We start from the raw sequence: 72,089 nt of genomic DNA, 5'->3' as shown, positions 1-72,089 counted from the left end.
CTACTTTTACCTTACAAAAAAAACCTGCAGTTCCAATATTATTTTTGTGCATGCCTTCGATCCTGTATTTTTATTGAATTTCTTCTCGTTTGCATGTCTTAAACATTAGTCACACATCCATCGCGAAATTCTCCTTGCAATTGCTTTGAGGTCAGCGCAGCTTGTTTTCATTACGTCAATGACGCAGTGCTTGGTATGCACGTTGATTTCTTTATATTTTTCTTGCTACTAAAATAAACACACGAAGCTGCAGTCACCAACCTGGTTAGTACATGTTCGTTTTGAACCTCCTCCTTCTGTTGCAACTTTTTTTCGTCGTTTTTCAATGACTCTAGCAAAATTGAGCAAACCTAAGCGCAAAAGTTGCGGCATAGTGCCGTTCGGAATTTCACTTCGTCGCGACTCACTAAAGCCCATGCAGCACAGTAGCGCCGTCGCCACAATCCAAGAAAATACGTAATGTGAGGTTTCTGCACACAGCGATGAAGTCGTAATTAGGCTTGTGTCACCAACAGTCAGTCAGACCTGTTAAGCTTATTCAATTCTAAAGATAGCCAGCTCGTAGCATAAAGTGCCTCAGACTTCCATATTTGAGTGGCCTAGCTTAGAGAAGTAGGTCTTTGAGCTAAACTGATTTTGTTTATTATTCAAGCAAAGCGCAAGTGGGGTTCTTCCAACTCCTAGCTTATTTCGTTCAGTGCCCTTCGCCCGATAGCCAGATCTTCGCCGTCTCAGTAGGAGCCTAAAAATCAAGAAGGTTCCTCACCAAGTTAGGCGGTTTCCTACGAAGAAATAGAGCATCCAGTAATCTCTACCCATGGGCATTGCTTCTGGGGTTTGTTGTTTCTGCTAAGGTCTGTCTGAGACGCACGAGCTACGTAAGAAGACGTGCCAACACAATCCAACGCCATCTCAGGGGTACGGTCAAGTGGTATCGGCTTGTACACTGTCGCCCAAACTGGCACTTATTCACAACCGACTGATGAATCTCTCCAGTTTCAATCTAAAGAAAATACGCGTACATTTTATTCGGAAGGCAGAGTGACTTCAGCCGTGGTTGTGGAGGAGACGACAGGATGTGCGAATTCATGGACGGTGAGGAAAACGTTTTCTTGAGTTACGACGACTCAGTCTAGCTCAGCGAAGACAGCAGCCATGTCTGCTGCGGGCTCCTCACGCGATGTCGCCACCAACATGGCAGAGGAATCAACTACTACCAGTAGAATGGATGCGTGGCGGAGAAAACACTCCTAACTGCCTCCGGCTACCTCGTTAATACTGGCAGAGACAACTAGGCCACAGGAAAGGACAACGTCCTTCGACAGCTTACGGACCGCGCTCAAGAATTGTGTCCAAAGTAGGCAGCGGATTTACGCGGAAGTTATTACATGCCGGCGTATCTACTGAATGCAGCGTCGATTTACTAAACTTTATGCGAACCATTCAGGAGCTGGAACCATGGTTCTTGAGGCATAAGTGCGCTGCTCCTTTACATCTTCGTCTTGATTTTGTCGTTCATTACCATGTCGTCCGCATTTAAGCGGCTCCTCACATTAATTTAATGAGCTGTTGTTGAGCTGACGTGAATTCCAGGCCTACAATTTGTGTCTTAGATAATACTTTATAGTGTGCTAATGAGTAAATTTAGGTTCCTTTTTTCACTTTCCTTATGCCATCTAGGCTTTTATTAGCAAGTAACGATTTACATTATGCAAGACCTGCCGTGACACAAAAACACAAAAAAATATTCCTAATTATGCCAAATCGCAGTCCATTTCTTGAATTTGCCTTAATCTGATGCCTCTGCGCTCTAAATGGTAAAGGTGTGCTACCTGTAGATCATGTCGGTGCACTAAACCAGCACACGCAAGAACCTATTTTGCTCATATTTTCGCTAGTAACAAGAGATTTAGAAAAGAGGGGGGCCATGCAGCGCACGTATGTTCCACTCTAAAATCGGGAATCCTATTATAACAGGCAGATGATATGGTTATATTTTTGACTGACATAGCAATCCAGAATCCACAAAAGTTTATAATGTCTGAGAAAGTGCTCTAGCCCAGCTTCATTGCCTTTATTTTTATTTATTATTTTTTTGTCTTCAGATGCCTCATATTTATGTCCTTAAGGTGAAGGGTCTTTTATCTGGTAGATGAGATTCTCGGACGCAATCAGATGGCGAAGAATATTTCCAAGGGTTATTGCAGTAAAAGGGCCACTCTTTCTGTTCAATGGAGACCGCAGAAAGCACTAGTTGTGCTTTATCATGTAACATTGCTGACGGTTTATGATCAAGAAACACAAAACATGCTCACTGGCTGAATTTATTTCCCTTTGCCGTACCTGCAAAGAGGCTTCAGAAAACGTGTACTCCATCAGACTTTCTGTCTATTCGGTGAAAATAGTGCGTGAGCAAAAAAGATAACTAGTGGTCACGACTATGCTTGCTCGCGTTATCTTTACGGACTTGCACCTGATTCTGAGACCAAGCATTCGTACAGGAAAATCCCCCTTTGGTATAATCCTTACTCCTACTGCACGATACATAAATATGCTAACCGTGGGCACTACGATGCAAGACAAGATTGTTATATTGTAGTAGCCCCTGCATGTCTCGGCAAGTAGGTCCATGGTGACTCTGACGTACCGTATGCTATGGCGCCTACAGAGGTGGCACAGCAATGCATATTGACACGTCATCACGTCGTGGATACGAACCTACTTTCTATAGTCGCCACTGTTTAAAGGTTTATCAATTCCTTACACACTTTACGCAGACCAATATACTACCCAGAAATGTCCCTCCGTGTTTACTTTTAACGTGCACAATGAAATCAAGGTAATTATCAACTATGAACGCTATCGATCTTTCCGATGAAATCAAATGCCATAGTGTAGACGGCCATCGGCACAAATTCTTTCGATGTCGAATGCATCCGAAACAAAAATGTGCAGGCAGTGCCATGCGTATTTCAATGGATCCATGATGCTGCATTATTTATATATCTCAAGACATGCATCTATAAGCCCTTTTGCGCAACATATCCATCGCTTCAACAGTGTTTGGCGGTACAGGAGGTACTCATAATGCACTTTGATTTAAATAAGGTAATAATGCCAAGAGCGACTCCTGTATAACGTCTGCCTGGAAATTTGCTGGCGTCACACGCACTATTGGAGGTGGTGTCCCTGTCATTTGGCTTACCCAAACATGGTATTGCTAAAGAATGTGCACCTTCTCCCTTTTTTCCACCTTTGAACACTTTTAAAAAGGCTAGAAATTACACTCGATTTACGTCACTGCAGATGAACTACCTACCCAGGCAGGTATTATTGCAAGAAAAAGCTAAAGCAGTGAAATCACAATATCAACAAATTGTGCCAAATAATTTCTTTTTTACAAATTTTATGCTGCATGCTCACATCAAGAAGTTGAAACGAAAGACAGACAGAGAGAAAAGAGTGTAAATGAAATACAGGGAGGCTAACCACCTTGACTGAGCATGGTTGGCTGCCCTGCACCGGGGGAAGGGGTAAAAAATATCAAGAGGAGAGAAAATCAAGTGTTGCTCTGTATTAGAGTCGCCGGCGTAATGCAAATTTTCAGCACTCTGTTCGCTTGCCTTTAGGATTTGCAGCAACGTTTTTGCGGCCTTCTGCAGCTGTGATCAGCATGGTCCCAAGATCATGTTCAGTGAGAAAGGTTTCCTGTCTATCTGGTTTAGACTAGTGCGGAAGGTGCCCTTTTTTGTTTCGATGAACGCGGGCAGTACCACTGAAGATGTTCCGTAGTTTCTTAGTCAGCACAAGCATTGTATACGGTGCTATCGGTCATTCTGATCAAGAATGACTCTGCGTTGGCGAATGCAACGCCTAAGCTTTCGCGAGATAGTACTGTTGCTTCCATCCGTGGAGCCACTCTTCGCGGTCCCGCGTGCATAATGAGGTCAATAGAACGGATAATTTGACGGCTGCTATTTCAATCGACAGGGCCATTTTAATATGTAGAAACACGACGCAACAATTATATGATGATTCCGTTCACCTTTTCTATATAAACATCCACGTGCCCTAAAGTCAGGCATTTTGAACGTAATCCATTTAATGTTTTATCAGTGGATGGGTTGCTTTGGTCTTTCTCGGAAATGATGTCCATCTGGCCAGGTGATTCAGCTGCAGTTGATTATTTCGAGTACGTTTTATAGCCTTTTTTATTTCTTGAACTGATAAAACGCACGCACACACTGTATAACTTGATAAGTGCGTGACGGCACATATAAACTTTTTGAGATGATCCGTGTACAAATACTAGCCATTGTCTAATGAAGTGAACAGATGTGCATAAATATGTACGTAAACATACTTTATATGTGCGGCAAAATGACATGCCATTATGTTTCATTTTTGTCCCTCCTACGTCGCAGTGGTCGACGCTACGGCCAGGTACCCAACCGGCTTCTTCCAGACATCCATAGCCGCCCTGGGGGCTTACGACGAGTGAATTGAAACCATGGTGCGAGGCGAAGACGGCACAGTGCAGGTGCGTGGGCAGTACTGTGATCTACAGGTGAAACTCGGCGGTGACGTCTCCGTGATCCCTCATCTCTTGCCGGCCTTCGTCTTTTCCCACAAGAAGGGGAACTTGTGTCTCGTTCCTTACGAATTTCTTTCATTATCCTTAATGCACCCCTCAACGCCTCAGGATAATTCCACAAATGATATGAACGAGCAGTGGAAAGCGGGCGCTGGCGCTTCCCTGCAGTGTGCTTTAAGCCTCCCTATTCTCTAAATAGCGGGAACTTCGAAAATTAGAGCTCACGGGTTGCCGCCTGGTAACATAGCGTCCAAGCCGCACTCAAATGTTCCTGATTTCTGGGCACGGATTATTCTAATTTCAAATTATGGTCTCAATAACATGTAAAGTCAACATTCTCTCCAGGCAGCTTGACCCACTCTTGCAGGTCCCTCGCCTTTTGCCACATAAAGGACTGCTTGATCTTGGTTTCTTCAGTATTTATTTCCCTTACCTTAATCACTACCTAAGTCTCAAAGTAATCCACAACTGGCATGGACGGGCAATACAAAATGGTGTTGATACTTTCCAATACCGAGTTTAAAATTGCGAAATTGGCGATTTCTGCATTGAGAGGTAGCCAGATATGAAGCCGTTGCCATGGTCACACGCTGCTGGAAACTGCACGTTGTGTGTCTTCGTTGTTGTGTGCTAAATTATTTTGAATTCGTCATATGGCTGCCACTGTGACGCCTTTCTCTTCCAACACATTACTGAAGCATCACGTGCTACACTTGGCAGCGTGAAGCAGTGACGAGACTTTTTAGCCGAAGTCTCGTCATTCTCGCCGATATGGTGGTGTCTTGCAGAGCCTCGAGAATTGCCACCTCTCTCTGCTTGTCACCGTAATTAATTTGCACGCACACACACACAAAATCGCCACATTTGTCGAACTCGTAGTTGGACCCAGCACCTGATGCTCTTCTCAAGGCGTGAGCGTTTTTTCGAGCACGAACATCAACAGAAAAAGGAGACAGAAAACAATTGAGCAGATACAACAACAGCAATGATGGTCGTCAAAAAAAGAGTGAAGAGTCTAGCCGAGTAAAACACTTAGGTGGAAAAGGCCACGGAAATGGAATGACTAGTATATAAATCATGAGATTTGCTAAAGTCGCTGCCCGGAGAGCAGCAAAGACATATGGCGTACAGCGTTCTCTCTCTCTGTCTGTCTCTAAAAAGTGATGACACCCCCTCCTCTATTTCTAAAACAATAATGGACCAGCATGGGCCCACAAACACGAGCATCATTTGTAAGGAGGTCTTGGACAAGGCACTATAGGCGTGCTTAGAAAAGGTTATCCAACAATTCAGGTTCACGTTCACCCATGAACTCATAGCGCCTGTCAAAATCAAAGTCAGCTCATTTAATTCTTGCTTAAAAATCCCACCAGGAAGAGCGAAATGAACCTTCCTTGCTTTTATAGGACTCCCCTTTCATATTGTATTAGGTCAGAAATAGACATGCGCGCCAGACCAGATTTGTTAGGCGCTTGTTTTAAAGTCACAATCTCAGCTAGGTTTCTAATAAAGTTGTATATCAAGAGAGAAGCGTGGGCTTTTATTATCATGATGAACTTGGGGCAACCATGAAACACCACAAAACAGCGCATAAAGGCGCGTTTCTGGTGCCATGAAATCTCTGTTCTACGCATACGCTTTCTCGCATATTCGTTTGCACATGAATAAGAGTGCCGCCCTACTGATCGCGCTCTTGATCGTAGGACTTCTGGTGCAAAGTCGTATGGTTTTGTTTGTGCTATTTGTACGAGAGATACGATGGTTGTAACGCAGATGTGATTTACGCTCAAGAGCTACATTAGGCGATGCAATGACGCCAACCTCTTTTCTAATTTAGATACACTTTGCTGCATTTGCACCGGGTGTCAACTGGCGTTCATATAAAAAATTACGTTTTAACACTGCTAATGTGTAACGTGCATCTGTAATTAAAGAATGCTCGAGCATTGTTCCTATTTTTTATTTTTTCATTTTACAATTTCAATCTTTGGTCAGCATGGCCTTACAAGAGCCTGGCAAAACGCCGCCTCTGATCATACTGATTGGGACCTCATTTTGCCATTGATCACGTTCGCCTAGAACACTGCGCCACAGGCGACCACGAACTTCTTCCCATTCTTCCTATTGTATGCCCGCGAACCTTCGACTACCCTCGACACCATTCTTCCGTACAGACCCGACTCATCCGAATGTACGCCCATCTCTGAAGCTGCCCGCCGCGCAGAGGAATGAGGTCAGCTCGCCCGTTCCTTTACAGCCGTCGACCAATGACAACAAAAATCTCAACGTGACGATGATCACCCGCATTGTCACTTTCTTCCGGACTCCCTTGTGTGGCTTTGGGTTCCTGCCATTCCTGCTGGACTCTCATCCAAGCTTGTTTCCAAATATCAAGGACCCTACTGTGTTGTAGCACAGACATCGCCTGTTAACTTTATTGTCGAGCCTGTAACACCACGTTTTCAGTTTTCCTTTATGGCGTGACCTTTATGTAAAGCAATGTGACAGTTTAAAAAAAGTGCTACGATATTGTGATCTCTTTCAGCTGCTACCATTGTTCACAAAGGGGGCGGAGGATCCCTCAATCCGTCATTTAAACGGCTTTTACCGCCGCCTCCTGTTACACTGTACTGTGACGAAGCAAATAAAGCAATCAAACCTACGAACCAACGCTGTCGTGGGCATGAAACCGTCCACGTAGAACGCCTGAAGCCGTATTACTACCCAATGATTCTATGTTCATGATGAGTCGCCAGGATGGCTCCTTTTCCGATGGGGGGCGATTGTAGCTACTGAAGAGGAATGCCCGACGCTGCAGCCACATCGCCAGTCGTCCGGGAGGCGCGAGCTCGAGATTGCCTGAGCTGTTCTGGTTTATAAACGCTGCCTGCTGTTCTGTCCTGTATTCATATTAGAGTAATAGATATGAACAAGAAGAAAGGGAACCGAGGGGTCCGATCTTTATTAATCATATCATAAGAAGCCAACAGACAATGACACCAAGGACAACTGAGGGGAAACTACTTGTACTTACTAATTGAATTAAAGGAACCATAAACTATTGGAAATGAAAATGGATGAAAAAACAATTGGCCGCAGGTGAGGAACAATCCCTCGTCTTTTCATCACTCGTGCGATGCTTTTACCATTGAGCTACCGTGGAGGCGTTTCAATATATATATATATATATATATATATATATATATATATATATATATATATATTGTAATGAATAGAGACACAGAGACAGCATCCGTTCCTGGGCCGGCTGTTCTATATTCTGCTTCGTCCTCCTCGTCTTCTCTCTGTCTGTGCGCGCCCGCAGTCCGAGCGCCCGAGCCTAGGTGCGTCTTTTTCTTCATTACACACGGCCACGCTGCTGAAGACAGCTCTGGCGGTTGTGAGGGCGCGCTGATGCTGGAAAATCGCTGCATAGTCATCGTCGGAAGTAGTCGTCGTTGAGACCGCCCAGCGCGCAACCAGCTCCTCGGGGGTCGGCACTGACTGTTGCGCTCTGGTCGCACGTCTCGTCGACGACCATCCTGTCGCAGTTGGGCACGTAGGTCTGGAGATCCTGCACGATGAGCAGCCGCTCTGCTCAGCCGTGGCGTGCCCCCTTGCAACGCTGCCGCAAACTGATCGACGCCCGCCGTTGCTCTCGAATCAGCCGCGACCGAAGAAAAACCGCGACCTATGAGCGACTGGTCTTTCGTGCGTCTCGTCCGCGGTCCCGCGCGTCTGTACGGCTATCGCGTGCGGGCAGGTCTTTGATGATAATGCCCCCCAACTCGGCCAACGGGTGCGGAGACATGCAGAGATGTGGCTCCGACTAGTCAGGAAGCATCTCCCTGCCATGATCCGTGGACTGGTCGGGCTCTCGGAGTGGTAGCGTCGGCGCCTCCATGCGCCCCTGCGTTGAAGTGGTTGAGGGCCGTTGCACTGAATGCTTTGGATCGAAAGGGGTCTTGGTCTCTGAAAGCGATGGTACGGTGTCGGAAGCCGCCGCAGAGTCGAGGAGCCGTGGTGGTACAAATGGCTCTCGTTCTGGGTCTACAGCGGGGCAGGTGGCGGAGCAATCTGCCAAAACCTTCCCGGGTGCAGCTACAGCGGCAAGATGCTGCGGATTCTGAGCTATGCACGGTTTTCGTCGCAGCAGCTCAGCCGGCGTAGACTGCCGCGTGAAAGTAGCAGCGGTGACTTTCTGCGTCTTCAGAGGTTGTGGTGGAGCCAATGGTGCTGGTTTGGGATCTGCCGCTCGGTGGTGACTCGAAGCGGAAGCGGGAGCGGTAGTCGCCGTGCGCTTCCCACCGTCTGCGATGGGGCCGCGACGACACTCGGGGAGCCGGCTTCAGCGGCGGGGCAGCCTGCGGGCCTCCCTGGCGAGGCGTTACTGGGCACGACTGGTGCGTCAAAGTGGTGCTCCTGAGGAGATCCGGCCGTAGAGCACTGCTGGCCGGGCTCGACGCAGGTATACGTGAGCGGGCCGAAAGCAGCGATCAGAGCTGCACTCCATTCAGGCCACGACCCAAGTTTAATGCCTGCGTAGTTGTCCCATGCCTTGGCGGCACCGCAGAGTCGTTTCGCGGCAACCAACCATGTTGTGTGGTCAGGCCAGGCATGACGATCACCCAGGGCATTGATGTTTCGAACACAAAGGATGACGTCGTCTTGAAAGCTGCGAAACGTCGGTATGTACACGAACGTCGGCTGCAGGGAAGCGTGGATGGCGTTGCCAGGCAGGACGCAACCGCTGACGGATGCGAAGGCGGTCGTCATACTCTGGAGCTGTTGTGTCAGCTCGGTGATGGCGTGGACGAGGGCATCGGTATATCCCTGTCCGAGAGCCGGTGAGGAGGCTTCGACGCCATCCCCTGACGGTGCAGTGGGTACTTGCGACGGTGGTAAGGGGGTGGGCTCCATACCGAAGGAAGCGTGGACGGCAGTTCTTGGGAAGGAGGGACCCGGCACGCCGAGGAACCATGCGAGGAACACTTAAGGTGGAAACGCCTTAAGGCAGGTTCATTGTAGACTGCGCCATTGTAATGAACAGAGACACAGAGACAGCACCCGTTCCTGGGCCGGCGGTTCTATATTCTGCTTCATCCTCCTCGTCTTCTTTCTGTGCGCGCCCGCAGTCCAAGCGCCCGAGCCTAGGTGCGTCTTTTTCTTCATTACAATATATGTATATATATATATATATATATATATATATGCTTGACAATGGGTATGACTTGATGTTGAATTGATACGGAGAAAACTGAAAAGTTCGCCTCTTAGTATTACGCTTATCGCCATACAACACTTATGTGATACCAAAGCTACAATACTCACGATCATATAGGACCCACACCATAAAGGCGACTTTTCTCAACTCGAACGCTTCAAACAATGGCAGTGCGGTATATCTTGAAAGAAGTATAGAAGACATGGCTCACCCACTTCATTAATGCGTCTGCACAGAGTACATTCTCTGGAGTTTCATATAAAGGTTAGTTGCTTTGCGTTTTCCCATAACTGTATTACCGGAAATATGAAACGTACTATCCCATCATGTATAAAGCCACCCACAACTAGGAAAACTAGACACACTCAAGGTAGAGCACTGGCACTAAATTTTTCCAGGAGAAACGCGTTTATCAAATTTATCTGACAAGTATTTTGCAGCGCTGCCGAAATTACGAGGCTTACACAAGCAGTACCCTTGCGTAGACAAATATACTTACGGGCGCCACTGTCTGATCATTGGAATAATCAGACAGTATTGTTTTTGCTGCGTACATGACCCGTTACCGCAATACATGACATGTTAGGACCTTTGCTCATGCACGCCGTATATCGCAAATTTTGGAGCCGTTGAGCAAACGACGCAGCGTGGATGAACACATTTCGAGGAGCATTCGTATTTTCTAATGGCTAAGTTGTCCAGCAGCTTCCATAGTGCTGCAAACTACACCTATACTCCATTTGAGATGGAGACAGGAAGATTGAGGTGGGGATCAGAGAGCAAACGGGGATAGCCGATATTCCAATTGACATTAAGAGAAAAAATGGAGCTGGGCAGGTCATGTAATGCGTAGGACGGATAAACGGTGAACCATTAGAGTTACGAAATGTATACCAAGAGAAGGGAAGCGCAGTCGAGGACGGCAGAAAACGAGGTGGGGTGATTAAGTTAGGAAAATTGCAGGCACAAGTTGGAATCTTCTAGCTCAAGACAGAGATAATTGGAGATCGCAGGCAGAGACCTTCGTCCTGCAGTGGACATAAATATAGGCTGATGATGATAATGATGATGATGATAGGTGCAGTTTCTTTTCTAAAACTGACTCTGAGTAGATTGAAAAACATGCAAGTGTCTTTAATGCTAATGACACTGTGCAGGAACTGAAGTGTCACTTTCGCGGCGGCTGATTATATACTGTCCTGTATAAGTCATTTAATTTCTGCATTTGTTTTAGAATGTTTGGTTGTTTTGTTTTTTTTGTTCACCTTTTTTGATTGAAACTCTCTCTTGCATGGACCACAGCACCACAGCAGTGGTTCGCATAAAAGTCGCAGTTTCGCCCGAAAGGCGAAGCATGAATAGCGATAGCAAATTTTCTAGTGGAGAGCTACATGGAGTAAGCATAGTAGTTTTATCGGCTGCATAAACTTGGACACATTCGCTTACTAACTGAATTAACAAGCATGGTGTCAGCGCGCACAAGCAAACATGAATAGATCACACTCGATGACCGCAGACAACCACTGTCAAAACACTGGCGTGAGCAAGCGCGGCCCGGCAAGGAGCGAAGGTTCATGTGGTCTATCGCTTTAACGGAAATTTAGCGGCGAAAACCCAGTGCATACATAGGTAAGAGTCGTGTGGAGATTGATTTCAACATAAGGTGCGCGCGACAGCCCGGACCCGCGCAAAGTACAAGTACGCAGTTGCTGGCAGAGTAGAAGCCGCACCCCCTCACTCCCACGCTGCCTTCCCGCTTTCCTCCTTTCACGTGGGAGATTGAGTCGCCAGTTCCGCTTGCACCCAGCAGCAAGATACGCATTTGGTGCCGCAGCTCAACGTCGCCTCCCCTCCCTCGCTTCTATCCCCCCACTGGCTTTCGCACGACGGAAGACATTTTGTTTGCTCTCCGCCGGGCGTTCACTCTCCGTGAAAGCGCGCGTCCCTCGCGCGCTTTCACTCGCACATAGAGTATACGGCGCGCGGCGACGATTTTATCGCCGTTGGATTTTATACGGAACCTCACGGCGACGATGGCGATAGCGACCGCGACGGCTACGGCAGAAATGCGCTTCGAGTGTCCATAAAATTACTATCTCGGTAACAAAAATAAAATATAATGAAACCTGGACAATAAATATGAATAGGAACAGGAGCCGACCTGCGTGCGAACTGTTGGGGAGCAAGTCAGTTGGCATCTGCTGTGGTGGCCCAGAAGCTGCGGCTGGCCCTCTTCTGCTGAGTACACGTAACAGATTGCGTTTCCGCTAGCAGCAGCCCATTTTGATAGAGGCGCCGAGCAAAAACACCCCTGTAGCGATATTTTGGTGCTCTTTAGGGGTCTCAAGCGGTAGGAATTATTCTTTATTTAATAAATACACCGTAATTTCTTGCACCTGTGCGCCTCGCTTGTGAACCTATTGCTTTACCCCGGCATGGTTCAGAAGCGAATGTGTACATGAATGCTTTAGATAGGGTCAGACGACTCAGTGTCGCGGACCATCAAAGTGGTGGCAATGCTAGAGCAGAAAGTACAAGCAGAACTTTAGCGCACAGGTTCTCATTTCTTGCAAATACTTAACTTGTCTCCGTATTTTAGTGGTAGCCGAGCTCGGTTGTGAAATTCATTCTAATTGGCATATCCAAGCATGTTTTTTTTTTTTACATCCCATACTTTTTTTGGTATGTCCAGTCACAGGAAATGTTGCAAAAACTAGTCTGACGAATGAACCAGTAAAGATGAGCAGCATTCAAACCGGGAGTATGTAAGATAGTACGAAATGGGTGGACTCTTTTTGATGCCTTAAGGCTGTGACTGATTGAACGGGGTCTTTATGAATGTACAGTTTTTTATATTAGGATGTTTTATTTAGGAAGTACAATCAAGCTTGCAATACTGTAAGAGATGGCAGCTTCTTGCAATATATGATGTTGTGGTCAACAATCATGTTAATAATACGATGCACCGATTACTCTGAGCGCTTGGTATCTTAACGACTATACAGAGATTTCACAGCCTCTCAACCACATTTTATTGAAGCCCAAGTTTTCTGTATTAATTTTGTCAAGGAATGTTTCCTCATTTCTTAATGCTGTCGCAATCCCACGTATTATCAGCGCCAATTCAAATGTGAACCGCGGAACATGTGGTTTTCTTGACAGGCAGCGCAATGCACTGATAAGCAGCGTTGCCAAAATATTTCGGAACGTGTTATTGTGTGGGGTCAGCGATAGAAACAATTCGCTGAATTTCCGCTATATTTCGCTCCAGGGTCTTTAAATTGTTGCTAAAGCTGTCCAATGAATTTCAAATAACGTACGAGTTTTATTACGCTATAATATGAGCAAACGTGGTATAAATCACATACCGACCTGTCTGCCTTGTGTCCGTACAGATGCATGAGAAATAAATAATGAATTTACCACCAGGGTTTAGAGCGCTTTTACTTTACCAGTATATTTACAACACAATAAATGATGCAGCCGAAATTCTGCGTTCATCTTTAGATTGTAAGCTTGCAAATCCAGCCCGGTAAGAAAACACCGGCTAACATTATTTTCCTAAAAAGAAAATCTACTTGGCTTGCACTATCTTTGCAAATTTTGTAGTTCTCGGCACTAGGGAAAGAACTAAATTTTGTGGCGCGCGCTTAGTTGCATGCGGTTAACACGGGGATGACAATTACGTGATCATATATAAACGGCGAATTCTACGCTTCAACCACTGGGTCCATTTGAAAGCTCCGCTCAGTATTGATGTACCCTAAAACCGAGATCAACGCAAGCTAAAAAATTAAATTCGGAAGTTGTAAGTCCCAAAACCACGATATGATTATGAGGCACGCCGTCCTGGGGGACTCAGGTTATTTCGACCATCTGGGGATCTTTAACGTTCCGTCACTGCGCGGGACATAAACGGAAGTGATGTGTTCAGACTGACGTAAATGAGCCACGCGGTTGTGGTATGTACGCCTTTCTAAAGTAGATCTACGTTATTATTCAACAGCTGCGTTCTAAATCTAAGCTTAAAGTTTTTTTAAGATATGGTATCGTATGGAGAACTTTATTGAGCCCTGAAGGTCAACCCTGGGTTGACGCGGGCCGCTCCCACGTTGGGACTGTCAGGCCGAGCCGTTCAGCCACATTGCGGGCCTTCTCGACTGCCCGTAATTGGTAAGAGAGTGATTCACTTTGTAGCATTTCCCGCCACCATTCTTGTTCCTTGTCACAGTCTGTGAAGACCGCGGGGCACTGCCAAAGCATGTGGTCAAGAGTAATGATACCATTGCACTTATTACAATTGGTTTGAATTTCCCTCTCCGGATAGATCCTGTTAATAAAATCTGGACTTGGGTATGTCCTTGTCTGTAGCAAACGTAATGTGACCGCTTGGGCTCTGCAAAGCTTACCGTGTGGCAATGGGTATTCCCGTCTGCTTAAATAACAATGTTTCGTGATTTCGTTATATGTTAATAATCGATCCATGTGTTCCCCGTGTGAAGTGTAAGTTGCTCGGTCTTGAAGAGCACGGCTAGAAAGTCCTCGTGCTGCTTCATTTGCCACCTCATTCAGGTTTCTCCGAGTTCCGTCCACCACCCCCAGATGTGCAGGAAACCAGCGGATTTCGATCCTCTCACTGTTGACCTTGTCTAGTAACCTGGTTGCTATCCGTGTCACATATCCGTTAGTAAAGTTGCGCTATGGCTGTTCTAGAGTCGCTGTAAATATGTATCCACCGATTTGCCCGGATGGCTAAGGCGATGGCTACTTGTTCTGCTACTGTTGGGTCCTTGGTATATATAGACAGTGATGACATCCCGTATGTTACCTTGAGTGTCTACAACAACTTTTTAATATAACTTCTGGTAAATTATTTGACTCAATACACTGTTGCGCTTGCGAATGTTCATCAATTGAACTTACTTAATGAAACTGCAGAGCCCACTACGTCCAGACCTCTTCAAATCGGTTTTGTAATAAATTGATAATAAATAATACCACGCATTTTACAAGCAGGAACCTGTAGAGACAACCGATGCAAAGGCAACTGTTGCTTTGCTATGGTTACAGAGCCTTCGCGCCGTACTATCACGATGAAAAGAAGCGCGAACAGCGGAGCGCGTGGCTGAAGCATAACTGAAGGTATAGTACCCACGGTCCAGTTATCACCATTGACAGGTGAGCACGTCTGGTTTGATCGCGCTGTGCGATGATGCGCCCCCTATACTGCGATATTTTTGTGTGTAAACTATATACAGTTTATAACCTGTATACAGTTTGCGCTGTAATTAGTGTGCCGTCACCATTTCTCGTTTTCAAATAAAAGAGAAGCAGAACCGAAACAAAATATGGTAGTTAAGGGGGTGCATCATTTCACAGCGCGATCAAAGCGGAGGAGCGCGCCTGTCAATGGGGATGACTGAACGGCGCGCACTATACCTTCAGTTATGCTTCGAGCACGCGCTCCGCTGTTCGCGTTCCCTTTCATCGTGATAGAACAGCCAATTTGAGCCGCTTAGTTGTAGCTTTTGAATAGTAAAGCACGTTCTTGAAGTCCATTTTCGAAGCTTTCTTAACTATGAAGCTGCTAAACAGTCACCTATTGCTCTGTCATGTAGCTAAAAAACGTCGCCGGTCGCTAAATAGAATATTTTGTCAATAAACAGACAAAAAATTTGTTTATTCTAGTGAAAAAATCGCTAAAATGACGACACTGGTGATAAGCAATGGCCTCAAGGATTTGTGAGCACCTCTGATCCTACTGATTTGCTGCATTACGAAGTGATGATTTAAATTGGTGCCTTAGCGCGAATGGCTAAGTCTCCCGTTCGTGTCTCATTACGATGGTTCGATCTGCCGCAGGGGACTAGTGGCTATGTTGTTGCGTGGCAAAGAACGACATCGCGGGATGAAATTCCGGTCGTGGCGGCCGCATTTCGATACAGGCGAAATGCAAAAACGCCCATGTATCGTGCATTGGGTGCATGTTAAAGAACTCATGGCTGTCAAAATTAATCTGACTTCATTCACTAAGGCCTGCCTCATAAACAGATCGTGGTTTTCGCACGTGAAACCCTAGAATTTATTAAAATTATAGCGATACGCATTTGAGTGGTCGTACAAGAGGCGCTTTTCGGTTCACATATCGTTTACAAATACGTCGCCCTTGCGCTTTTAATTCGTAAGCATTCTTTGGCGAGTACCCCAGCAATATTCGTCCGTTCCGCGACACCTTATATCTGCAATATAAAGGAATTATTGGTCAAGTTAACACATTTATACGTTATAATAGTGTAATAGATGATTGGTAGCGTTATATAAAAATAATTGTGACAAGAATTCGAACAATGGACCGCAGTGGGACAGACAGATGTCTGCATAAGCCGCAAAAAAAAACAAGACTTTGCGCCACCATCGCCACGTCAAAGTCGTAACAAAAAAAGGAACACACAGAAAGAAAATTAAAAAAAAGGCTGTGGTTGGTCCAAAAAATTATGATTGATCCCTCTTTCATAGGAATCGGTAGAATATGAAAGTGAAACGTCTGTTCACAGAAGCTGTTTCATGTTTGTTTCGTGAACTCACGTGTCTGCTGCAGCGAAAGGCACACCATTTGCGAGCCGGCGACCGTGTTGCAGGTTTGCTGGGCGCGCGGAGTCCTGTTGGCAAGCAGCGTCCAGCTGCCGAGTTGCTTCGGCAACGGTACGAGCATTTTGGCAAGACTCCGTAGTGTCATGGGCAGCTAATTGAGTTGCGACCGACTCAGCTTCAGGAATGCGAGTGGCGGAGTTCGCAGCGTGAGCCGCGAACGCGCGAAGGCGTTCTGCTTCACGCGGGAGTGTCCCTCACCGGACCAAGGCGAGATTCGCCCGTCGACGCCGTTACCTTTCTGCACCGCTTAGCACATCAGTTTTCTAAGTTGGTGCCATCGCAAGCAAATCAGTAGATGGCGTGTAAGCACTGCTGATGCATGTGGAATATGCACTCCATGGGCGAAGAGGCACCACAGGCTAATCCAACGTAAAGCTTTAATCCGACGCGAAAGAGAAATCATGTGCGCAAATGCCGGAAAGTGCCAACACAATACCACACCGCGTTGGTGCCTCCACTACGCTGCGACTACCGAAGCGCTCCCTCCAGCGCTCGTTAGTGTCACGTTGCAGTACTTCGCTTCACCGCTGCTAGATGGCGGTTCTATCCCTGTCACCAAAACATATTTTACTCGTTGGCGCACTTTCGTGTTAAAAAAAGAACCGGTTGCGACGGCGCTTTGGCTCAGTTGATACGTTATATCCGCAAAATAAATGCGTAATTACTGAAGTTAACACATGTAATCTTTAAAACAGCTAAATAAGTATGCGAAAGCGAAGTAGCAGGCGAGCCGAAGAATGCTTACTCATTAGTAGACAATTCTCTACGGGACAACGGAAATGCAACAAGGGAAACAGAGCGCGTGCGCATGCGTGTGTGTGTCCGTGTGCGTGTGTGTGTGTGTGTGTGCGTGCGTGCGCGCGCGTGTGTGTGCGTGTGCGTGTGTGTGTGCGTGTGCGTGTGTGTGTGCGTGTGCGTGTGTGTGCGTGCGTGCGCGTGCGTGTGTGTGCGTGTGCGTGTGTGTGCATGTGCGTGCGTGTGCGTGCGTGTGCGTGTGCGTGCGTGTGTGTGTGATTATTGCTGTCGCAAAGGAATTCTAGCTGCTAAGGAGGTGATAAAAGAGCGTGAAAGAGGAAGAGACACGAAACGGCGGTAAAGAGATCACGTTGTGGGTCATATTCATGGAAAGCAAGTTGTAAGAAATAGTGAGTATTACTACTTCAGACCTGTGAGACACGAACGCGCAAGATATGTGCCATGCTCAACCAGTTTATTTTTGGGAAGTGACTTCAGTTATGAAACACGCGATTGCCCTTACATTTTTATGAATTAAGTACAAATAGGCGCGGAACGCATTCCATGGCTGGCCTGTCCGCAGTGATACGTATTAATGCGTAAGCATTCTTTGGCGAGTGCCCCGTAGAAACCGTGTCCTGTCCCGTAACGCCAAGTTAAGACATTTATTAGGCGGCATGAACACATTGCTAAGCACCGTCCCGCAACGCTGCAATGTAGGTCCAGGACCACATATTCACAAGGACTGAAGTCTTCGGCAACCGCCGTGTCGCGCCAATTTCAAGGGTCCATACCTATGTTTATTTGGGGAAGTGCCCGAAAAGGTCGCTCTTGAGAAGAGAAAAAAAAAGGCATTGTAAGGCGCTGTCAAAGAGCATCGTGGATCCACTCCTAATCCTGACACAGCGCAAGGAACCAGTCCATTGCGTCCATATCACCAATGTTTGGCTCCATCACCTCACGACAAAGCACCAAGTTATGACAAGGTATGCCAAGTGCCAAATGCCAGAGTGAAAGAACTGTGCGCTTTTCTCAAAGCGTGACGAGGTTTATTGGAGTCGTCGAGTGACAGCCAGAAACACAGCGGCAGCAGCAATGGCTCAGCTGGGTGGGCGAACTGGTCGCGAGACACGCGATGGCGACGGCGCTTTCTATCGTGCCGACCGTCTTCTGGCTCCGAGAGACGCGATGGTTACGGAACTTTCTAGTGTCGTTCTTCTTCCTTACAACAGCCGTAACACCCTCCGGCGATTTTTAATCTTCTTCAAACACTCCACCAGTCGCACCTCCGAGGAGATGTATCATGTCCATGCCAGGTGACATTTCAAGATAGTGTCTCGTGACAGCATCCCGAGACATTGTCACGAGACACTGTCACGAGTGTTTTGAGACCGCGTGCTTCAGGTGACGACCTTCCCCTGCTGCTGATGCCTCTACTGTTTCCTGCGCTGAAAGCAATAATCAAATTATCACCTCTGTCAGCATCGCTACGTGGAGTACGCGCTCAGCTAGAAATGGAGCCAGTATTGCAGCAGGCAACGTGAAAACTATGCCGAATTGATTTTAAAAAGTCGCTATTGTACAGTGGAATAAATGGCCTGAAGGGAAACTTAGGTGATTTCCGCAAGCTTGTGTATGGGAAAAAATATACGTTTTGGACATTTCTAAGGGATGTCTTTATACGTGTTTCAAATTGTCGAATTACGTCATTTATTCGCCCAGGTGGCAAACCTAGTAGAGCGACCTAATCTGCAGGTAAGAATATAACCTGTGGCCTCACAGATTCATCGGAAACAGATATTCTTGAATATGTAGCTTGCAAAGTTCCATTTGGAGCCGAAAGTTCACATATTATGACCGTTTACTTTGAACCTAGTGTTAGAAGTTATGCTAGGTGATCAGTAGTGCCACCGCTACAGTGCTAAAGGCAGGGCGATGAACACGACTAAAAGAACAGAAGAATGCAAAGGTACACGTGCGAGTGCAAACAAGCCCATATATGTAGATGGATGGCTCAATAATTTTTTTTTCTTCTGTGTAGTCAATGAGAAGCTAAAACTAGATAGAGTTCAGACTGCAGCATGTGAGTGCCTCCTACGCTAGCCGTCTGGTAGTGTAAATATATGTGGCTAATTTGACGCACATCACAGCTTTTGGAAAGACACGCGTTGTAATGCTCCTGGGAGGCTCTTACAAAATATTTTAGATCGTTATTGTCGGTGCTTTACGAACGATGACACATCAACAATTTTCGAGAGCGGTCTTACTCCGTATATTTGGATCTAACGCCTTGCTCGTCAGATATTGCGGATGGTATCATGTGGTCTGTCGATATTAAATGTCACGGAACTGAAAATCACCCTATTATATTGTAGAATCCTGAAATGAAATGAGGCCTAGTAAAGAAACGTCAGTGTGCACACATCACGAATGGCCTCTTTTCGGAAAATTGGACGCTGAGCAACTGCACATGTGTGATTCTTCGGAGAGTTCTATCGAAGTACTGAAAACAAACTTGACCACAGGTAGCAAAGAACTCCCTCTCCCACACGATGACATCGGTCACGACGGTGTTAACCAACGACTGCATACCATTCGTTGTGGTGATGAACGCGGCTAACTGCTTTATGGGCAACTAGATGACTATCCGGAGGCGCAGAGAATATTCACCTCCATGCTCCAACTTTAAAAATATGAACCACCGAAAATTGGGAAAGGAATATAATCATTTGAGCCTCAACACGCCCCTGTCAAAAGTATGGGGCTTGATTCGTTCCATGAAATCTCATATTGTTGATACTCACCTTTGTCGCCCTACTGTTCTAGCGCCAAACTCTACGCCAGATGCTGCTGTAAATAGTTGTGTGCGCTGGTATAACACGATCAGCAGACCTCACGTTTTATCCTATATTATGGCGCTTTATGGGCAAAACAGGACCTGAGGCCAAGAGCAGAGATGAGCAGAGCAGTAGCAAACCGAGAGGGTAACTGCTTGCTCCTCCATTGATACGTTCCATGCGCTCCGGGAGCATATGCGAGAGCCAATGTGTATCCCGCGACTAGATTGTTTGCATTCCCGCGGTGATTAATACGCGCACTTCGCCTCTCCGCCGTCATTGCTGCAGCACAGCGAACCAAAGCGGCAGAAACACAACCAAAATAAAAGAATACGGTGCGTTTGCGTCACGTGACTTCCTTCGCACTCCAGCTCTTGTGCGACATCAAATTGACCTGCGGCACCGCCAAACTGCTCCTGTTCTGCCATTGGATCACTGCGCTCCCGCTCCTGTTCGCTCATTGGAACGTAGCTACTCACGAGAAAGCACTTCGGGGACGCTTTTGAGTGCTTCTGTTCGCCCAATGGAATGCGACATTAATTGCGAGTAAAATCGCTGTAACAAACATGCGCATATAGAAGTTTGATGGAGGTCATAAATTAGTGGACACGATGTTCAGCATGGCTCAACTGTAGCCTGCGTTGAGGCCAGAAGAAAAGCTTGATTGCCCCAGATGCTGTTACGTATGACTAGGTTTGAATCTTGACCATACATGACGCGGTGCTCTCCTTAATGTTTCCAATCATACCTGGAAAAACAAACGGCTGCAAAATAGCTGTAATTGTGTCATTTTTGTGATTTGCTGGTATTGTGTGCCATCGTTCTGCCTTTGTCGGACATTCCTTTTTTATTTGACACGCATGTTTATATTGTTAGTTCATGGTACTTATCTTGAAATTTATTTTTAAATGCAGAATAAGTTCTTAGAAAGGCACAGTGTAATATTGTTTTCCTAAGATAGCAGTCAAATGCGCAAAAGTCGCATTGCTGTACCTGTCCCGCCGTGTTTTTTTACTGTTACGCGAACTATACAAGTCGTCGTTCTTAAACAAAGATACAACGCAACAAAAAGACGACAATGGTGAGACCCTGAGTGGCGCAAACATTCAAATAATTTTATTTCCATCAAAAACTGAATTTAAGCAAGGTGCTACACATGTGAGACAAGATAAAAAAAGAATCACCAGGGAGAAAAAAGAAGACAGAAACAAAAGTGGAATTTAGATGACATTATTTGGGTCACTGCAAAAATGCCCTGCAATATTTTCTCTCCACTGAACGAAGAAATTAAAGTATCAATAGCGCACTCCTTACGAATAGCAGCGATATCAAGCATTTCTGTCAGTACTCTGGCTATAGGAACCGCTTCTTCCCACTATCTTGACATCTCGAATTAGCGGAGCACCCTTGCAAGCTCCACAATCCGCAGGCAAATGCGCAATACTGTTAGTTTTCATTGATAGCTGATGCTCCCTTGATCGGTATCTAAGGCAGCGTCCAGTTCGCCCGATATATGACTCCCCACACGACAACGGAATTTCAAAGACATCTTTCTTTAAGTAAAATGAGCCAACAAGCCCAGAAACAAGTTTTATCAGGTTGACGTCCTTTCAGGTCCCCTCTTCATATTCTTCGTATTCGCTCGGACTATCATGGTACTTCTTTCAGGATGCGAGCAATAGCCGTTTACACATGAAAGCAACTCCTGTTGTCAGCGGGTGCATCGAACGTACTGATTTCCCTCTCTCTTTTCGAGGAAAATCCCCAGGTATCGCAAACACGCACGCATTGCAAAACTACGGCCAAAAAAGAAACGGAAAATGAAGGAAAGACTTCACGAGGTCACCGCTGTTTGTGAAATCGTTTTCTTGTGGATACTCAGGGCAGCAATCGCTAGAATAATTCATCAGACGTCATGTGATACCCGACGCAGAAGCACTCATTGGTGTCGAGTATATTGACGCTTCTGGCGATTTTACGTCGCCTTCTAATGCCAGTCAATTCAAGAGTCGTATTGGACGGCCCCGCAGGCACAATTTTCCCTCGCAGCCGAACTTAGTTTGGGGTGGTGATCGTGAAACATCGCAGCGCCTAATGAGTCACGTGATTCACTCTAGTGTTGCCTACTCTGCTTAAATAGTGATCTGCCACCACCAAGCAATATCGGACATTTGTGCGCACCTCTGGCTCACGTGCCCGTAAATTGGCCACTGAGGAGGCAATGCCACCTCAATTAATAATCGTCCATAAACAGTCATTTAGCGGTTTGTTGCTCCTCTTAGTGTCAGTGTGTTGTGATCAATCTGCGACACCCACTAGCGTCTCGACGCCCTTCAACGCTCCTAAGGATGCCCAAACGACCATGTCAAGTTTATCCACGGCATCGCAAGAAACGATTTATTTAGAAACGACTGATAAATTGCACCTGCCCATGTCTGTCTCTCTACCCGCAACTGTGGATATAGGAATCACTTCAAACGTCACTACGACAGCCGAGTCGAAGGAAAGCACTTACGAACATGCAGTCAAAGAAACGGGGATAGCTGCCGTTATGGTAACCACACCGACTTCCGCAAAGTCAATTACCTCCAAAAGGTCGCAAGCGGCGACTACAGAAGAACAGACGGCGACTTACTTTACAACAGAATTGACCACCGGAAGCCTCGTGAACAACATGACCTCAGAGTTCACAGGGACGAATTTCACTTCATGGTCAATGACGCCAGCGACGAATCAGCCACCAAAGAGATCACAATTCATCGATGGTATCCGGACCGCGATCAAACAGCTCATGTCTACAGCTGGCAGCGAATTCACGCGGAAGCTACTGCAAGCTGATATATCTACTGACTGCACCTTAGGCTTGCTGAAGTTTATGCGAGCTATCCAGGAGTTGGAGCCCTGGGCCCTCAGACGTGAGTGCACTGCAGCTCTACCTCTTATTTCTGTATATGCATGACATGTTAGACTGATGTGTCTCGGATTCTCCATGCTGCCATTGTTCACGGAAATGAACACAAACTAATGCAAAGATTTCAGAGAGGCTATGCTCATAAAAAAATAATTAGCTGGCAGCATTTCTGATATGACTGTCATCGCTGTAGGCAGGCACAGCTTCTTGCGAAATGTTCAAGTGTGCCAGCTTCTTTATAAATATGTATTCAGTTCTTGGAAGAAAGATAAGTTAAGAGCCTGTAAATCCTGGCTCGGAAAACATCCTTTCATATTGCGTCATAGAAAAAATTCACTGTTCTCAAAGGAACACTGATGGGAAACGTAAGGCCTAGTTCATAATAAATTAGTGCAGTGAAATTGCAAACATGTCACCGTTGCCAAGAGTGGAGATATCGTAAGTGACTAAATGCACGTGTCAGCTAGGTAACCCCATTAGGAATATATTGAAGCAGCTTCACTGTAAAGATATTTTCTTGCAAAAAATGCCTGGCAGCTGCTTTGCCAGAAAATTTCTTTACAGCTCTGTTCTGTTTTATTTCTCTGTTTGCCAAATTATGTGTGACTTTAACAGAAATTTTGTGTTTAAGACAGTTTTATTTTGCATTACAGGGAAAATTCTATTCTGCGTTTTTTATTATTCCCTTATTTTAATAATATTTGCGGTTTTATTTGACGGAAAATTTGTGTGTAAAAACAATTTTCATTTTGAGTCAAAGGAGTAGTTATGCTTCTTGTTAATATTTTCCTGCTCAAATATTTTTGAGTTTCCCGTTGGAGGAAATAGATTTGTAGCGATAATTTTCTATAGTGGTGAACAGTGGTAGAACAATGAATGTCGCTGAAACCAACGTTTTCACAAGGACATTACTCATCGTGAGGGCAGTTGCTGCCCAGACGGAGAGAAGTTCCTTTGTAGAAACGTTGGCCCTCCACTTGGTCAAACACTGTTGACCACTTGAAGCCTCCATCTTCCTGTGGACTTCTGTCCTTAATGAGTATCTTATCGCACGTCACAGAAACATTACAAAATAGCAAGTATCCTGTAAACATGCATTTTAAATCAAAACAAACAATAGGCCAGGTGGTTTGTTGAAGGCTGAAAACGTTTAACTGCAGCGCAAGAAGACGGAGCTCACCCGCAGCACTGCTCTGTGTCTCCGTAATTCTGTCCTTACTGAGCTTTTTTTTTTTTTTTGCACTGCTGTGAAGTGTAGTCAGCACTTTTTTATCAGTTGCTGTAAGCAAAACTTTTTTATTTAAGACATTATAGAAGAAAACAGGTTTTGTAGCCTCATTTTACATCAAAATATGCTACGCCAGATAAATATGAATACAGGTATATTCTTCTTTCTGGCGTTTTACGTGCCAAAACCAGTTCTGATGTTGAGGCACGCCGTAGTGCAAGGCCTCGGATTAATTTTCGCCACCTGGGGTTCTTTAACGTGCACTACAACGCAAGCACACGGGCTTTTTTGCATTTCGCCTCCATCAAAATGCCGCCGCCGCGGCCGGGATTCGATCCACGACATCGCGCTCAGCAGCGCAACGCCTCAGATAGCTGAACCACCTCAGCGGGTGAACACAGGTATATTGATAGAACTGCTCATGCCACACTAGGGTCAGAAAACTAGCGAAATCAGTTTCCTTCCAGCTGTTATTACAGTGTAAAAGTCCATTTCCTAAGCTATAGGGAAGCTTTCGCTTGTCTTAGCTCGCACGTGTAAGGAAAGGAAGAACAGAACAAACAAAAAATGTTCACCGACGATTACGATACTCCCTAATGCGAAATTTGAGCACAGCTCTGTAAGTGTTTTCATTTCGCTAAACATAAGCTGGCGCTCGTCTCGTGCGGCACGTTGCAAACGGAATGAATGTGGCGCGACGGCCTCGCTAATCGGGAGATCGCAAGAGGCAGCGCGTGGGTGCCGTGTGGGCACGATTCACAGCAGCTGCCGCAGACCAACCACCACTCATGCAGCGCTTTGTTTCCATATATGGTATCGGAGGACACGCTCGCCGCATGCCTTATTGTTGGTGTCATCGGTAAACAGACGACACGCGCTACTCTGGCGCCACTCGTAGCCATCGTCGCCACAGAGCCTGTATTGCGCCTCACTGTGCTTTTCTTCTCACGCTTTCGCCATACCTTCCTCCTCCGCTTTCTGCCTCATGATTCCGCGGCACCCTCCTCCTCCACTTTCCTCATCACTCGCTCTTTGCTATCGCCGTCTTTCATCCCCGTTGTGCTCCGCGTTCACTTTTCCATCCATCGCTGTGCTCGTTCGCTCGGTTGGTAGATCACTTGGGCCACTCAGTCGGTGACTAGATGATTGATAGATAGATAGATAGGCTCAATACGGCTGAAGTAGGCAAATAATGCAAATAGCATTAAACCTCGCGCTAAGGTTTGCTGCGCGGGCACCTGTGAAACGCAAGCAAGAGGTGATATACCTTTCTATGTTGGCGTAACCTACTTTGTCACAATGACTCAAAAGCTATGATCTATAGAAGGCCAAGCTTAAGTCCTACCAGAACTAATGAGTACTTAATGGTAAGTTAAAGATTATTGTTGGGTTTACATGCCCAATGATTATCGCTCTGCTTTGCTGAATGCTTTTTGCCAAGCGATCGGCTATTTAACAGCTGTTTACGCCTAAACTAATTTTGGTAGTGCAAAGCACTATACTCAAATCACTTTACAAAAAACTAATTAGTCATCTGAAACCAAAAATAAAGATGTGGAGAAAAGTATTTGCAAACTGAATATGCACAGTCTTCACGACCTTCAGTAGTTTTTATTAAAGGTAGCCAACAATTCAATGTTCGTCATACCTGATGCATGCATCCTCTAAAATTCAGCGGGCTCTACTCATGTTATCTGAATCTACAATGTTTCCAGATCGGGTGCCCTGAATTAAGACGAACTGCAACGTAGTTGGCAAACAGTAGAAGGACTGAAAAAGCTAATATTTCCACCATAGCAAAAATAGTGAATACCTTTCATTACCATAAGTCAGCAGTTATTATGCTAAAATTGAAGTTTGTTCAGGAAGTTCTAAGCAGATTTATGAAACTGTTGCAAAGGCGTCCCAAAAATTGTGGCAGCACGTGAGGGATCATTCCCACAATTACTCGAAAATTACATTTATATTGTAACAATTCCTCAGGTGAAAATATGGCTTATCAGTAAAGATTCGCTTTTCTATGTCACATGCTTGAGCACCGCCAGCTTACTCGGAACGGAGGTCCCTATGAATTCGAAGCTAGCGGAAGGTACTAGCTTTCGCAGGTCCTTGAGCGATGCACACATAGGATACATCCCCGAACGTGTGCGACAAGTAGTGCTGAACATACGTCCGCTGGTCCCTTTAGTTCACCGGCGGCATTCGAAACTTGCGCTTCTGATCCAAGAGCGGTACTTCGCACTTAATTAATACGACATCACAACTGCAATTTAGTACATGATCCGTGCGTTCTTCGCCTAAGAAACCGCGTTTAGCCTTTTCTGAAGCCACACAGGTGTGCATCAAGGTTCATTTATCTTTGTTTCCTCCCTTAAAACCGTCGTACATCGGTGTGCAGTTCCCGTTGTTCGCCAGCCACAAGGGCTCGACGAACCAACTTCGCTGAGCCGCGCTTTGCGCGATGTTCCTCTTGCGTGGCCGACATTTTTACTACCACACAGTGATGAAAATCCCGCCAAAAGCTAGGATAAAGCGCAGATGCACGTGATCTATCACGCCAATACATCTTCGCATCACGTGACCCATTCCGCAACTACATGAGTGTACCCTCCAAATCCTCCTCTGGAGTCAGGCACGCTCTGTTCGAGACGCGAGGTGATGAGTGTAATTGCTTTGTTTATAAAAACGCAACTTCTTGAAGGCCTTCCGATTGCAGGTATATCAAAGGTCTTGGTAGATCTGTCTTCAACCGGACTACATTCTTGCTTCTCATTTGAACATGATTCTGAGGCTCAAGACGGACATATTGAATAGGACATAGATTTATTTTGTGCTTCCTGGGCAATTGGCCTTAAATGAAGTCACTATAACCGCATGAGTGGTGTTCATTGGTGAAATAAGTTGCTGGTGCCAGTCCTGTGACGTCAGATAGTCAAACCTAATTTAGGGTGAATTCCAATGACAGATCCAGAGCAATCCGCAAGCTCCGCCACAGAGCGCCATGCTCCGGCGGAGAGCAGCCCCTCCGAATCTGAGTTCGGGAAACTCAAGCGCCAATCAGAGCAAGCGGGGTACAGTCAACCCCATGCGGAAGTACCGGCATTGCTCACTTCGAAGTGACACTTCCCTGTTTTTGCGAACGAAAAACGTTTTTGCCGCACTTCTGTGGCATGTTCGCGTGTGGAACTTCAGTTATTTAGGTGCATCTAGTCTGAGAACCTTTGTGCTTACTAAAACAATGCCTCTCTTATCTTTCTATTTAGGCGGCACCTGCGTTGCTTTGTTTACGCCGTCTGCTACAGAGAATATCCAGTCAACGGCTGCTGGATGAACTACGTCACGCTGACTTCTTGTCGAATTCATCGATTTCGGCAGAGCATTCTGCACTGCTCCGCATGGCTATCATGAATCGAGATCCGCTCTCAAACTGCCATTGCAACAAAGTTGCACCAAAATGCGATGAAATGTTTCATCCAGAAGCATTCAGCATTAGTGATCGGTGGCATATCTCGTACTTTACGGGGTCTGATGTGTTGCTGTTCAGTATATTATAGCGATTAGCATTCTTTGCCTACTTCAGCCGTTTTGAGCCTGCCTGCCTGCCTGTCTGTCTGTCTGTCTGTGTCTGTCTGTCTGTGTCTGTCTGTCTGTCTGTCTGTCTGTCTGTCTGTCTGTCTGTCTGTCTGTCTGTCTGTCTGTCTGTCTGTCTGTCTGTCTGTCTGTCTGTCTGTCTGTCTGTCTGTCTGTCTGTCTATGCTGTTACGTAGACCCAGTAGCTCAAGTTGTCTACCAGCTTGTAGTGAGGCTGTTGTGGTCGTTTCACCATCCTTATTCCAGCTTCGTGGTCCCACTCGCAATGCCATCGTCAACGCGCCTTCTACACCGACCTACGAGAGGGCCAACAGACGGTCATTTGAGGAATTGCCTGACGTTTGTGTGCAGGCGCGGGTACAAACGTGTGTAATAGAGAAAAATTCGGGGCTCTTGCGCCTTTAATATCCCACTTTGCCTAGGCACTACGCCTAGTTTCTTTGCTCGCTTGTATGCGTTTGTCCCTAGGCGCGAAGGCATTGCGCAGTAACGTCGCGCGCTGGCCATGCCCATGCGCAAGTTTGTTTACGCTCCTGGCCATGCTCATGGGTGAGTTTCTTGACGCTCCGACGCTGGCTGCCGGCGCGGTGAACCAGGTGAAGCAGTGGTCACTGACGCCCCATTTTGTGATCGCTGTGTCTAAAGGTACGTGGGACGTACGCGAATACCAGAAGCTAAAGGCACGTCGGACCGACTTTATCGCGCCTACGACGCTCGTGCAGAGTCAGTCATGCCAGATTATACCTTTCGCGCTCCTCAGTGCGCTATACCTTCAAAATATCACTAAGCTTCCCGGGGGAGCAGTAAGGGCTGTAGTAGACATCGGGCCTGCTCTCCTGGCAGTATCTTCGCTCGTGCCAGGCAAAAGATACGTCGGACGTACCTGCTTTGCTTCCGTTTCGCTAGCTCCGCGGCTTCCGCCTACCGATTTTTGCGTATGTTTTAGCAGAAGAACGTTTATTTACGTGACCATTAAAGGTGACCATTAAAACACGCTTTTGTAAAATCACGGGCAGCGGCATGATAAAAGCCTGAAACGAGCGAAGATACTGCTCCAGGAGATCGGGCCCAGTTTCTAATATGGCCCCTACTGCTCCCCCGAGAAAATCGGTGATGTTATTTTGAAGGTAGAGCGCGTAAGGTGCGAGAAAGGTATAATCTGGCATGACTGTCTCAGCACGAGCGCCGTCGGTGCCAGAAAGTCTTTCCGACGTACCTTTAGCTTCTGGGATTCGCGTATGTCCAAGGTACCTTTAGACACAGCGATCACGAAATGGGGCATCTGTTCCCACTGATTCACCTGGTTCACCATGCCGGCAGCCAGCGTAGGAGCGTAAACAAACTCGCGCATTGGCACGGCCAGTGCGAGACCTCACTCCGCAATGCCAGCACGCCTAGGGACAATCGCATACAAAACGAGCAAGGAAACTTCTCCTCCGTAGTATCTAGGCAAAGTCAGACATTTGAGGAGCGGAAGCCCCCAGATTTTCTCTGTCGCACCCGCTTCGACATGAATCCTGCGTCGTCCTTTTATTATGTTGATGCTGTCGTCATTCAATGGTGACTAAACCACCCTTGTCTCGTCATTCAGACAGTCGCTTTCATGTATCCACTGTAATGCCGTCGTCCTCGTCACATCGTCAAACAGGCTCCATAAAGACATCATTACGCCATTGTCGTCATACACTCGTCATCATACCATTGTCGCCATACCGTTTTCATGCCATGTTCGTCGTGATGTTGTCACCCCATTGTCCTCATACCGTTTTCATGCCATGTTCGTCATGATGTCGTCGTCATAGATTCATCGTCATGCATTCGTTGTTAGGCCATCGTCGTGATGTCGTCGCGACGTTCCATCGTCGTAATTAAATGTTCGACATCCAACTCTCGTCGAGCCATCTTCGTCATACGGCCTTCGTTCATCTATCGACGTAATTCCTTCGTCGTCGTGGTATCTTATCATGCTGTCGTCATTCAACTGGGAGTGTGTCATCTTCAATCTTTATCATGCAGCCATTGTGATACCATCGTCGTCTATCATTGTGGACATGCTATCATCGTCATTCTAGTTTCGTCACCCCGTTGTTGTAATACTATCATGGTCACACATTCGTCGTCGTCGCATTTTTCTTATGTCATCGCCATCAGGCTGTCGTGGTTGTCATCGTCATCATTTAAGCGTCGTCATATCATTGTCGTCATGCCATCGTTGTCAGAACGCCTCTGTCCTTTCTTTGACGTCATTCCATGGCCGTCACTCCGTCGGCATCCTACAGTCCTTCTTACGCCCCCATGGTCATGGGTAAGGTTGGCCAATGAGTGCCATAGCAATGTGGGCTATGTCGAATTGAGCCCGAAAGCAACGGAAGTTTCAGGAAAGCCACTACACTTATAGGGTGTGTCGTTACATTGCTCGAATGCTAATTGTATTACCATTGACAGCCATCGTGAGATGAGTTCTGTCTGATTTTTTTAATACCAGCTTTTTAACAAAATCGGTCGTTCTAGCAAACCACAGTTGCCACTGTTATGGGTGGGACTGAGAAAGCGATATAGGAACCCACCTTTTTGTACTCCTGTGACTTTCGTCGACGGCTTCGCTGCCCGTGCTGAACATCCACTTATATCCGGTTTGACCCTAAATAACTGGGCAGACTGCAATCATTTTGTGAAGCTACAATTTGTGCTCCCTGTTCCTACTAAGTAGCCGCATGGATTGCGGCAAGCTCATGCGCGTACGTTTATTTACCTTCTTTTCCATGCGCAGTAATCGACGCTACAGCCAAGTACCCAACCGGCTTCCTTCAGGGCACTGTGTCCGACCTGGGTGCCTACGATGAGTGCATTGAGACCGTGGTACGCGACGAGTATGGCGTAAAGAAAGTGCGCGGCCAGTACTGCGACGTGCACCTGTTAATAGAGGATAATTTACTAATTGAAGACTTGCTACCGGCCATTATCTATTCCCACAGCAGGGTAAGTGCGTCGGTACTTGTGTTTTATGCACTCGTTTAAATCACTTTCTATATTGCCTTTCGCCGTTGCCAGGATACAATTTTGGCAACTGGTCAATGGCCATTGGTGATGACATACAAAATTCTCTTGTTTTCATTAGACACCTCAGTCTAAGCAGCATTGTCCTTGGTGAATACTGGGTGAGGAAACCATATGATAATGTTAAACGCTGATGGCTTCCATCTTCCACTGAATGGTGCAGCTGTACACCCTGAGCAAGGCCGTAATGGCAGTAACGGCGACTAAGGCAGCAGAGGATGCATAATAGCACGACTAGCAAACAAATACTTAAGAAGAAGGGAGTATGAAGGAACGGAGTGGGTGCTTAACATAAGCTGCTTATTCTGAGAAAGAAGTCGAAAGAATACAAGAGAGGCGCATGTCTGTAGCGCTCACGATAAGAAACCACCGCTTCGTGTTAAACAGCTGGAACTCTTTCCACAATAAGACAAAAAGTAGGCTCGCGGATGCAGTTCGTCCCTCTTTTCTTATTAGGAAAGCCCGCCCACAACTCTCGTGCCAACGCGTCACTTCTCGGGCCCAGTATCTTGATCTCGCAAAGCAGTGGCTCACATTTTCACGCAATGTAATGCGTGGGTAAGTGCGTATTACCTTTGTCTTTTAATGATAGTTCATGCTCTCGCGCTCGGTCATTGACAAATCGCCCAGTTTGACCTACTTAGGTCTTCTCACATGATAACGACATGTCATATAGAACACCAGTCACACATTTCTCGTAAGGTCTGGCGTGATTCTTCTTGCATCCGAGCTTCTTGTCAACGCAGTTGATGCGTGGACACAGCCCAGCCAACTTGCTTGGAACCGAGAAGGGAAATGGCACACCGTACCTTTTTGCGACTTTTTTAAGGTGGAGGAATAGCTTCTGCACATATGGCGCCACAGCAGGCTTGCGTCCTTGTTGGACGAAGCTGGTCATTTTTTGCATATTTCCCCTCATTTTTTTTACCAGGGTTTCTGGGACACCTCTTAGAACCGAGCTCGGGTAGCCAGCTGAAGTTATCCTCGCCAATTGGCTAACAAAACTAGCATGCCAGGCGTCAGGACACGTCTTCATAAACGCACATTTAACTCAGAGAGTGACTATTCCTCATTTGACCTCTTTTAACTTCCTGTCCGTTGACCCGCAGTGGTTGCTTAGTTGCGCAGTGGTTGCGAAAGCATTACAGGATTAACAACCATTGTTAAACATTTTGGAAACACTACAGGGAGCACTGCAAATTGGAGTGAGTGTCTGGGTTTTTGGCATGGTGAATGGCACTCAACCCCGGAAATGTTCGCCAACATTAGATGGATTAAATCGCCAGCTAAATTCTTGGGCGTACCACTCGAACATTACCGTCGTATTGAGGAGTACTGGCTTGAAGTTAGGCGAATCAAGGAAAAAACAACAAACTGGAAAGGCACACATCACTCAATGTTTGCGAGAATCACTGTTTGCAACTTGTTTTTAATAATCATAACCACATAAAGCCAACAGACAATGAAGCCAAGGAAAGCATCGAGGAAACTAAGTATGGTTAAAATTGGAATGTAGAAAATAATGCAGAAAAAAGAAATGAAAGTGGACGAAAAGATAACTTGTCCCCGGCGGCAGCCGAACCCACAACCTCCGTATTACGCGTGCATTGCACTACCATTTGTGCTACGGCGACGCCCATCAATTCGTCCACTAACTTGGGCATTTATTTTTACTAGATCTAGCGCCACTCAGAACCATGGTTCAGAGTGGCGCTGGCTAACACACCTAGGGCTAGATCTAGTAAAAATAAATACCTAAGATAGTGGACGAATTGATGGCCGTAGCACAATTGATAGTGCAACGCACGCGCCATGTGGAGGATTGCGGGTTCGGCTCCCGCCGGGGACAAGTTATCTTTTCGTCCAGTTTCATTTCACTTTTCCGCATTATTTTCTTCGTTCCAACTTCAACCACACATAATTTCCTTGATGGTTTCGTTGGCTTCATTGTCTGTTGGCTTAATATGGTTATGATTAACATCAAGCCCCTCGGTTCCCCTTCTTTCGTTTGTTTTTAATAAGCACAATATGGTACGTCATGCAACTTTTCTGTTGTTCTCGTATAAATGTGCAAATTATTCACAGAGTTTATGCTGTGCTCCTTTGGGCATCAGATTGGGAGAGATGTAGCCGTATGAACTTGTTTAAGCAAGTCAAAGACGGAGCCTAAGCCTGTCACATCTTTTTGTGAAACAGCTAGTGAACAGGTTTACTTTCTTTCGAAACGTGAGTGTCCCCTTTCTGCGCACAATGTGCCAGTTGTGACTGAGCAAGCATCTGCCGGCTTATGTGGTAAGCAATTGAAGTATGCCTGCTGCTCTTCGAGGGTACCTAAGCGAAGTAGTTGACAGTGTCCGTTTTCTGCTCATACGTTTTTCTAATGATGACATATTTTTCGGTGTCACGGACAAAATTATACAGGGATACATTTTACATGATCATACCGATTCCTATGCACAGAGCCAAACACAGTGGAGGACAGGGACAGGACAGTTTAAAGCGTGTAAAAAAATGCAGGTGCAGCCAGGTAATAAATCTTTTTTCTTTAAGTTACATACCGGGGCTTTGCGGGTACGGCCCTTTTTACAAGGGAAGGGTTTTTATTTACCTTGGGAAGCAAACTGCCGTAAACAATTGGAAACAATTTACTACGTTTTTTTTTTCTTTGTTGGGAAGGGGTCTATTTTGGGGACGTTCTTCAAAGAACACTATAGAAAGAATTAAGTATTAGATTTTAAACTATTGAAAATAATGACGGACTGCCTTTGGACCTAATTATGCTAATGGGCCTGCACTGTTTGTGGTGGGCACGAAGGGCAGGTTTTTTTTTGTGAGCCTGACCGAAGGCGTTTACGACTACTTTTGCGGGAAGGTGTTTCCAAGTTCATTGACGTAATTAAAGATCAAGAATGCCCCCCGGATTGGCTGATGAAGATTGAGCCCCTCGCAACATTATAAGAATTTTAAACATGACATGGCCAGCCAAAATGTGGCTGACCACACAGCGTGTATGCATGAAAGTATGTTCATATGTATAATTATGTATTGGGTGCTTTCTTAGAAAAAAATTATCCAATTGGTGTTTGCTAAGTGAAAGTTCCGGCAATAAAGAAAAAAAGCCATGATTGCTTAGTGGTTATGGTGTTGGGCTGCTAAGCACGAGGTCGCGGGATCAAATCCCGGCCATGGCGGCCGCATTTCGAAGGGGGTGTAATGCAGAAAACACCCGTGTAATTAGATTTGTGCATATGCTAAAGAACCCCGGTGATCCAAAATAATCCGGTGTTTCCCCACTAAGGCGTGCCTCAGAATCAGATGGTGGTTTTGGCACTTAAAACCCCATAATTTGTTTAACTTCCAGTGCGTGAAACCATAAGACAGCAGGTCTTGCTGCGCACGTGGGCTGTACTGCCAGCAGTATGGCAGCAAGTTCCAGCTCTTTGACACGCTGCTGCTATTTTCTGATAGGGCCACTGCCCGCATCTGACTTTGTTGTACTTTTTCAACTTCGCTCGCCGTACAAACAAGTGAAAGTTGCGTTTTCTGTTCCTTTCTATTCGCGCCTTCTTAAACTTTAATGCGTGGGCATTCTTTGGCGGGTGCCCTAACAAAATCTGTCCGTCCCGTGACGGTTTATACGTGCAAAATGAATGCATAATTTTTTCACGTTAACACATGTTATCGTTATGATCACACACATGTAATCGTTAGTATATTACACACATGTAATCGTTCGTAGATGATTGGCAGCGTTAGGAAAAAAATACTTGTGACAAGCATTCGAAAAATGCACCGCAGTGGGGCCGGCAGATCTCTGTGTGTGAGACATTACATACATGGGAACAAAAAAAATTAAAAAATTAATCTAGTTCCAGGCTTGCGAAATCTGATGAAACAGCGGAGCTCCGCAAGTATGGGTGTATAGCGTACCAAAAAATTTTTAAAAATGGGTGTATAGCGTTGTGGCTATGGCGTTTGCCTTCGGACCGTGACTACCCGGGTTCGAATCCCGCCTCGCCAAGCAACATTATATTGTTTTTTTATTTTTTTCTCTCTCTCTTGTCACTCTATTTCCCTCTTTCTCTCTCTCGCTCTCATTTTTTCGTTCTCTCGCCCATAGCAAGTTGTGTTGCAATCGTCGGTACAATGCAACCATATGGTTCCAATAAATGCGTTTTCTGCAAGCGTGTGTGTATAGCGCAGTCGTTATGAAGCTCGCCTTCGGGCTGTGGGTAGCCGGCTTCGAATTTAGCCTCGCCAAGAAAGATCATTTTGTTTATATATTTCCTTGTTTCTCTCGTTCTCTGTATGTCTCTATTTCTTTCTATCTCTGCCCCTCCTCTCCTCCTATGCTCTGCTTTCACGCTCTCCCAGCTCGTCGATGCTGCGCACGACAACGAGACCAACTTAGCGAGGCTAAGTTGGTCTCGTATATGTATAACAATTTTTGTTGACATTTTCTAAGGTAAAGTTTTCGCCTCATAGTATATGTGCAACCAAACAATTTCCAGCTCAATTTTACACCTTCGCTTTCTTTACAGCCACTATCATCATTAGGTCTCCTTACGGTAGCAGACGCTATCACGCCATTTTTAGCACGCTGTCTGTGCGACAACCGCCTTGTCGTAATCAGCACAAGGATGAGACCGCGGAAAGAATATTGAGCTGTTTTTGAAAAAAAAAAGTTATCCTAGCTGCTAAAAGCATCGACAACAGTGCGCCAGGGCGGAAGTTTCGTGTTAACAAGGGTAACGTTCACGCTAGACTATGCCTAAACGCGAACCGCTGCAGACAAATGTTCGATGCCAAGACAAAATACGCACGAGGCTTTTGTTCTAGATGGGATGAATACTCCGTGGTGTCGAACAACAAGAGTACTGCTGCGGTTTTCATGAGTGTTTGTTATCGATGTTTCTTGCGGTCACCTGAGCAAATGCTTGACGCGACAGCTGTTGGAATCTGGCACCCTGCTCGTGATAATCCCCGGAAGCATGACCTCTAAGTTCCAACCGCTTCACGTTTGCATAAATAAACTCTTAAGCTCAGTGTCAAGGCTTGCTACATGAAGTGGATGAGGTCAAGACAGCCTGCAGCGACTCCCGTCGGACGGCGTCAATGATTTCGGAAGCTTGGGCACATATTTCCAGTGATGTCCTCGTTCGTGCTTTCAAAAAGTGCCCGATTTGTCCAGACACTGACACGGAAAAAGAGTGTCAGTGGCCGGACATGTCCGATAAGAGACACTCTTCCGACAGCGCAAGCGACGAGGTCGACTAAAGTGTGGATCATCATTAAACAAAATTCTTTCGCCGAGTGATGTCAGTACAGGTGTCGTCACCTGGCTTGACATACGTCTTTCATTCGCATTGTATTTCACTTTATTTCGACTTGTACCTCACTCGTGCTGTACGCCAATTAATGCTTTTTTATTCTCGATTTTTCCAAATATCACTTCGTATTATATTCTAAGTGGCTTAACGCACAAATGACATTCAGTTGATATACATATGTACAAATATCAACGGTACGGGAAAGTGATCGGCTTCAAATCTCGACCATATCGTAAAAGGCCAGGTATACCACTTTTTGTGCGCATTTTATTATGTTACACGCATGTTTTTAAGATAATGATGTGCACTGAATTCATTATTTCTATTGAGTTGCAAAAACTTATCGGTCACCTAACGCATTGCTTACTGACAGCATGAACGGTGCAGATAACCGCAAGCGCTTAGTGGCTTTCATTATTGAAAATTGGCCATTATCTTCTCCTGGAAGCCCAAAAGAAGCAGGTACGTCTTTGAGGCGTACCTTCAGCTCCATATGATATACAGCGTGCCCCGCACACTTGAAACAAGACTTGAGGAGAGAGAGAGAAAAAAATGGTTGATCCCTCTTTCATAGTAATCGGTAGAACACGAAAGCGAAACGTGTCTTCACAGAAGCTGTTGCATGTTTATTGTAGGTGTAGGATTAAGTTGCAAGTAGTCATCAGCGGCACTCTAGGACTGTACATGGATCCTCGACAATTGCCCAAAAATCGAAAGTTGACGAACGACTTGCGACAAGGAAACATCCCCCGGAGACACTGCATTGCACGCGCCGGAGCACTGCACAAATCTGCCATAAACCACAGTCGTTCGCAAACCGTACAAGCGATACCGAATGGGTTGTTAGTAAATCGCTTCCTGAACTCACGGTGCGCTGCAGCGAAAGGCGCACGATTTGGGGCTCGGCGACCACTTGGGGCGCGGCGTCCTGCTGCCGAGTTGCTTCGGAGAACGTACGAGCACTTTGGTCGGGCTCCGTAGTATCTTGGGCAGCCAGGTGAGTTGCGACGCGCTCAGCTTCAGGAATGCGAGTGGCAGAGTGCTCAGCGTGCACTGAGTGCGCTGCGAACGTGCGAAGGCGTTCTGCTTCACGCTGGCGTGTTTCTCGCCGGACCAAAGCGAGATTCACCCGTAGACGTCGTTGTGTTCCTGCGCCGCTTTGCGCAGCAGTTTTCTTAGTTATGCCATCGCAAACGAAGCAGTAGGTGGCGTGTAAGCACTGCTGATGCATGTTGAAGCTGCACTCCGTAGGCGACGAGGCGTCACAGGATAATCGGACGCGAACGACAAACCATGCGCACCTACACTTAAGGCCTTCACTGCGTTGGAGCAACGCTGGTTAGATCCTCCGCTGCGCTGAGCCTACCGAAGCGCTTTCTGTCGGCGCTCGTTAGTGTCATGGTGAAGTACTTCGCTTCACGGCTCCTAGTTGGCGGCGCCATCCTTGTCAAGACAGAGCCTTTTTACGCGTCACATCCGTTACAGAAGTTGATCGTGGACCTCTGCTTAAAACACTTTCGTGTTAAAATAAGCTCTTAATTGGAATGTAGAGAATTCTGGCAGCATGACGTAGCCACGCACATGCATGCTACTCTGCATAAAGAAGGGGATTGAGGTAAAAACGGTCTTAAGAGATAGAGGGCGGGTAAGGTTTGAGCATATTCACGCGCCACTTATGGGTGGACGTGAATAACAACATGTTTGCCACTCTACGGAACAAGTCACGCTACTTTTTCTATTCTGTATAATTGCATATTTAGTCTAGATTTATCATCAACTTCGCAAATATGAATTTAAGCGAAACTTTAAAACAAATGTTTGGGGGGCGGGGTTGCATGTGACGTCAAATCAGCAATGGCTAGCTTGTTACGTACTGCGCACTTATGGTTTCCGGTGTCGTAAAGAAAGCCGCGAAATATGATAAGAACTCGGGTGATTTCCCGCTTGCGCGCCACAATTGCATGCTCTCAAACGTGTCGCCTTATGAACTAAAACTTTAAACTTAGTGCGTTGCTCCTGAAAAACCTGAAAGGCAGCCTGTCGTGTTCTTGAACTTTGTTATCATTATCAGGAACCATCACACTTTGGCCAGTATTCACTAAAAAAGTGCTTACGCTAAAACTCTTCTCCGGGGTATATGTCATCCAATTGTGCTGTCCGAAATATCGTTAATGAAAGAGCCCGGCCAATGATAAACACCACTTACGAGCGAAAAACATTGTCATATAGGCCCCTGTAACTTTCGGCAGCACAAGTGGTGGCTGGACTAAATTTTGCTTTTGACTACTGTGTCATGCGCTACCACTCTCCTAGAGCGACAGCGCGCTGTTGGTTGTCGCGAACCTTGTTTGCGACTACTGCGGTGGCGGCGCACAAGTGCTTAGTCACGTAGCTATTTCACGTATTTCGCGGAGTTCCGTTTGTTTTGCAAGTGATCCTGAGCTGTGGTGGTCTGCGGTGGTAGTGACCGGCTGTGATCTCTTTAGACTGAATTTCGACGGACCACGGAAATCAGTTCCGTTTCTCAGGAGTTCCATTTTTCTACAGACTGAGTTTAGGGTACAAAAGGTGCTCTTTTGAAAGGGACAGAAAATATATTCCTAAAATCAAAGATCCCTAATGCAAAACCAACCAACACTTAGGCTGCCCCATTTTAGTGGCAATTCCGTCTAAGCGACTTCGGTTTACCGAGATTCTACTTTCCATATTCGCTTTCATTTCGTTCTACCTTTCTCGCCCACTTGTGTGGGCAGCAAACCGGATTTTCAGTTCTGGATAGCATCCCTACATTTCCCCTTTCCCCACTCTCTGCAGTATTTTCTTTATGACACGGACAAGTATTACTGCGTAAAAGGTTGGAAGGCAAACATTTCTCTGGCATTTCCTAAAGTGCGCTACAGTTCAATAATTATTCTTGAATAACCATGAAATTAAACAGAATATAAAATACCATGTAACTTTATCCCTTGCTCCATAAAGTGACAAAAAGCTGCTGTTAGTAGAGCCCTCATGTAGTGCACCGGGACATGAAAAGAAAGCGTTAGCTAGAGTTTGTGCGGAAAGCCTAATATACACCCGAGAACGTCCGCGAGTGTGTGTGTGTGTGTTTGTATGTTTGTGTGTGTATATGTGTGTGCGTGTGTGCGTGTGCGGGCGTGATGGTGCATGCGGGTGCATGTGTGTTTGGGGGGGGGGGGGGTTCGGCGGTTGTGTGTTAGTGTCTGTGCGCACGCGTGCATGTGCGTGCGTGTGTGCGTGTGTGTGAGTCCGTGTTTCTGTACGCGTGTGCGCTCGTGTGTGTCTGCTTGTGCATGCGTTGCGTATGTGTGCGTGTGCGTTGTATGTTGGTTTGTGTGTGGGTGCAATCGTGTATGCGTGCGTGTGAGCGCGTTTGTTCGTGTGCACGCACGCTGTATGTGTGTGCGTGTGTTTGTGCATTTGCACGCTCGTACGCGTGCGTGTGTTGAAGCGAATGAGTACGTGTTTGTGTGCGCGCGCTGTGTGTGTATAAGGTGTGTGTGTGTGTGTGTGTGTGTGTGCGTTAGTTAGTGTGCATGCGCTGTAGGAGGGGGTGCCTGCGTGTGTGGGTTTTTGTACGTGTGTGCGCGTGTGTGTTTGGGTGCGTGCTCTGTGTATGTACGTGTGTTCGTGCGTGTGCTTGTACGCACGCGCTGTGTGTGGGTTGCGTGCGCTCGTGTGTTTTTATATGGGTGTGTTTGTGCGTCTGTTTGTGTGTGCGCACGCTGTGTGCGGGTGCACATGTCCGCGTGTGCATGTGCGCGTGCGTGCGTGTGTATGTGTGAGATAGAGAGGAAGATAAGAAACTGTTCTGTTGCGAGAGGTGATCTTTGACTTTTTTAATTATAGTTTGAATGAAAAAAATTCTGGTGACAATTATGCATAGGCACGTTTCACAACGTCATATTTCTCTTCTTTAATGTCATGCCTGTCTATTTTCAGTGATATGACTATGTGATGCCTTTAACTGCGGAATAGGCATGGAGGTGAGGCTGTGAGCCTTCACTCCCTGTTTTAATTTTTTACAGTGAAGCTGCATACCTCTACCAGCCAATAAGGGAATTTTCGTGTCGTTGGCGTAAGTAAAAAATGTCTGGCTAAAAATTGAATACAAACAGCATATCTCCTTTCAAATCAGGCATACAGCATACAGCTCAGCACTCGTTTTCAAAAGAAAAACCACAAAACAAGCATCAAAACCACATGATAGATGATATAGCGCGTGTGAACAATGGGAATACCCTCCGATGCGTTCCGGTAAAGATTAGGTTTGCAGCTGCTTCGAAAGTGGTTGACGTCATTCAAAACCTTCGGGAAACCAGTGTCACGGGTTTCACTCTCTATAGAGCCATGTGTGTCAATTCAAGTGACGTCACAATGGGTAATCGTTGTGGGTGTCGTTTACAGCGTTCCTTCTCCCGCGTGTGTTTCCCGGTAAAGATTACGGTTGATTAAGCAACTCCGAGTGGAAAAGTACCCAACAGCATAGAAATCACGTAGTGACGTCAACATGGTCTAGCAACTCATTCAGTTCATTCCGGGCTACCATGGGTAGACCACAGAAAGTAAAGACGCCAGAAGAACAGCGTGAATATAATGTCGTTGTGAAGTAATAAAGGGTACGGTTAAGTACATTTCACTTGCCTCTGGTTTCAGTCTTTGTAGAGCCACGTGTGTGAATTCAAGTGACGACACAATGTGTAATCGTTGTGGGTGTCGTTTAAAGCTTCGCTGTCCAACCACCTTCGCAGCGTAGATTGGAGCCACTGTTTTTTTTTCAGATGTTTATTTTAATCTGTCCTGCTTTATTTTATTGTTCAGTATTTTTTCCCATGATTGCTTTGTTATATTTTTACATCCCAGGCGGCAAGCTTCAAGTCCATCGTGATGGACGCGAGTGTGCCGGGTCTTCGACTCGGGGTGTGCTTCATCGATGCTTGCAATCAGCAAGACCTAGCCAACATCGGCCGCACTTGTGAGTTCCACGCTTACATGCAGTATTCTCGAGGGGTTCCTTTGATCACTTTACTCAGTGCTTATTGTTATCACCCCCCAAAATTATTCGCCATCACCTGACGGTGTTAAGTCGGAAATTTGCGTTTCGTGCACGTACTAAACAGTCAATGCGTATGCATTGTGGTATGTAATTGATACGTGACAAAACTCAGCCAACTGACAGTGTCACGTAGTTATGCTACGACGTATCTCACTATTTCATGGAAAAATGAAACAATGTGCTCTGGGATATTTATATTTATCGAATACAAAGAGTGAAAATGATTATCAGGTAATTATAGCATACGTAAGTATTTCCTAATGTGATTAAGAACAGAAAAAGAAATTTCATTGGTGGCATTACAGGCAGGCAGCCCAACATCACCTAAATAGCACAGGCCTGCGCACTCCGATCTATGACGTCATCCCACCTGGCCCGAAATTTCCATTGCCAAGGCTGGCCTGACGAAAGTCGGGCCAGGTAACATGACGTCATGGATCGGAGTGCGTAGGCCTTGTGCTATCTAGGTGGTGTTGTGCAGCCCCGCGTTCCCACTTTCGTCGCTGCGTCGTGTGGGCCGTCGTGTTTTTCTGTTATGAATCTTATGTGCACAGGTATCGCTGAAGTTAAATCGGACTCCAGACGGTTCATCGTTCCATCTGACATCAACAATTTTTTTAGAACCAAGCTTTGGCTCGGCACCAACAAATATTTTCGTGTCAAATGCGTATAAAACGAAGAAATGCTTTTCTCAGACAAACGCTGCAGAGACATGAATGAAAGTTGTTGCATATGAGAAAGAAAGTTAAGCTTTAGGAACTGTGGGAAGCGGAATATTGATTCATTACCTCAAATATATCGCAAAAAAATTGCCGAATATCGGTAAGCTAAAAAAAGGGGGCACGAAGTTTACAATTCGATAACTCTAGGCCAAAGACAGATATCACAGTTTTCTAAACTCCATCTGTTAGAACATCTCAAGCGTAAACATGTCATATATGATTTAAGACCTTACATGAACTTACACCAATGCTTATGATATATTTGCGAAACCACTGCTCACGAATTAGTGGTATATATGAGAGCAGTGCATAATACATTAATTTTGTCCGCTTTAGATGTATGATTAGGTGCAGTTAACAGAATTGTGATCCACGTCGTTAATTGTGATATCACGTTGACAACGTCGTTGTCAACGTTATACGTATGGCTTTATTTCATATTGCCATTTCCAAAACTATTTTTATCGACGCTCTAAACAAAGTTATGCTTGCCACGATTATTATATTTTACCTAATTCTTTTAAATGCAACACGTCTAATCAAAATTCGCGTAGTAGTTGCCGAGAAAAATATTTATCCGTTTGTAAGTATTTATGGAGGGGCTCCCGGCCTAAAGCTTTCTTGTAAGACACATGGTTATTATCGGAGTAAATGAAAAGCACTTTGGCGAAGCATTGCATTAGGCAACTTCTGTGCTGGTGATGAAAATAAGGAAGCAGTAACAGTTACATGAAAGTAGGTATGAGATCGTAACTTCTTTCTTAAGCAACAAGGTCCTGTACTGTATTTACTTACGTATATGACCCGTTTGTGAATGTGTCATCGAAAAGAGCGATATTTAACAAAAATGAGTTTCTGCCAACATGCACTAATCATTATAACTGCGGTAATGTATATGTCCTCGCATGGTCATGGAATTATTTCATTCTTCAATGCGTAAAGCTAGGCGCTAAATGTGTTGTCCATGCACCGATATGCTAAGTTACGCACCCCATATAATAAGGTTATGTGTGTACTGATCCTTGCGTTCAGCAATGCACCCGTTGTTGTAATCTGTGGATATATGTTGAGAAAAAAAACACTCTGCAATATAGACGTACGCTTTATTAAACACTAAATACTCATTTGGACCTTCTCATGTTCTTCTAGCCGCGTTACCTTGTTTCATTTCGAAAGACAATGCCACCCTCTGCACTTACATGACTTCCAAACAATGACTTTCTGGCTCGAGCCACGCCAGTGCCATGGCGCACTAGCTACGACATCGTCATTCCTAAATAGAAAGGGAGCTAGTGACCACCATAAAAATATGCAGGGTACAATCAACCTCTCTATATGGCTTTTATTGTCTATGAAAAGGCATTTCATTCAGTACAGATACCAACAGTCATAGAGGATTGCGTAATCAAGGAGTACAGGAGGCCTACGTAAATATCTTGGCAAATATCTACAAAGATTCCACAGCACCTTGGTTCTTCACAAGAGAAGTATAAACTTACCAATCAAGAAAGGGGTAGGGCAAGGAGACACAATCTCTCCAATGTTATTCACTGCATGCTTAGAAGAAGTATTCAAGCTGTGAGGCTGGGAAGGCTTAGGAGTGAGATTCAATGGCGAATATCTCAGCAACCTTCAATTTGCAGATGACATTGTCCTCTTAAGCAGCACTGGGGACGAATTACAACAAATGATTGACGACCTTAACCGAGAAAGCGTAAGACTGGGGTTACTTAATATGCAGAAGACAAAGGTAATGTTCAATAGCCTGGCGAGGGAACAAGAATTCAGAATCACCAGTCAGCCTCTAGAGTCTGTAAATGAGTACGTTTATCTAAGTCAGTTACTCACACGGGACCTCTATCATCCTTTATCATGAGAAATAAATTTACAGAAGAATAAAATTGGGTTGGAGTGCATACGGCACGCATTGCCAAATCCTTAATGGGAGCTTACCACAGGTCGTTGAAAATAAAGGTGTACAATCATTGTATTCTACAGGTACTAATATGGGGCAGAAACTTGGAGGTTAACTAAGAAGCTCGAGAACAAGTTAAGGACCGCAAAAAGAGTGATGGAACGAAAAATGTTAGGCCTAACGTTAAGAGACGGAAGAGAGCGATGGGGATCAGAGAGCAAACGAGGATAGTCGATATTCTAGTTGACATTAAGAGAAAAAATGGAGCAGGGCAGGCCATGTAGAGTGTAGGATGGATAACTGGAGGGCCAGTAGAGTTACAGAATCGATACCAAGAGAGGGGAAGTGCAGTCGAGGACGGCAGAGAACTAGGTGGGGTGATCAAGTTAGGAAATTTGCAGGCGCAGGTTGGAATCACCTAGTGCAAGGCAGGGCTAATTGGAGATCGCAGGGAGAGGCTTTCGTCTTGCAGAGGAGATAAATATAGGCTGGTGATGATGATGATAAAAATTTTATTGCATTTAAGTTATTTTATAAACCACTTGTCACTCTGCACTACTCCTGCCCAGCCTATTGTAACTGCAGGCGCTGCAAATTGTTCCTGAACAGAAGCCCCGGTAAAATATTTCCAGTGGCATTCGACCACTGACAGCGTTGTCCATGTCATGCTTTATTGAGATATTGTTTATTATTGATAAAGATGTGCCTGTAATCGCAAATTTGCTTAAATGTTAACTCTGCACATGAACCGTACGGTAATGTCCCATGCCACGCGTGCAGCTATTAACATCGCCAACTAACACTCCGTCGAGAAATTGTACCCGTAGCACTCTGTACATTACCTACGCGCGTAGCCAGTGACGAAATGATCGATGCATCGTCTGAGTATGTGCCTGGCGCCTTTCACAGCTTGATTTGGTACATGAAATTTCGAGACCCTGAACAACATGACGCAACTTGAATTGCATGGCTAAATGCTAGGTGAATTCGTTTTCCCGGCTTCCCAAGTCCATTCAGGGTTCGTAATAACTATTATTGGAGACACTCTGGACATGTACCACAGTGGTACGGGAAAGGCAATTCTCCAACTTTTCGCGGTCCCGTCCACCACCGCCCTTGATGTCGTCCTTCAGCGTTATATATGCAGGCCGAGTCCGTTGCTCGTCATTTGCATCTGGCTTACTATTTTATGTGCACTACAAGTTGTTGCACGTCTTACGGTCAATTAAAGGAGGAAATCTATGCCGCGTCATGCGCGCCATTTGAAGCCCTTGCTTACCTTGTGACTTTTGCCCAACGCCAAAGTATTTTAACTCTACAGTAAACTTAAGCGACGGAGATGTTCTTAGGATATCGAAAACGGCGTCCTCTAGAGAGTTAGTAGTTCAGATGGTCCAAAGTGCTTATGCGAGAACAGGGTAGACTCTCAGATTTTGGCACATTTGCATGCAAAATTGTAATAAACAAGCTCATTGCAGTGATTTAAACGCATAAAATGTGTTCCTTAATATACAGAGCTTTATAAAAATGTGTGCCATGGTTCATACATTTCCGTTAACATTCGCAGTGGTTGGAAATGGCATGGGAATTACTGTCAAGGACTGCGTGACAAATGAGGAAGAAGGGATAAACAGCGTTCAAGCCTGGATTATGTAAGTACTAAGAACAAGACTGACTTCCTAACTAAATTCAGTGACACACCTTTGGTTTTGACACAGGTAACGACTGACAGTTATTCGGCACATCGGGTATTCATTTCAGAACCCTGTCAAATATATGCTACAGAACGTTTCTAACACCACCGTTTATGTGTCCTTTCAGTGGATTCTTGGCTGTCCTCGCAGCAGTTATTGCTGGAGCGACAACCTTTGAACTCTTTACTAAAAACTGGGATGGCAAACGCCGGAGTGGTGAGTAAACATGTTATATTTTCTTGCCTTTGTAAAGTTAATTGCAGCAGGTTTCTTGTGCTTTATTTAACCAATGATGGATCTTCAAGTGGACAGGGGAATGGTTTAAAATAAACCGGTGCTATTTCTCCTGTGCTCTCCCCCCCCCCCAAAAAAAAAAAACAACAAACAAATTTAACATGCACAAGGAGGCAAACTATGCAGGTTGGTGCTCCTTGAACCTAACGTTATTAAATACACGAGGGTTCTTGACGAACATGTTAGTAACCACCGAACCACCCTAACGAGACCTTCAAGGAGCAAAGCAAAGTTCACTGTGGAGATAAACAAAGCAGTTAGCTTTATCATTGCTCATTTAGTCTTCCACCGTAGGGGTTGTAGTTGACGGCTTTGAAGCATAATCGAAATAGGCATAGTCGAGCTAATACATAAATTGTGTCATTCAATTATGTCAAGCCAGACTTCCCTATACAATGAGGCGCTCAAGTCAAACCCAGATTTTTTTTGTCAGGATTCCAAAGCATGTTTAGACGCGTGAAAGGGGTAGCATTTTCCGTGGTAACACCCGTTAAAACGGACACACTTTTATCAGGGTTTTGCCCATTTATATTGGCCCATGTATTCCAGCAGCACAAACAGATTTATCCTTGCGTCGCAGCCACGACTGGACAGCCCCTGTGATTTCATCACCACTGCTGAAGTCTTGGCCTACCAGAAAATATTTCAGTCATCTATACCTATGATAGTCAGTTGACGTGAGGTCGGGAATGTGTGGAGAAAGCAGTTTTGCCAAGGTCCCACAAAGTGCAACTTGTAACGTACGCTCTACGCGGGCACGCATTGTCTTAAATTACGCACTGTCGTGCAGCAGTTAACCCAATAAATCCGCGAGATTAAACAGTCAATGGCACAGCCATCTATACCTAACGAACTTCAGTCCCCACTAGCGTCACGAACGGTAACGACAGTGTGGCGCCGCCCGCAAAGAAATGCGCTGCGGCCAGTTCCGAGTCTCAACAGCTCGACAAGCTCGAATCCGAAGTAATTGATTGGCGCAAAGAACAGGTCACGATAAATTACTGGAGGAAAGAACAAGAATAATGAGGAAGCTGCTCGCTTAAATTAAAACCGCGATCCGCAACATCGGCGTTGTGTTCAAGAACCTCACTGCTCGCAAAGACAGGGTTGAAACCGATACAGAGAGAATCGAGACTCACATAGGCCTTCGCCCAGGCATGCCAGTGATGCCCACGATGTGCCCTACAGTCCTTCACACTAGCCCTATGTCAGGTAGTGCACACGTACAGCACCACGATGGCCAACACTAACGAGCTCGTGGTGTGGCAGTGGAAGTGTCGGGGCTTCACTAAAAAGCAACCACTGCTGCAACAATACGTCCGACACGAGTAAACCAAGCTAAACGTCATAATGATACAGTAAACTGTAGGCACCATGCCAAACCCGCCGTGGTTGCTCAGTGGCTATGGTGTTGGGCTGCTGAGCACTAGGTCACGGGATCAAATAACGGCCACGGCGGCCGCATTTCGATGGAGGCGAAATGCGAAAACACCCGTGTGCTTAGATTTAGGTGCACGTTAAAGAACCCCAGGTGGTAGAAATTTCCGGAGTCCCCCACTACGGCGTGCCTCATAACAAGATCATGGGTTTGGCACGTAAAACCCCCTAATTAAAAAAAAGTTGCAGTGGCTTAGCTCGGCTATGCCAGGATATACGTAGCGTTAGCAAAGGTTCAGCTGATTATTCTTAGCTTTCCTGGTTGTCTCCTACGCTCAACCGCTAATTGCCAGGCAACTACTTCGGGATCCGATGAGTCAAGCTTCTCCGTTCTTCTGCGCTGTTGAGCAGCATTTGCGCTCTCCTTGGCAAACGCCAGTCAGAAGCGCAGCGGCTCCAGCGCAGTGTCAGACGGCGACTGCGCAGCGAGCGCGCGCCGGCGCCAGTGCGTCTACCACGGCTACGACGTCACTACTCTGGAATGCGCAGACCGGCGGCGGTGAGTCGCGCGCGGCGGCGGCGGAGTGCGCGAGAGGTGCCGGCTCCGGTGGTTCCGGTGCGCAAGCCGTGTGACATCACTGATCCTTGCGCATGCGCAGCACGGCTCCTGATGTGCCGCGCGAAACGGGCTTGGCTAGGCCAGTGTAGCTAACGCTACAAAAGGCACCATACCAAAGCTTCCAGGTTACACTGCACACGCCTCGCCGATTCGCGTTGATCGCGGACTGGCAACTTTAATGCGGAAAGGGATCGTAATAGAACACACCGTACGCGGCACACATGCGGAACACATGTTCGTAGAGCTCTTTTCTAGTAGGACACACAAGCACAGTGTATTTCTCCTCAACGTATATAGTAATCCGGCTCACTCGCGGCGTCATTTCCTCTCTCTGTTTCGGGGGGTGCTTGCCTTGACGGGCGCACACCTGTTTCTGGGGGGGGGGGGGGGGGGCGACTTTAACGCCCAGAACGAGGCCTAGGGCTATGGCTACACTACAGCCAAAGGCCGACGACTGTAGCAGGTCCTGCATGATGCAGAACTAACTCGTATTAACGATCCCACGGCGCCGACTCGCACGGGCACATCAACTACACGGGACACGACGCCACACCTGACGGTGGTCCGAAACATCCCTCAAGCAACGTGGTGCAATACAATTGAAGATCTCGGTAGTGACCACATGATCATAGAAACACGAATTCATCAGTCGGGTACACCTCCTCCCCCTAATATTTTCAAATGGACGGGCTGGGACAAGTTCCGAAAGCAGCGAGTCGAACAGAGAGGTGAGGAGACCATCGATGACTCCTGTAGGCCAAGAGTCAACGGTAGGCCAATGCCTTGGCCTACCGGAGTCCACGAGCACTCTTCGTCTGTTACAGCTGGCGGTATACAACACCCTTGAGGAAATCGTGGATGCGCAAAGAGCCTCGCAACTCGAACGCAAGTCTCTGACAGCCACGGGTCGATACATGCTGCAGAAACTCCGCTTCAATTACCACGTACAACACGGTCAGAGACAGGCCATTCCACCCGACATCAGCGACACGCTGATCATTGACCTTATCCCTCGAAACATGCACCCCGAGCATAATGGGGGCCGACGCTAGGCCCGTGCCAAGGTATACGGCTGCGCTCCTGTGGTGGAAAGAGGACTACGCGCTTCGTAGACGCGGCAGAATACACACAAGAACACCGGTTCACGGCGGTAGTCGTAGACATTAACTCCCGGCTTACGCACGCGTGTAGTGTCAACACGGAACACCCAGGGATAGCGGAAGAGGTTGCGACTGCGCTTGCGCTTACCGACCTCCTCTGCGAGGTAGTTCTTAGCGACTCATAATCCGCAGTTCGTAACTACGCGCGGTGGCACATTTCCTCCGAAGCTCTTAATATCTCAAGGAAAGCTGGTCGAGAGCACTTCGATAGGACCGCGATCATGTGGTTCCCAGCGCACGTCGCCACTCCCACTAACGAGTGCCCCCCCCCCCCCCCCCCCTAACTTGAATGAGGTGGCACACCGCTCTGCGCGAGAACTGACCTGCCGCGCAGAGTCAGAGACACCTTGTTCGAGTTGGGACCTCCTGGTGCGAAACACGCGAGAACGCTCAGTCAGATATAACGAAATTACCAAGCACTGTCAATTAGGCAGGAGGATATTGCCCCCACCTCAGCCCAAACTGAAACGTCGCCAGACAGTCGTCTGGCGACAACTGCAGACACGCATCTTCCCCAGTCCGGTGCGATTGCGGTACATTTCCCCCCCGCACAATACCTAAGAGATCTTTGCAAGTTATGTCAGGCAACTAGAGTGACGCTCTCACACATGTTGTGGGAGTGTCCTGTTATAGCAGCGAAAATGGCAGTAGCTCCGGATTCTCTTGCGTCGAAGTGGGCCGCCGCTCTGCGCAGCTTCAACCTCAAGACACAAGAGTGGGCAGTCCAGCGGGCTCGGGAGGTGGCCACGAGGCAAGGCCTTGAAGTCCACTCATGGGAAATCTGAGCCCGGGTCATTAAACTTCGCCGGATTTTCAATAGAGTTGTTTCCATCGATCCATTGTCCTAAATCAAATCAAACTATTTCTGAGTGCACTGTGTAAAAGTTGGAGAACCTCCCACTAGTACTCGCTGTTGAAGATATTCCCAATGCGGAGAAAATAAACATAAATGATGCCGCGTTCATCCCACAGCATCGTAGTCATGAGTTTCCCTGCGGACTGAGTGGCTCCAAACTTTGGTGCTGGGCTATTCACATAATTCCATTGTTTCGACGACTTTTTTTTATTCTGCATTGAAATGATGCATGTATGTCTTTGAGCTGTTGATAATCCCGCGAAACAAACTCCTGCCCTCCTTATCATAATGTTTTTGGAGCTCTATGCAAAATGGCAGTTTTTTTTTGTAGCGGTCGAAGGCGGACAGTTGTCTAGTCACCCAGCATGCCCTGACTTTGCAGCAAATCAGGTTCTCGTGAATGATAGTGTGGAGTGCCCCCTGGCAGAGATGTGATGCGTCCGTTCCGCAAGCTGGGCAAGGCGTTACTTGGCGGTTTTAAAGAATTAAATGCTCCACTGTCTAGGTTACTCGCCATGGTTGCTTAGTGGTTATGGTGTTTGGCTGCTAAGCACGAGGTTGTGGGAGGAAGTCCCTGCCATGGCGGCCGCATTTTGAAGGGGTCGAAATGTGAAAGCACCCGTGTACTTAGATTTAGGTGCACATTACGGAACCTTAGGTGGTCGAAATTATTTTTGAGTCGCCCACTACGACGTGCCTCAGAATCAGATCGTGGTTTTGGCACGTAAAGCCCCATAATTTAATTTTAAGTTAACTTTCCAGATCTTCCAAGGAACGGCAGCAGTGGGCGCGGAGCCACTTTGTCCGGCATTATCTTTCACAGACATCCGGTTGTTTTCAAACAGGTGACACCATTCAGAGAATGTTTGGCAGCTTACCGTTTAGACATCATGCTGAGCATAGAGTCTAGCGCGGATTTCAGTCAAGCTTTAGGCCTATTTCTTTAATATTGATTAAAATGCGTTGTTGGGCTAATGGGATCTCAGGCTCCTCCACCATCTTGTTTAACATGTCACTTATGGTGTGAAGCAACATCGGTGCACTACGGCGTGATAGACGAAAAATGTCGATTGAAGCATGACAACCAGGTCGCTCTAGTGTGTATTTGTATGCATATTTACCAAAAATCCGGGTTTGGCTTGGGCGACGTAATATACTATCAGCACTGGGTGTTTCCACAACCAGCCCTCTCTCTGCGCGAGGAATAAGGCGCGCGGGCTCCTTGTGTATATCCACTGCATTCAGTCTTGATCATTGACAAATACGTTTGAGAGTCAGCTAACAACTGGCGGGCGGGCGATTAGGAGGAAAATGATGGACGTAATCTGAAAATGACAGGGTATCGAAATTCAATCCTTATATCTCTATTTCTAAGTCTCTCTTAGTCGTATAGATAGTGTGTATGGAGGTTACTTTTGTTAGGTTCGTTGGAACACACTTTTAAAAATCTGCATGGAGCAAATATCGCAATTCGGCCTGTTGAGGTGCATTCAGGTCCTCATATTTCTTAATCTCCACTTGCAGGAGCATTGAGAGCTTACGCATTAATAGCTGGTGTACCATTTATCAGAACGCATCCGCAAATACACTACCCAATTAATTTCGGAGCCGCCTCCTCCAGCCGCACAAACCATCGCCTTTCCCCGCTGGAGTGTTTCTCACTCACGACACCGCGAGATGCTTCGTTCACATTTTGTACGCATTCAAATGAGAAGGAACGACTTCTTACCCATGCCATTACGCCTTTTTAAGCAGTGACAGTATCTGAGACGGTCTATGTTATTGGCAAGCTTTATATATATATAGCAAACATTTGCGGACAGAATGTTATACTTTTGCTGTTTAATAAAGTTTCTCTTTTACTCTCTCTCTCTCTCTCTCTCTCTCTCTATATATATATATATATATATATATATATATTTCTAAATGTGTATTGTTTTCATCTTCTAGCCATTTATTACAAGTGTGTCACTGCCTTTTCGGTCGTGAGGAACACAAGACTGCTCTTGGTCGTCAGCAAAGACGACAACTCCGAGACACGATGCTACAAATTCATACACGGTCTTCGTTTCTTGAGCATCTTCTGGATATGTCTGGGCCATTCATACGCCGCACTCAACGAAAACATATGTAAGCTTATCATTACTTCATTTTTTCGCTTAGTTTCAATGTCGCATGTCTCGTTAGTACTTGTGAAATGTAAACAATATCCTGTCTTTGAGATTTCATTACAATCTACTCGCAAGTACCATCTCATGTGCAAAATAATCTCTCAGACAGTTTGGCGTTTTTCGAAAACAGCAGTCGACTACTGATGGGACGGCTGATGGCGAGTTGAGCGGCCTCGGGAAATTAAAACTTTCACCTAAGATGGTGACACAAATAATGTAACAAATGATCATCATCCTAATTTTAAATAAGAAATGTCCACACAAGCTGCATTGACCAGATCTAAGCCATGCTTGTAAGCAGTTAACAGATTTGGAATTGTTTCGGCCAGATGTAGAAGCCTTTCCAACAGTCTTTATTAGACGTCACTGAGCAAATAATTTCCCACAGCGGAAATTGAGATTTGAACCCAAGGTATTTATTTCTCCCGCGAACCTCTCTGCCCACCCGGTTATTGAACTTTTTTCCCATAGCATCTATTACAATGACAAACGAGATGCACACCCGCCAACGCAATTAGTAACTGTTTTATGACGGCACATAAATCGCGAAAAAATGCTTGTTTTGCAACTAAAAGTGCAAAACACAGAGAATAAGCGTAATCGACGAAAAGAAAAACAAGTAAGGCAGAACACATCTCACGATGACTGTTGATAGTAATACGATTTGCATTCAAGCGATGTCGCGACACCGCATTTCTGTAGCGGTTATTCTGAGCCTTCCGTTGCTTTCGGGGCAAATGCGACATACTCTGGTATCGTCCAACTTTGCGATGGCACTCACTGGCCAGCCTCACCCATGACCACGGCCGCATGACGAGGACTGCATGATGCCGGCGATGATTGTACAGACGATGCAGGCAATGATTGTACACTTCGCTTTTCAACGACAGTGGTAAGCTCCCAGTCAGGATTTGGCGATGCCTGCCGTATGGAGTCCAACCCAGTTTTATAATAATAATAATAATAATAATAATAATAATAATAATAATAATAATAATAATAATAATAATAATAATAATAATAATAATAATGTTTTATTTCTCATCAATACAAAAATGATGGAGGGGGTGGGCATAAAAGCGACAATCCGCTTGACAGAGTTCCCACTTCCATTACAAGAGGCAGCAGCAGTAGGGCATAAAGTGCAGAAATATTTGAGTGCACATACGTAATAATGTTGGCTATGCAGTTGAACCAACGAGAAATAAGAAAATAAAAAAGGAAAGAAGAAAAGATGCATTTGCTAACGCTGGCATAAAAAAGAGAGAAAATAAAAAGTGCATATACGCATTCTTCTACAAATTTCCTTTTCATGATCAGGGTCCCCTGTGAGTACTTGACCTAGAGAAACGTACTCGTTTACAGACTCTTGAGGCTGACTGGCGATCCTGAATTCTTGTAGGTAACGCTCGTCAATAAATAGTTAAGATAGCGGGAATAGCGTAGCTCGGTGTTCTGTTAGTGTCATCTACCGAAGGAACCTTTCGTGCAAACGTTACAGATCGCGTTGCTTCTGATTATATACTGCTACAAAGTCTGCAGGCCCACATAGGTCACGAACTTGCGTTTCATACTTTCGCGTAGCTCTAATTTAGTAGCCTACATTGCGGCATAGAGTTTTCCTTTAAAAATGCAAGAGGAACACCAGCGATAGTGCCTACGGGAGCTACAAGCAAGGATTTGCTTAACTTCGTCCTTCAGGCTTCAAATGGATGTGGGACTTTGCAAACTTGTATCTTTCAAAAGCATGTTGAAACATAAATGCAACAATTCGCCGTGATTATGAATGTGCGAATAGCTTTATTCTCTTCTGTGATGAAAAAGATAAGATCGATTCGATGTTTCGACCAATCAAGGCAGATAAAGCGTAGTAAATAAAGCCACAATAGCGCCTGAAGCCACCAGTACGAAGATTATACAAATCCGTGTACTAAGCATGGCATAGCTGAACTATCGCAGGGACAGAGTTCGGTCTAGTAATTGTATAGTAGGAAAATGTGTGCCTGACGCTAAGGGAACTGGAACACCAGCGAGGCACCCACACGATGAGGGTGCCTTATCGGCATGCATCAACTATCATTTATACCTATGGCTGTCACCAATAACGATATGTCTTGTTTGGCGGCGTGTGCGCAGACACAGATCCGTCTCGGATCAGCGGTGCTTGTGGTAGAAAAGGCGTTCACGCTTGCCAGAGCACGTCGCTTTGCGCTCTCACAAGTGTGCTTGAAGCTGTGCGAAAGCTACACACAAATAGCTAGGCGGTTTCAAGATGGCATGCAGTTCATAAAGAACGCAAGCCATAGTAGCGAAACGACATCACGAATTGCGACGGGAATATTCTAGAGCAAGTCTCGAGCGCCACCGACATCACGATGAATTTGAGGCAGTCGATCCTATAGAGCATTTCCCTTGAGCCAAGCAAATAGTCATTATTGCCACGGCACCTACTTTTTCTTAAATACTCACCCGAATCGAACAGTTACAGAGCACTCACGTATACATATTCTCAGCTGCTCACTGAGATTCTGTACGGATGTTGATCATATCTTTCTGGATTTCAAGGCGTCATAGGCTCTAGAAGCAGCTGTACGATTCACGCATTACGTTTATCAAGAGATATTTTTGTCTGTGTCATGTATAATGTAATGTCCTCCTGTTTGTAACTCGAAGAGAGTGTTTCTCTCCAGCGAGCCATTCATTAGACCGAGCATGCACAACAACGTGAGTTATAAGCAGAATGCTATGAATACAGATAATTCATTTAAGGGTTAATACAAAAAATACCATGCTTACTGTCATACTCGCACTTATGATAAAAAGAAGTTTTTTTAGGAAGAGTTGCAGATCAGCTGTCTCATGGTCCTTTATTTGCCGCCGATGTTAATAATGAAAGAGGGACTTCCACAGATATTTGCAAATTGAGGCAATAGCTAAGGCAAAGTTATGCCTGGAAAGTTTACGGCTCTTATGCTTTAAGAGCCGTAATAAGCCTATGTTGCTGACAGCTGGGGTGAGGTTGGAAAGTTAAAGACTGCGCCTAATTCAGAGAACAGCATCTACAGTGTAGCAGAACGTTATCTATATTGTTGTCATTTTCATGGGCAACCCGTTGCATGCAGTTAACGTTATTAAGCTAACGATTTTTGGTGACACTTAATTATTAAGTGCATCGGTCTCAATCTAATATTTTTATTGTCGCATTCGCGGTGATTAAAATTAGCAGTTAGGCTTCATTTCTGCGTTGAGCTTCGTAGAGTCAATATGTCATGTCATTTGTATACTGAATTTCGTCGAGAGAGAAAAGAAATTAGAGACTATATTTCGTAAACACTCTATTGAGTTTCCACATTTGTGGAGCAACTCTTACTTGAGCAATATTTGCCTAAATAGGGAAACTTTGTCAATGTTTATAACGAAATACGTTGTTTCTTTGTTGCGGCTGCCAAGCACGAGGGCCTGGGATTGAATCCCGGCCGCGGCGGCCGCATTTCGATGCGGGCGAAGTGCAAAAACACCCGTGCATCATGCACTGCGTGCAGGGTAACGAACCCCAGATGGTTTAAATTAATCCGGAGCCCCCCACTACGGCGCGTCTCATCATCATTCCTGGTTATGGCACGCACAACCTGCGAATTCAATTTTAAATAAATTATATTGTTTCCTTTTTTCTTGTTTCAGCAAGGCTGGTTGGTGCTCTGGCTCTATTCGAAAGCTGGGAGTCACCGATTGTATCGGCAGGCTTCGTAGCTGTAGATACATTTTTCTTTATGAGGCAAGTAGCATGCACTTCTTCTCTTGCAAAAAATCGTGCGTGCATGCAATTCGCATAATGTTTTGAGAGTGCTAGCCAGCGTCGGTGGCTTGCTTTCTCAAGGATGGTAGGGTGCACATTTAGTATGTAAATGTCAAAGGAATTGGAAGGGAAACCTATTGCCGGCACAACATAATTTGCCAGCTAATATAGCGGATTTGGTTCCCGGGATGGCCATCTGGATATCTTTTGCTACTTATTTCCTTTTAAGTGTAGCTCGATCGTGAAGTATAAATAAAGTTAAAGCCTGCGTGGAACTAAAGTACTTCAATTTTTCTTTGTTTTTCATGCCTTCTATGACATTTGGTGTCTTCTTCTCACGCACTTCCGTGGGCTCGCACTTAGAGGTTATATCTCTCTTAGTGTTCGGTAATTTCATACCAACATTTATTTAAAATGCAATGCTTTCCTACTTGGTAGCACATAAAGCTTTCAATGGAGCTTGTGTATCAATTATGCAGAGCTGAACATTTCTTTGTGACAAAGGTATCATCGGCCACTGTAATATTTTTTCATCTTTTGTTTCTTGCAGTGGCTATCTGCTGTACTATGCCCTTAACAAGCAAAATCAGAACCGCGCTCTCGTCGCAGTGATCGCACTTGTTAGACGATTCATCAGGTAAGATCACTGAAAACAGAATGCTTATGTGAATAAATCTATTTTAGAAACTTTAGAAATAGTGATTCATTTTTCTGGCGCTGCTAATTTAGGTATACCTTTCTTTGTGGCTGAATTTCTCAAAGTCCGAGCAGGGCTATGAGGGATGGCAGTGGAGGACTCCGAATTACTTTTACCTGCTTGGTTAACATAATCATGAATAACACTTGAGAGTTTCCGCATTTCGCCCCCATTGTAACGCAACCACTGTGGGCGGGCCGGTTCATCACGTCATGTTCTCCTGTGGGCCACAAAAAGGACATAAAATGAAGAAATAAATTCTTTGTCATCGATTATATTTAACGAACGTAAGCAATACTCATGGTGAAATATTCTAGCGTTACCCATTTATAGTGGAGAATTTGGGTAGTGCTAAAGGCACTGGTTCCTAAGAAATGATTTCAATTGACACTTCCAGGGGCACCATTCCCATGTTCTTCATGATCATGTGCATCTACCTTCTGCCGCTGATAGCATGGGGACCCAACTCGAAAGAATTCTACGACAGGTTCTACACTGAAGTGCGAGACCACTGGTGGGACCTGCTCATACATATTCGCAACTGGAGAGGGGCGGATTTCGAAGTGGTAAAAACGCAGTTTTTTCATCTAGACGTGCTGGTGTAGTGTGCGTGATACTACCTTCAGTAGTTGAGAGATCCACGGGGCAACATTTGGCCGCGTGAAAGCATCATAAGCAATCATGTCATGGACCGAAGTAAAAAATGTACAAGTTGACATTGCGGTGCTTGGAGAGATTGTTTTTCTAAATACACTTATGCTGAAGCATTTCTCCTTGGGTTGAAGACTAATTTTTGTCGAAGCTGCCATGCGTTCTATTTAGCCTACCTTTACGCGGTTTGGTCAAACAGAATTTTAGGTGGTGACTTGTGGGAGCATCATATTTTTATTATTATTTTTAGTTTGGTCACTGACCTGTTGTACGACGCTTTATCGCAGTAACGACATTGTCAGGAAATCACCGCCCCTTTTTTAGTACGTTTTCAGGCAAAAGCTTTCTTCCTAACCGCGGCTATGATCCTAATTGATACGAGGCCATCAGGCACAGATTTTCTCAAAGAGCGTGAGGAACGAAAGAAATATAGTTGTTCGATTTTAACGATGATCAAGCTTTATTTACTAGCATGGCTCACTGTCCTCAAAGGTAGAAGGATATGGGGGTTCAGAAAGGAAGCGAGCCAGCTCTCGAGAGGTGCTCCGCTGTACACCATGCGGAGAATGCCTGACTCCAGCGCAAAGGCGTAGAGAATTCGGAGAACGCTGCCGGCTTTTGTCGACGGACGGGCCCACACTTCGTAGCTAGCCACTTGGAATCAGTGTTTCCGCCGGAGGGCCTCGAACTTCGGGCAGTCCCACAACAGGTGGTGGACTGTTGATGCAGCCGTCGTGTTGCACGCAGGGCTGCGACAGCTAGCCCTCTGTAAATGAGGGAAGTAAGCCACAGCCTCGTTCGATAATTTTCTTCTTTCTTTACGCGCACGCCAGCTCTCCAGTACGTCCGGAGTTAGTGCCGCGCCAGTGCTATTTTAATAACGATACGATGTCAGGGAAAGTATAGCAGCAGCAGTAAATATAATTATTATTTAGAAATATATTTGCGATAAATTTCATATTTGTGATAATGAAAAAGCAAGGTGAAAGTATCAGGCAACTAGCATGGAGGGAAAAGTACCCACAGCCTCCGCATGACGCATGCGGAGCTCCACCAATTGATCTACGGCGATCACTGACTATCCGTACGCTTCATTAAGCGTTTGTATGAATGCATTTATATCTTCATCTTGGCGTGTTTTGCCAGTGCCACTCACGGCCATGAGTGCGACGACAACCCCACCGCAATGGTTTAAATATCTGTCCGTTTTGTTATATTTTCTCAAGGGCGTAGAAAAAAAACGCGCTGGTAGCAGGAGGTGAGTCCTAGCCGTGTTATCAAGCTTTCCTCTCCTCCACGTGTTCTGAAGCCTCAGGAAGTGAAGAGCATCCTCTTTCTCTCCACCGTTGTCAATACACACCCCCTCCTGCACCTTTATTGAGCTCTTACAACCTGATAGTCTTCAACGCCCGTCCCAGAATGCTGAGAAGTATAGCAAATAGTCTCCTGCGCGCACTTTCCTGTAGCCTGTAAAAAAACTTCTCAGGTAGTTCATTTTTTTGACCGGCTTGAGAATGTATCTGTCGTGTAGCCGAGGTAATTGGTGGCCTACGTGGCAGAGTGATGGATCTTTATTGAAGCGCGAGCGCCTGGTTGTACTCAAATAGCTACGGGCTAGCCTGTAGTGGGCTGTAGTAGCCGCAGGGTTACTGCAGCATGAAAGGCCGCTTCATGACGCAGTAAGCGGATAGAGAACGTCGTGCTTATGTGTAGAGGCGGGTATTTTCTGAAACGAATAGAAATAAAAAAGTGGCGGTGTTTCTTTTTGGGCATGCTGGCGAAAAGTGGCGGTGTTAGTCGTAGACAGGTGGCGAGAGAGATGGGTTGTGAAAGGAATGATCTCGAACGCCTGGACTATTTCATATGTCCTTTAAGAACTGGCATATCAATTCGATAGAAATTTATTGGTGAAGAACGGTGAAAATAGAAATTTAGAGACCATTGGAAATTTATCAACATTACCTCACACTGTATCGAAGGATGGTTTTTGTTTACGGTACTCTCAACCGAATACATGTGACGACAAACAGCGCAATCCGGTGTGCGTCTAAAGAGTGGCTCAAGCACTGACCGACGATACGTAAGCGCCTTATTAAGCACGTACCAGAGGCAGGAGACAGCAGGTGACCGGAAACACTTAAATGAGTATTGAAATTATGTTTCCGACTACTCGTTTTTTGCATTACATGAAGGTCCTAGATATCTGAACGCGAGGAAAAATACTTCTACCGCGTCGTGACGAACGTCTTGACGCTGAAAGTCGTCATGTGTGGGAGCAGGGAATTGCAATGTTTTGACACTCTCTCAGGCTTGCTCGGTCACTTCCTATGCTGCTGCTACGCGGGGCGAAGCCCAATGTAGCAGCATATCAGACGACCGGGCGAGACAAAGTGAGTGTCAAAGATCGTACCGGACGATCGGAATAGATTGTCGAAGCAAGATAGTGCGCGGACACATTAAGAAAGATTCTAGCATGTGGACGCAGTCACACTCGAGCGACAAAATCAGCGCACGTTGCTCACGGCCAGTACGCAATATTAGCACAGGGGTGAATATCCAATGCAAAGTGAGTGTCTGCTGATCACAAACATTAGGTTGGTATGCTGAGTTTTCAACAATATCCTGTATCAAAGACTGGTAACATTATGATTTATGCTGTTTTATAATTATTTTTTTCACGGTGAAAGTCCTCTTTCCCCAGTTGGGTATGGTATTTCGGTTACGGTTAAGGCTTCACGCTACCTACTCGCCACCTCTCCATTGCCACCGCCGCCGTGTGTCGCCGCTCCGTATCGTTTTGCGCACCTTACGTATTCGATGACGTTGTGCACAGGGAAGTGCGCATGATCTTTTTTCCACAGGTTTGCCTTATTTTAATATTATGAATCTATTTTTTCCTTCCAGCGAGTAGGCGATCCCAGTGATAATGGTGGCATGGCTTCGAAAGACCGAATGAGAAAGGGCAGAAAGAATGGGAAAAAAAACTAGTCGTTCCGAAATATGGACCCTGTTTTATGTACACAAGAACATGATTAGCAGAAAATACGGCATTAGTAACTCATGCAACAACGACGTTATTCGAGTAGGTAGGAAACAAGCCTAATATACTCGTGAGAAGCAGCAACAACTTTCGAAAACCGAAATATATTAGCTAAGCGTGAATCTTTGTTGTCTCAGTTTTTACTTAACAGTGATTGTGTGCGGGGCCGGGTTAACAAATATTTGGTCGAAGTGACAGCACGAGCGTACAAGAGTTTTTCGTGTTGGCATAGCCAATTTTTGTTATTTATTTATTTATGGCCACATTGTAAATTTGGTGAGTAGGTTCCTTGAACCGACTCTATTCATCGCCGATTCTTCGGCAGCATTGCCAAGTAGGAACCATCAGTAGCAGTGACCTGCAATCAATCTCTTCGACGTGGCAGTTGGCAGTATAGTCACGAAGTGAGACTAGAGATCTCTGATATTTTGGGGCACAGCCAAGATAATTGTGTTTGGAATGCGAGTTCGCTGTTTTAAGTGAGCCAGATGGCCTCGTTTCATACCACAAGGCACTGTGTGAGGCGAGCAACAAAATTATTGACTTGACATTTAACTGGGTAGGCTCTTAGTCAATTCGCCCTGTTTCAGCTACAAATATTTTCACTCGTGACAACAATGCTAACTACCACATCAGACAGAATAGAAAACTGTCGCTGCAGCGCACGTTTTTTTCTGTTTTTCACCTTGTAATTTCACTTTCACAGGCCACCATGGCACACTTGTGGTACCTCTCTGCAGACTACCAGCTCTTCGTCGTGGCACTAGCAGTGATTCAGATATTTCGAGCGTAAGTGCTTATCAGATTGCATTCGAGTTGTTTTGTTTTTTTTGGCGGGGGGGGGGGGGGGGTGGCGGATGTAACCTTCGTGAGCAGAAGGACAACCTCTGGTTTGGTCCTCAGATGTTGAGCCAGACTTAACGGTAATTGTTCCATCAAGCATGCCCAATTGTAGTTTTAAAAATGCTAGAGTATCCCTTACTTTCAAACGCTCCAGTATGTCTATACATAATGTACTGAAGCTGTCGCTGAATACGCTCAACCGCACTGCAATTACCTGTAATTGTCAAAGTTATTCGAATGTACTTCTTTTATTGGCTTCACCAGCTCTTCTTAGGCAAGAGGCATATTTGGTGTTTATCTTTTTAATGTCCATCACTACTTAACGTGAATCGAGTTCCGTAGACATACGTCTCACTTAAATGCAGTGTGTTAGCTGGGGACTCATAGTCATGGCGTATGCGTTTGTAGCATAATGCAAGGACTGCACAAATATTAATTTGCAGCGGCGATCAAATGTGGTGGCTAACGTGCACCGGCGTCTTTTTTGAATAAGGTAAAAGGGCCACTTACTCTGTTGGATGTACTGAATAAATTGCAGGAGACTGGATTTAACTGATATTAACTAACTGGGTTTATTTATGGGTTAAGAGGTAGAGCTACGGTTACATGGCAACTTTCGTTGCACCTTCTTGGGGCCCGCCTTGACAGTGGCTTCTTAGCGGTTTGCCCACGCTCTCGCCGTTCCTCGAGCTGCGTGCCGGGTCAAAGTGCTTTCCGCCGCGGGGCGTCGGGACGTTGTTCTTGTATGTCTTCTTGTGTTCCTTCGCTCCTCCATTTAATTCACCACACTCTCTATATGTACCGCTACGTAGAAGACACAGCATTCACACGCAGCTGATTTCCGTGCATTCCCACCTCGTTTGTCAATGAGAGGGACATTTCGTGCGGGGATATAGAGGCAGGAACCGCGGCCGTCACCCAGGATACCGTTGTGCTCACGATTATGACGGCAGCTTTTTTACGTTTCGAACAGGCAGAAATTAGTTGCATCGAATAACCGTCCGAATACAGTAAATTTAAAATGCCCTCTGTCAGTGCCTTACACTCTGCGAAACCGGTTAGTCGAGGGGCTGTATTATTATTATTATTATTATTATTATTATTATTATTATTATTATTATTATTATTATTATTATTATTATTATTATTACTCGATCAAAAGCGCAGTCAGGAGTAAAGGAGAAGCGCTAAAATTCACAAATACCATTCATTGCTTAAAATTGAATATTTTCTCGGGGTTGGAAGTTAACCAAAGATCGGTAGGCCGATGGGCTCTGGGCGACCACGGTATAACCACAAATTAGACAGTGCAGGGTGACATGGGTTGGGCCTCTTTTGAAGTCAGAGAAGCGCCGAGCAAAATTAGTTTTCAAAAGATTCAGGAACTTGGATCAAAATAAATGGGCAGCTAAAATGCACAAATATCGGCACCTGAAACGTGAACAGAGAATGGAGGAAGAGGTCAAGAAAGTTGGCAACCAAGTACAGGGTAATTGAAAGTTTAAATAGACAACCAGGAGTCATCAAAGGGAGAGGGGGAGAAACAGAGACAGTGAATTGGATGCAAAGTATGGAAACAAAAAAATAAGGTGATAGAGATAAACAAGAATGGGAAGAAAGAAGTGTGATAATGCGCGCAACCTTCCTGGCAGGGCGCTAGATAGCCTGCTCCACTAAATAATGTTTTTCCGGTGACACTAATCAATGGGTGCGTGTGTCGTGCAGCACGCCAGCATGGCGATTGTGCTCTGTGCCGCGCCATCTTTCACATAAAGCAATCGTATCAATGCAGTTGGACGTGCATTTCTGTGCTATTATTTCTTCCGGTACTCGCATTCTCACCCACCGTGGCTCCGATTGAGCACATGCGTCGTTGTATCACTAAGATACACGTGCTTTTTTCTTCGCTTTCGACCAGCGCCGAAAGCCAAGAAATATTTTTTTACCATATACGACACGTTCCAGTTGACTGTCTAGCTGTGATGATTGTATTAGCCGCTCAGCACCATTCGTTGCCATCTTCAGCACTGTGATTGAGTTTTCGTTTTCTTTTCAGGAAGAAATGGCTCGTTGCTTTCATCTTCGCTGGGTTGTCGCTGCTGTGTTGTGGCGTCGCTTCATGGCAAATATACGGCACCAACATGCTGCCATTTATTGTACCATTGCACCCGTCATACGGGTAAGACTCGCTGGACGTCTATTGTTTGACGTAAATACTTCAGCATCTATGCTCCAAAATGTAAGCAACTTGACTGTGGGTCACGCAGGAGTTCCGCTAGCACTCAAGCACTTACAGCCAAACGACGTTCTACCAGAGAGTGCCCTGGTTCTTCGATAATGTTAACAGTTCCTTAGAAGGTTTCAACACTCACGTGATACAGTTAAAGAAATAGAGAGTGAATGTCATCCTCAACCTTCAATTTTGGGCTTTAAGTTCTTCATATTACTAGAAGTAATGATGCGCGCTTTTCTTTGAGAAAAAAAAACCAAAAAAAAAACATGCGGTGCATAAATGCGTTGTTTTCGTTTTCTCCCTCGGCTCAATTTTACAATTTTAGTTTTCTTTTCTCTCCACTAGATTACAGCAAAACCACAATTCGTACTTTTACTGGTTGTCGCATATCGTGTATGTCCCAGCTAAAGTTATGCAAGCGATTCAAAGAGAAAAAAATAAAAAAAAACAATGCGAGGTACGATTTTAATACCTATGGTGCACGGTCGTCGGGCCTCTAACGGCCGAACACAGTAGGTTTTAAAATCGTATCTTGCACTCTGTTTTTTTATTGTTTTTATTTGAACAGCTTGGATAAAGTTAGCTAGGACGCCCTATATATAAGAGAAACGGTTTGTTCAAGGAAGCTTGTTCACTTTTGCTTAGGTACGGATGTTCATCGCCTTAAAATGGATTATAACCAGCCTGTAACAGGCGCAGATAACCTTTCAGGACATGGTTCATGGGAAGAGAGCCCTTTATCTTTTTCTATTTTAAAATCACGGTGTTTTTTGTGATTCGTACCCTGTGCTATTTTACCGGCACATTGAAGCATATATTTTTGCGATACTCTATTGATGGTCGTTGTTCATTTCAGGGTACGCTTATACTCGATCGCCTATTTTTAGGGTATTACTGACGGCTGGTCACCGATAGCTGAAACATTTAAGTGTTGAAGCAAAAGCAGGTCATGTCAAGTGCTTTCTGAACGTTGTCAAGTGCTTTCTGAATATTGGTTGAAACCGGCGCCTGACCGACACATTGGTTTCGAGATTCGAGCTCTTCCAATGTGAAACAGTGTAAATTGACGACTAACTTTTATGGGAGACAGCTCTTAGGAAACAAACCCTGGACCAGTAATCACATTAATTCTTTAAGCGGGAATTCGCGTATTCAGTGACTGGTGTGCAGCCACTCGCCTTTCGTGATATCGATCGGTGGGATCTTGTGGCGATCGCCGCGGTGATGGCCAATCACCGAGAGCCCTTGCGCAAAGAAGTTTTGATGATACGGGTCAGGGGCCCGTGTTTTTTAACGTTCCATTTCATTTTAGAGCGCAGCTCTTAGGCACCCATTCCTGCGTTGAGCGTCGGTGTCCCACGGCGCAGCCGAGCGAACGAGCACAGCGAAGGAGGAAATACCGAGCGCGGTGCGCAGTGGGGGATGAAAGACTGGGATAGCGAAAAGAACGCGAGGTGGAAAGCGAAGGAGAAGGGCGAAGCGGAAGCATGAGTAAGCAAGCGGAGGAAGAGAGTATGGCGAGAGGGTGAGGAGAAAGCGGAGTGCCGGCGATGACCAGGCATGCGTGGAGTGCATCCACCGATACTATATATGGAAACAAAGCGCTGGCGTGGGCTTCGGTCCCACTCCGCATGCGCTACTTCGCCTGCGCCGCCGCCGTGAGAGAATGAGCTCCGCGCGAGCTGCGCTTTCCCGCATTCACGCTTTCTTTCTGAACTACGAGTGACACAACCAGTGAAAATGCTTCGTCCACCGGCGCTGCTATATGAGTTGACCGAGCCGAGGCTCAGCGCTGCCGCCGAGATGACCCGGTCGTTCAGAATCAAATTCCTTGCCACAGTATATTGCAAATTCAAAACATCTAAGCAGCTGCGCTCAAAATTCGCATTAGGGAGTATTGTAATTGTCGGTGAATTTTTTTATTACTCTTATCTTGCATCGCTCCGAGTAGCCGATCTTAGCAATAACGGCGGCATGATGAGTTCCCAGCCAATGATGAAGGGCCAAAAAATGTAAAATGAAATGGATCGTGAACTAATAGGGCCCTCGCAGGCTTAGCCCTGTAATGACCAATGTATCATATATGCTACACTGTTTTGGTGCCCCAAAACTCTGAATTAAGCACGGCAAACACAGCGCATCGCCTACACTGGCGTTTTGATACGCTGGAGATAGTTGAGCAAAGGAATTGCCAATCAATAACTATACGGCTTAGGTTATAACTAAAAAAACATTGATTCTTTAAGTTCTGTATTTTTTTCTAATGTAGTCCTTATGGCCAGAAATAATCGTGAACAAGTTGTTCAAATCTTTCTTGATGTGCAACTATTTAGGCAATATGAGCTAATCCAATTTTTACAAATACATTTGGGGAGGTCAAAAGGGGGAGGGTAGATTTAGAGATATCTAGTGTTATCCAAAAAGGAAGACACCTGTCTCTTGGCGCCACCCCAAGGCTCCACAAGGGCGACTGAATTCACGAAGTTTTTTTTTTCTGATGTGCATACTGTTTGCTATTAGCTGGCCACCTTCTGTAATAAGACGTCCAGCGTTACGATTGGTTGGCATCTTGGGAACAGCTGCAATATTGCACGTACCAGCGCTGGTCTTCAACGTACTTTCCAAAACCGCGAATGGGTATTCTCTAAGAGCGTTTCGTGTTGGTTGCTCCAAGTGCATTCTAAACAATTTGCTTCCGAGAGAAGGCCACCCTATTAGCAGCACTTGCTATTCGTATTCTTCTAGAGATGAAGCGAGAATGTTGCTACTGCTGCGGGCAGACATGCTTGGGAGCATGACACGCCCTCGCTAAGGCATAAGTTCGCGTGTGCCAAGAGTCTAAATCGAGACCACGTGGGGCAAACCCGAAGTCTTTCACCATGTTTGGGTATTTCAAACTGGCCAGCGCGGCTCGTAGATCACGTGGCGCCAATCGAGTCTTCTAAGTATCAAATAGCTGCACGGTGCGAAAACAGATAGAATTTCAAAGACAAGCCCGCGGGCCATTCCCATCGGGGAGTCTCGCTTTCAGCCAAAGTCAAGGTCACATGCGGAAACGCCTCTACGTAATAGGCACTGCCTGCAAGGTCGCCGATTATAGCACTTTACCTCGGTAAATCGTCGATTGCCAATAGAGGAAAAAAAACAAGAAAAAAAACTAGAAAAAGAGGTGGGCCTCGTGATTTAAACGTTACGCAATCCCTCATCTCCGGTATGGGAGAAGGCAGGGAAGAATTGTTGCTTTCGGACACTAGTCAAAGCAGGAGAGAGTGTCTTCGTTGGCAGTGAAGGTCGCCTCCTGGAAGCATGCCAACGCGAGATTTCAATTTATTCTATCACGTCTATTCTATTCTATTCTAATCTGTTCTATTCTATCTCGTCCAAGTAATTTGACAAATGTTTACGCTAAAATGCTCCCTAGCCGGCACCCTAGAAAGTCAAGTGTATAACCGAAATTTCCAATGGGGACTCGTGGGTGGCTCTTTAAGCTAACGTTACACGACGGAGAGTTTCTGCATGCTACAGTGATTTCGCGACTGCAAATGTAGTTCGCGCCAATGGAGGGAATATAAGGTGCTGCAATATCAAACAGAATGTTCTGTTAATCATACTCTATTCAATGGCACTCTGACTTTCACAATGCAACCGGCAAAGTATATATCACTACACACCGGGCCAACAGTTGGGAAATGCATTAGGGAGTCACTCAAACAAGGAACGGCGCATGCTATTAAACCGTTGTGATTCTAAATAACCATCGACCGCACGGAGCCTGCTGACACTAGAAAAAAAAGGCAAGATGGTGGGATTTCACTGCTGCTTTTTTGAATAGCCAGACATTTACTCAGGATAATAATTAGTCATGATTAGCTTACATATAGAATACACGAGCATAACTATGAATGTGAGCACGGTTCTGCAGAATATCAGAGTTCATATCACCACACAAACAATACTAGAATTATTTGAGGCATAAATGCTTGTTCTGCTGCATTCAGCAATAGTATTATTACATCTCGTCATCAGATTAAAGGGTGTGTTAAATTTATTCGTTGAGAGGAAGCGTGTAAGGTGGAAATCTGTAAGGGTTGTCTGAAGAAAACTTACTTGACGACATTTAGTTCCCGGCTCACTAGGTTTTCGAAACTTGGCATAAAAAGGAAAAGCCTCGCGCGTTCGCTGACTTCGGTTTCGCGGAGTCAAACATTATCATTGATATCGCCTTTGTGGGATTCCATGTGTAACGTTGGGCCTAATCCGCCGGCACATGCCTTTTTTATTTCTTTCTCGTTGGCAGAGGTGTACTCGACACAACAAAGTACTACTACGAGCTTCCATTCTACCACGCCGTCTGTTTCTTCTCCGGATGCATCACCTTCATCTTCGTTGAGCAGTACGGCAAGACCAAGATCTCCAAGGCAAGGGAGCCACCCTTTCTTTATATTTGCTGTCCGTCATCTCTAGGCCGAAGTTTGTTTTCCAATCACATTTTGTTTATTGTGGAAAAAGGTAATAAAGCTTTCCACGAATCAGAACTACAATGCCCTAAAGCGAGGAGATACAGAAATATTGCGTTCATGTTGATGGGTGGCGTACTTTTCGAATTGCAAAAATGTCCCTCTTACGAGAAGGCATGCTTGGTAAGCCGAGAAAGAAACAAAATACTAATAAGGTGAATCACTTCTTATGCTTATCATGGTTCTTCATGTAGTACTAACTGAAACTAAATTGCACCGCTGCCAGATCGTGCAAAAGTATTTAGTTCAGCGCATATCTCACCTAATCTAGCACATATCAGCTACAAAATGACGATGCCAAATAATATACACAGGCCCCTTCAAATTCGAAAAAAAAGCTTTTCCTGAAATCGTGTATAAAACACTTAGCTCCTGCAGTAACCCGCTGTAGTGGCTTAGCGGCTATGGTGTGCGCTGCAAAGCAAGAGGTCGCGGGATTGAATGCCGAGCGCGGCGGCCGCATTTCGATGGAGGCGAAATGCAAAAAAACGCCCATATCCCGTGCGTTGGGTTCACGTGAACGATCCCCAGGTGGTCAAAATGAACCCGGAGTCCCCACACTACGACGTTCCTCATAATAATATCGTGGCTTAGGGCAGATAAAACCCTAGAATTCATTCATTCTAGCTCCTACAGGACATGGACGAAAAACTGAGAGAGAGAGAGAGAGAAAGAGATGGACTTTATTTCCCAAAACCTATTAGTCGGAGTCGTCGCGGCCTTAGTCATCACTGGAACATCTGAGTTCCAGGGAACTGAAGGTTCCGTGCAACCATGAGCGTAAAACTGTGGTGCCGGGCACTGCTTATACATGCAATTCTTTCCGCCAGTAGTTTTGTGCGCCCATGCGAACACCAGTCAGGGCGTCATGTTCGCATTCAGGTTGCATTTCATTGTTTTCACAATGAAACAGGTGGCTGTTGAAACTGGAGGGGTTGTGTTTGTGTGCGTGCTGCACGCACACGCACGCCAGCGCAAGCATGGGTGCTGTACTTTTCGAATGGCGAAAATGTACCTCTTACCGAGAAGGAATGCTTGATAAGCCGAGAAAGAAACAAACCATTGATGAAGTGAATCACTTCATATGTTTATCATGGTTCCTCATGTAGTACTGGTTCTTCATGTAGTAGATGACACACACACTCTCACGCACACACATACACACAGGCACGCACATCGTATTCACATTGAAATCAACACCTACCAACACCTACCTACCAAACAGAAGTGCTCCTTTGCATCCACCATGGTTTCAAAAAGGCGCTCGCTTTTGCACTTTATTTGTCCTCCCCATTGTTGCCTGCTCTGCACCCTAACTATGCCTATGCGCTTTTCAAAAGAGTGTGAAACGAGACTGGTGACGCATGTATATGTGAACAGACTGCTTCGTTGCACGGGGTACAGTAGTTCCTGTGCACGTAACTGTAGCCCTCCACGACACTTGCAGCCAGTAAGGTGAGGCTTAAAGTCCTCGCCAGCTGCTTACGACGGGGCTTCAGAGCTCCAACCCCATGCTAACCTACTTGTAAAGCGAAGCTTGATATGTCTCACTAATTCGTCCGTGGGATCCGAAAACGCACTGCATGAAAGCCAGCTTACACAATGGAACTATTGGCGCATCTGCGCACACAATCGTAGAACACTACAGTTTACATTCGCAGTTGCACCAATGATAACAATGGGAACTGCAACGCCACGCTAGCCAGACAAACTGTATATAACTGCATTGTATTACGCGCGTCACGCAATGCATTCCCGGCTGTCACCATGGCTAGACCGCGTGTGCAGCGCACGGCAGAAGAAGAGGCTGCCGTACGCGAACGTAAGCGCGAGCGCGATCGTGGCCGTAAGTCCGATCCCGTGTATCGGCAAGGGCATGCAGTCTGTGAAAGTGTGAGTCTGTGCGTGTAATCAACGGCTATATCATGTAAAATAAAAGCTATGCAATTAGCGAATTGTGTATTAATTCAACTTCAACGTTCAAAAACTACAATCCTAAACAAGCAATCAAATTGCACATGCATCGCATCGGTCGCTCTGCATTTCTTGGGTTCGTTGCGTGGTCGTTGGCTTTGGACTTTTACTCTGATTCAGTTTGCATGGGTGAAAGCTTCTCGTTCCACCATCTTTCTTTAAGAAAGCGGCGTCGATTTGTTATTAGAAAGGGCATATTCTTGTTCAGTAATACGGAAAGTTGGGTGAGTTGGTGACTAATCATCATACTGTATGGTTGCAGCAGCGCTATGGCCTGGTTAAAGCGGAGAGAAGACAAGAGAACACAACACTCACTGCACTCACAACTACTTTATTTGAGAACAAACGCTTCATATTCATACGCGTATACCCACGCACCCACGGGCGTCAAAGATATCCTAAACAAGATTATGAGCACTTTTAAAGTTATATACCCGCACACACTCGGGTGCCAAAGATAGGCAACCTAACATGGTGTGCTCTAATCGTTGCAACCCGAACACATTTATTTTTGTTATTAAAAATATATTTTGGCGCCCATTCAAAAAGGTGACCTCACGATGACTCAGTAGAACAGACGGTTGAGCGATACAACACTCTTTTCTTTTGTTAGTGTGGAAGGCTTCTGTTATTTCCCTGGTCAGCTGATTGTTATGGTGATAAAGAACTGTTGTGTCACCGAAAAGCGGCAAGCACCCACATTGTGAACAATGCCCTTTAATGGGGGAATGAATGTTTCCCCCAGTGACCGTTTGTGTTCCAAAGTCTTGTGCTCACACATTGACCTGTTTGGCCTATGTATACTTATCTACACGGTAGATTTCCTACCTATCTTGAAAAGTATACCTTGAAACTGGTGTTCTGATGTTGCTCGTGTTGCAGTAAGACTGGTGTTCCAGTTACTTTAATGCTTCAATGCATAGAACATCGTTTTCTTTAAAAAAGTAGCTGAATTGCCAATGTATTTTGTCGGACACTTCGAAAATTAATATCTCGAAAGTGGGGCAGTCCTGAAAATTTCTTTGAAGTGGAGACGCCTTGCGAACTGACTGACCGGCTGTAATTAGTAGATTTAAATACATGCAGTAAAGTAATTATTAGGCACGTTAATTAACGTAATCATGTAAACATTTATAGAAGCATTTTGATTTCTCGTAGAACTAATGGCCGCACCATCAAGTAATTTAGATGAAGAAATGGGCCATGTGCCACAGGCAACTTTTAAAAATTTCGTGCAGCTACAGAAGAACACCCTATATATTGATGGATTTTCACTATTATGATTTCTCTGAGCTTTGAATGATGATCGCATAATGTACTCTATGTCTGCAATTTTTAGCAATAAATACGGAGCTATTTGTATTTCGAGAAAACGGCCACGCAGGTAAACATGACTGTGCAGGCAAGACATGATTGGCGGTCTCCTTGGTTTATGATAAGAGAAAAGTAGCGCTAGAGACTTGACAAGATAGAAAGGAGCGCACGGACACTGCGTCGTGACTGGGCACTTTTTACTATTTTGTTCCGCCATTTAGCGCTGCTTTTCTGTGATGACTGTGCAGCATATGTATCGAGTACTTGAAACCTAAGTGAAAGTATTTAGACTCAGCACTGAGCTTACGTATAACTGACGATCTCTGGGATGTCAAATGACGCATATTTTGCACTACCAAAAAGTTTACACTACGCGCGTAAACCAATTCAGCCCAATCTGCTGCTGCCTTTCAAGAATGCTAACATACATTGTTGGAAAATCTTAAGTGATACAGTGTCAAAAAGAGGAGGTCATGGAACACATGAGACTAAGGCTTGTAAGCAGCAGACTCGCATGACTATAGTGAACGCCAAACTAAAGGTCTTGGACACATGTATAGGTAAGGCGTTCAGGTTAAGCGTCTGGCGCCCACATAAATGCGCGTAGCCTTTCACGAAACCAAACGGTATGTAGAGGGTAGTTTGCTTTTCTTTCTCACCACTATGTTTTCTATCCCTTTCGCATGCGCAGGTGATCCAGCTTTTATTATGGTGCACTGCCTTGTCCTGCGGCCTGTGCTGCTTGTTCATGAAGCTGGAGTGGAGTCGTAGTGACGAGCGGGGTACTGAGACTAACCGGATGTTTGTTGCCTTTATCGACCGCATTCTCTGGTCTGTCTGCCTCGCCTGGTTCTCGTTCGCCTGCATCACCGGTCGAGGAGGTAAGACGAAATGCATGCAATCTGTCAGTCACATTTTCGGTAGGTGGTTATGTTGAACGGAAGCGAGTGCCACGGTGAAAAAGAAGAAAACCTTTGTTCAAAC

General features: G+C 45.6%; 2 protein-coding genes across 2 annotated transcripts in view; both read left to right on the top strand.

The window, feature by feature from the left end:
* Nucleotides 1-22,121: 22,121 nt before the first annotated feature.
* Nucleotides 22,122-68,944, top strand: LOC125942662 (nose resistant to fluoxetine protein 6-like). The gene is made up of 13 exons (XM_049660909.1): nt 22,122-22,956; nt 30,542-30,750; nt 41,040-41,151; nt 45,437-45,521; nt 45,691-45,779; nt 51,820-51,999; nt 55,722-55,815; nt 56,387-56,473; nt 56,931-57,099; nt 60,931-61,013; nt 63,124-63,246; nt 67,598-67,718; nt 68,927-68,944. Exons 1-13 carry the CDS (start codon nt 22,263-22,265, stop codon nt 68,942-68,944), a joined length of 2,064 nt encoding a protein of 687 aa, XP_049516866.1. The 5' UTR covers nt 22,122-22,262.
* A 2,856-nt stretch (nt 68,945-71,800) lies between these two features.
* Nucleotides 71,801-72,089, top strand: part of LOC125942734 (nose resistant to fluoxetine protein 6-like) — a 21,286-nt gene continuing 20,997 nt past the window's right edge. The window contains exon 1 of the mRNA XM_049660999.1: nt 71,801-71,986. Coding sequence (XP_049516956.1) covers nt 71,854-71,986 — 133 coding nt within the window. The 5' untranslated portion in view covers nt 71,801-71,853. The remainder of the gene's footprint in view (nt 71,987-72,089) is intronic.

Source organism: Dermacentor silvarum, chromosome 1, assembly GCF_013339745.2.
Source record: "Dermacentor silvarum isolate Dsil-2018 chromosome 1, BIME_Dsil_1.4, whole genome shotgun sequence".
NCBI lineage: Eukaryota > Metazoa > Arthropoda > Arachnida > Ixodida > Ixodidae > Dermacentor > Dermacentor silvarum.
The sequence above is the reverse complement of the archived record's forward strand: the minus strand, read 5'-3'. Positions and strand labels throughout refer to the sequence as shown.

What these genes read in the sequence shown, in the direction of transcription:
- LOC125942662 (XM_049660909.1), top strand. Translation starts at nt 22,263, where the DNA reads ATGCCACCTCAATTAATAATCGTCCATAAACAGTCATTTAGCGGTTTG. An exon ending in AGCGTTCAAGCCTGGATTAT is followed by an intron (nt 45,522 to 45,690) that starts GTAAGTACTAAG and finishes GTGTCCTTTCAG; the next exon opens with TGGATTCTTGGCTGTCCTCG. An exon ending in CTTGTTAGACGATTCATCAG is followed by an intron (nt 56,474 to 56,930) that starts GTAAGATCACTG and finishes TGACACTTCCAG; the next exon opens with GGGCACCATTCCCATGTTCT.